General features: G+C 47.9%; 1 protein-coding gene across 1 annotated transcript; it reads right to left on the reverse strand.

Annotated features, from left to right (window-relative positions):
• Positions 1–30,786: 30,786 nt before the first annotated feature.
• Positions 30,787–59,385, reverse strand: LOC144163716 (uncharacterized). Its single transcript, XM_077694467.1, has 3 exons — positions 59,354–59,385; positions 56,712–57,302; positions 30,787–30,826 (listed from the first exon to the last, which is right to left on the reverse strand). The coding sequence occupies exons 1-3, from the start codon at positions 59,383–59,385 to the stop codon at positions 30,787–30,789; spliced, it is 663 nt and encodes a 220-aa protein (XP_077550593.1).
• Between the last annotated feature and the right edge of the window lie 12,704 nt (positions 59,386–72,089).

Consider the following 72,089-nt stretch of genomic DNA (forward strand, 5'->3'; position numbering starts at 1 on the left):
GGGCGTGAGGCTGCCGGAGTACCAGGATGCAGTGCATGCAGTGGCAGCCGGCCCGAGCCTCCTGACCAAGTTCGAGGCCCTGTTCCAGCCCGAGGTGGGGACATTCACCGGCACGGCGGCAAGCATTGAGGTGCCAGAGGGAGCACTGCCCCGTCCAGCCCGACTGCATGGACGGCGTCATCGAGCAGCTGCTGCACCGGCGAGAGGCCGGCACCAACGGCGGCGGGGTGCTGGGCACCAACGGCCGCCGGCTGCACCTGGTGGTGCTGGGTGCCAGGGCCAGCGCCCAGCAGGTGGCGCAGGCTATGCGGCAGGTGCTCCCGCAGGGTTTCCGGCTCGACGACAAGGCCCAGTACGCTCTGGACTTCAGGATCATCGACGGCGACGTGGGCCTGCCGCACAACTCGTTCCGCACGGAGCCCCTGCCCCAGGGCTGCCTGTGCGTGTACGCCAGCCAGCCGGGGCTGGAGTACATCCGCGGGAGCCTCGAGAAGACCCTGCTGGCCAACCTGGAGCAGTAGGACCAGCTGCCCTTCCACGGCCTGCCCCTGGTCATGGTGTTTGCGGGCCAGGGGGACTTCATGCGCGAGGAGGGCATCAACCGGGCCAAGAGCCTGCAGTGCCCCTTCGTGGACGACGGCGGCGGCCTGGACCCCGTGCGGCTCGAGCAGGCGCTGTGCGCGCTGGTGGAGAGCATCGAGCGGCTGCACATCTACCAGGCGCTGCCCGCGGTCGCGGGGCCCCGGCCGGACCTGCGGCTGATGCTGTGCATGGTGTGCGGGGACCCGTACGCGCCCGAGCAGGTGCTGGCGCAGCTGGGCTGCTTGACCACGGGCCCGCTGCACTGCCTCCGCCTGGACTCCTTCAAGGGGAGCCAGCTTCACCGACCGCTGCCAGCACAGCACCAGGGGCTGGTGCTACTCGCGCCACTGTGGTGCCACGCGCAAGTCTTTCGACACCGGGAAGGGTGACAGCTGGTGCGAGTGTGACACAGGTGGCACCCAATTCTGCCACACACTCTAAGAAATCGGGGGAGTACTTGAAGAGTCCAACAGTCATTGCACTCTTGTGAGCATTGGCGGACTCCCCTCGAAAGCTGCGGGGCGTTGGATGCAATGTTCGCTCCCCATAAGGAGGAGAGCGAAACTGACCGTGTAGTCTTCTCGTGCGCGGCGGAGTGCAGCCCCAGTTCTGCTCCCGCACCAGTGAAGAGTAAACCTGCGCATCGTCTCCCATCTCCAGTACGAAGAGTACAATTGCAATTTCATTTTTGTGCAGTGCGGGAGTAAGCATGGAGATGCACTCCTGCCATCTACGCACACCAACTCATCAGCGATGTTTTATTTGCATACGAATATATTTAATAAAGCAGTTGTGTAAAAAGTGCCCGATTACTTCTGCCGCGCATTCTAAACGTGCAAGAATAGAAATTCGTGTAACGATTGCTCGCAGCGTTCAGTGGCGCAGGCGGCAAACTGAAGGGATCAACCTCATGCAGCCGCTGTAGACGGCCGTTTTGGAAGAGTTTTATAGACGTACGCTTGTCCCGCGCCTAGTCGAGCAAAAAAAAAAACGGATTGTAAATCTGAGGTCGATTGAGGAAAATGGTGTTGCAAGAAGTGAAGTCCGCGCTCTACTGATAGCTCAAGCCGCAAGCGCAACACGGACCCGACCCAACAACTGTGGCTCGCCGACATAGGCATGTACATACGATAGCTTTCATTAGGTTAAATAAAGGAAATCCGGCTACAAAACTGGTATTAACGGCAATATGGGGCCCGTCTGCAAGATCGGCGTGTGAGGAACAGGCGATATCATTGCGAGGGCATCTCAAATACACAGTCTACGGTGAAAACTGTCCCGTCGGCTTACGAGCGACGATATAAAAGCGTATACACCGATCGGTTGCTGGAACTCAATCGCCTTTATTAAGCGAAGAGAAATGATGACCCCCCCCCTGTTCCCGATGGCGGGGCGGCGCAGGCGTGGAACATGATACGTAACGTGTCATACATCCGGCGGGTCAGGTAACGCGAACCGCTCGAGCAAGCGTAAGAAAGGCACCTTCAGCGAGCCGCCAAGTGTGCGTGTTCTGCAAAAACCAAAACAGGCGGTGAACCCGCGAAGACCGGACGGGCGACTTACTGACCGCACCAGACCGTGATGTCCCGCCAGCGCAGAATACAGGGCTGCGCTTTGTAAACAATGTGCTATGAACGAAGTGGGCTTTCAAGCAGACACTTCGTGCAACATGGGAAGTTGAACCTGCCCTTATCGTCATACTAGCTTCGACACAGTACGACGCGTCTGGGCTAACTGCTGCATCCCTGTGCGTCAGCGCGACATCATGAACACGCGAACAAGTTGTATATTCATTCATTCGTGCGTGCGTGCGTGCGTGCGTGGAACTAGTTTTTCTTTCGGACGAACATCACAGCAGCGGCAGCGCTAAGGCTTCGGAACTATGTGAAGTACTGTGTAGCGATGCGCGTGCTTTGGCCGGATAATTTCCATTCGCGGCCGTCGCAGGCTTCGCGCCTTGAGCCTGGGATCTTTCGCAGCTATGACGACCTTGGATTTATCTACCGGACGAAGAAACACTGGCGGGAAGTAGAGGTAAGCCATTAGTTAACTCCGTATTCTTGTCTTGTGTATTTAACAAAGCAGAGTTGCTCTCTAACTTCGGTCCGCGGAAGCGGTTAGCCCTAACGTTTTCGTGACTCATTTTGACCGTTGCTTAGATTTGAAGGGCGGCTTTTGCAGCCGTGTGCAAACAGCGTCGAGTCTTGCACCGTTTCAATCCCTTTGATTCGTGAAGTGTTTGTATCCTAGCCGAATGTTTTCGCAGGTAAGAAGCATGGTCGCGAGAGGAGTCGCAGCGCTACCCTGTATTCTTAGCTCGGCGGCTAGGGTTAGAGTGGCTGCCGTGCAGTAGCTGTGGCTACCTGCGCGGCTCCAAAGAATTGCGTACAATAGGCTGAGTGATAGGAGCGCGTCTAGCGTGTTGCAGTCACTAAAATTACAATAATTTTAGTGACCGCCACACGTACTGCAGCAGACTGAAATGCTGTCCAGACAGGTTTTTTGCGTTTTGATTTGTACTCTTAGCTCGGCGGCTAGGGTTAGAGTGGCTGCCGTGCGGTAGCTGCGGCTACCTGCGCGGCTCCAAAGAATTGCGTACAATAGGCTGAGTAATAGGAGCGCGTCTAGCGCGTGGCAGTCACTAAAATTACAATTATTTTAGTGACCGCCGCGCGTACAGCAGCAGACTGAAATGCTGTCCAGACAGGTTTTTTGCGTTTTTATTTAGGGCAGGATGGACGGAAATGGGACTTTTCGGGGCATACGCCCCGCACTGTTAAGGGGTAACTACATGCGTCTAAGCCGATCAGCGACGCAAGAAACCTCACTCATTGGGTACGGCAAACAGGTATTGTGGGCGACACAGACAAAATTATTTTACACAGGCCGCTGACGGCGGCAACTTCGGCAGGCGACGGGCCGTCGCCGTCGCGGGCTTATACCGGCCAGAAGCAGCCCACAAGCGAGCGGCAGCAACGACGACAAATGGCATTGGCAGCAATGCATTATTTTTGTTTTCGTTTGTCGCTGTCGCCCACACTGTTTGTTGTACCCATTACGTTACTTTTTTCGCGTCGGTTGTCGCCGTCGCTGCATGTGGTTTAATGTTCGAGCGTTCGGATCGTTCATTAACGAGATTTTTTGTTCTCATCAAATGTTGCGATCTGCAGCGTGCATGCAACGAAGCGTACTTGAGAATGAAGAAAACAGTAGCTATATGACCCATTACCTACTTTTCCACGCTGTACTTGTGGACGTATAATGGGCCGTACGTTGCAGTCGGCTGAGGGCAAAATCCAATGCAAATTAATCAGAGATTATAACCTTACAAAAAGAGTTCTCGTTACTTAAATTTTAGGCAATGTTTTTATACCGGGAACGATAGCGGGGTAAACAATAGAAGCCACGGACACGTAAGCACTAATAGGTTTGGGGCGCATTGCGTAGGCAGACAGCTGTAGGGCGTGCTGTCTGACATGGCCATGACCAAGTGGCGCAATGAGCGTAGCTGCATCCAAGGTCACCGCACATTCCCATGTAGACTGGTGACTGCGCCAAGCAGTTTTGCATTCCAATACGGGTTCAATGCGTTCTCTCGGCGCAAAAACTAATCTATCACGTCGTCAAACTCGTCAATTTTTTTTTTCATTGTAGAACTTATCTTTGCTGTCCCCCTCTTTCTTCCTATGTAGGAACCACGGGAAGACGCTACTTGCCCGATGATTTTATTTTTTTTTTGAGAGAGAGAGATATATATATTCCCGAGGCGTCAGCAGGAGTGGCCGTCGCATTCAAGGCACTTCTGACATCTTTGGACATCGTGGATGGGTTCCCATTGCTGCTGTCTGTGTTTTGGCTGTTCAGTGTGTAATACGCTTCAAAGGGGAAGCGCACCTTCTTGCTTCTGTAGACGTTACTTCGGCTCAAGCACGGTGCCCTGGTCCGTACTGTTCTGAAGGCCGCCACCAACATTATGAAGGAGTCAGCTCGAACGTGTTTGTTTTTAATACCAAGTTATGCCTTTTTTAAATCTTACTAGCGCATCCTCATTTGAGTACCACCTGCTTAAAAAACTTAGTGGGAATGTTTCCGGTGGTTTCCTATTGTCCCACCAACGTATATCTGTTGCAAAGTTCCCGTGTCAATGGCTTTGTATCTTTGTGTTGGTTGCACCTTGTAATGCGTTAATAGTAATGCACGCTGAATTGTTTTAGTCCAAGATTTGTGTTTCGCGAAACTTATTTGTAAATATTTTTAAAGTGTCCTAAATAAGAGCTGGCTTTCCAGTCCATGTGAACCACTCACTGATGTACTAAGGCCATTTTGTTTTGTGTTAATACTGTTAACTATTCTCCCACTGCTGTATTTCTACTGACGCTTTTCCTGCTAATGCCAGTACCTTTTATTTTGTGGGTGTTAATGTCATTTTTATTGTCTTAATTTAATGTTTGTATTTCAGTGTTATCAATTGCTTTGCTGCATTTTTATTTGTGAATATTTCTTGGATGTATCTTTATTAGGCGCTACGTCGCCTGTGTGCACAGTGCATGTGGAGTAGGAACCGTTTTTATGGTGTGATATTTTAATTCCAAATAAATTGCTTTTTGTGTGAAAAAACAGAATGAACCTAATGTATTGTCTTGGAAAATAAAGTCTGAGCTTGTTTTTTCTTCTATTCCATGTTTCAAAATAGCTTGTCCTGTTCTGTTTACTTGTAACGGTCTATAGTACCATCGTGTCAAAGCGGGAAGGGGTTGGGGGGGGGCTAGTAGCAGGCGGAGCGAAAATACGCTGCCTCGCGGGGAATAGCAGAACGCTCTTGGGGCGTAACGGGATGCTTTCGAAGAGAGACTAGCAGTACCCTTGTGCAGTATCCGGGAACGCCGCAGCCTAAAGGGAGTGACGGAACGCTGCCTTGGAGTTGGCATTGCAATTCCCAAAAAGGGTTCAAGTACTCCGCTTCGAGAGCAGCAAGTAAATCCCACGAGGAGTGTTTCGCCTCTCGTTTGGCCGCCACGCGCTACTCCTCGGAAGAGTCGCCCAATGCTTCCAAAGGGAGTAAAATATGGGACAGAAGTTTTTACTCCTAGACAGAGGGCCCAGCACTCCTCGACTTGTGAGAGTGCACCTGCATCGACACCTGTGCCCAGGCGGAGTGCGAGACTGCGGAGACCTCCGGACCGGTACTCGCCGGGGGGACAGGTGTTTTGTGTTTGTGTAGGACAAACAAACTTGGGGGTGAGGGGTGTGACAAGTGTGTGGCGCCCCCCATCTCTGATATTCGTTGGCCACTAAGTTCAGTGGCCCCACCAGGCTCGGTGGGCAACCTTGTGTGTGGCCGGGCAATAAACACCTCCGAGCACGGCTGCTCGGGGGGTCAGTCACCGTCACCACCAGCACGCTGCATGTCGTCTCTCGGCTGGAGGGTACCCCTACCCTCACAGGTTCACGAACGCGGGTACCGCTTGCGCAGAAGCGGACAAAGTGACGGGACACACACCTGTGTGCCCTTACTTTTCATGGTTTTGTATCTGCGCCACTAAATCTTGCAATACGGTAGCAACAAACCTAAGTATCACTGTGGAAATTCAATCAGTCAATAAATATATGCTAAAAATGCTGTTGACCCGTGACTCCCATTGCAAAGTGCAAGAGTCCCGTGACCCCTCCCTGTTTTAAAGAGGGTCGTGGAGCGTAAAAGAGAGTCTTAGTAGAGTCTAAGGGAGTCATTGCAGCGTCGACTCCCTTTGGACTCTCTTTTTTTTAGAGTGTAGCCCGAGTGTGCAGAGACCTTCCCACCAACACACACCTTTCAGGAACCATCTACCTCTTTAAGAAAGGCAAACCCAGCTCCTCTTCGACATCTTACCGGTCAATAAACATAACCATAATCATAGAGAAAATAATGGAACACAACGGCCTGTGCCATGTTATGCGGATTGTATACGGCAGGAAAATTCCACGAAAAGCAGACCAATGTTGGTCATCACCACTGCACAGCCGACCCCAAAGTCGACTTCACCACTTTAATGGAGGAAGCCAAATGCTCCAGGGAAGCTCCCATTGTTCTCCCCGATATCGAGGCACCTTTTTAAAACCAGCGAAATTGTGCAATAAACAAATTGCTCGATGACCTTGGAATCCTGGGCTACATATAAAATGGTCTTCACGCTGCACCGAGGCAACAAGCTGTCTCCTCTTCTTCTTTAACCTCCTCCTCAACCGGCTAATTTGTACGATCGCTCAGAACCGCGCACACAAGGTGTATATTACCATTCACGCAGACGACACATCTCTGTCTGTCCACTGGCCCCGTGTTGTACATCAGATTAGCCGAAACCACATCCAAGAAGGTTCGGACGTGGGTATTAACACACGATTCATTCAGGCCTGAAATACTCGCTGAAAACACAGAAACCCTCTTCCAGCACACGGAACTGCCAAAAACACTAGATAACCTCAGAGTTGATCTTCAAGACGTACAATGGTCCCAAAGCTCACATATCTAGGCCTCGTCATTGACGCCAACCGTACAAGGAGACCCGCCCTCAATGCCTTCAAAAGAGAGGCTGAAGCTGTAAAAACGTCCGCACACGTCTCGCACATGGGATGGGCTGCTACACGGCTGGGCATGATTAATACACGAGACCTTAGCAAGTGCTCGTATCCTGTACGTCCTGCCCTAATACTGTCTGAGTCTGACACAATGAAATAGACCCGAGGCCCGTCAACGTTAAAGAATGCCTTTGATTGCCTCGCCAATCTCAAGTGGCCAAGACCCTTGTTAAAGCCCAGGCCCGTCCCTTTCTTCTACATGCTGCAGCAAGGGGATTCCAATTTATTACGCCCTCCACAAAACTTAAGATGCACTGGCCATAAGCGTGCGCAGAGGGGGGCAGAAGAGGCGGTAGCCCCTTCTGCTCCCCTCTGCGGACGCCTCTGCTGGCCCCTCTAAGCATCTTTGAGAGGCCAGCAGCCCCTCTAAGATGCTTATGTGGTTTTTATGTCGTTTTGCATCGTGCAGATATATACATTGCTTTTTCAATAAATCACCATTTGTAATCACCGCTTGCCCTGTGTCTCTAACCTTCCACCCCGTGTGTCGTCTCGAGCTATTTACAATCAGTATGAAGAACCAACTAGCCAACTCAGCAACCGTAGTGAGTACCATTTTCAAGTTCGATTTTTTTGCAGTTTACAAAAGTCAGATCTGTGATCTTTCTGTGCTTTACGGAGGTTGTAAGTACTTTCCGCAGCGTGCTGTCAAATTGATGCTGCATCAGCGCTGTTACTTGACCCCTTGCCGATGTTACGCATGAAACTACAAACTTCGGCTCAGAAACGTGTTAAAAGTACATCTCATTCAACTAAATATTTTATTACCATTTTTCGTGTTTCCACTGCGTTTTAACCATTAGGCCTTCTGTAGTAAGAGGCATGGAGTTGCCGGGAGGGGGGGGGGGGAGGGGGCGCTGCGGTAAGACTTCGCCACTTATAATTGAAAACCCTGCGCACGCCTTCGTGAATGACACTCACTGACCAGCTGAAATGCCCACCACACATTGAGATGGGACATCTCGCCCCACTGTTTGCACAATTTGATCATCGCTGCCGCCGACAGACCCGACAAGCGAGTGCTGCCTCAGCGCGCTGCTGCTGCGCCCAAATATAGCATTAGGAAGTATTCTAATCGCCAGCAACATTTTATTCTTTCACTTCACCCTTGATAATTCAGGTAAAGTTGGTTTTGCTGCCTGACGTATTGGCGTACATCGCATCACTGAGAGCACAGCAGGTTCGCCTAAGTAGAATACCAAAAAATACCGAGTGCACGCGGGCGTGTACCACGTGGAAAGCGCCCGGCATTGTCCAACCCCACTTAAGAGAGCACACTGCCGCGCTATCGTGGCTGTGCTTCCCCGCGTGCTGATCTAGTCACAAGTTAACCGGCAGCAGCGCCTAAAAGTGAGAAGCGCAGATCAGCCCGCGCTACCGAAACCAAATTTGTTTCGCCGGTTTCCGCCGTTTCCAGCGCGTGCTGACGTGGTACACAGTCTTTGGGAGAGATGTGCAAGCCTACGCTGAAAACGATCAGGGCCGAACCGTCATAGAGAACATTTAGAGGTAAGTTCGAAACTTTATGTGAGGTGCGACAGCCGGCCATCCTACGAAGGAAGAGGGGACGCCAGTTCTCCTGTTTCTCCAGTTTGCACCTCAGTGGGAATTCCGCCTTTTTTGTTTTCGGATTATTATGAAAATTACAGAATTCGCTGGTGGACACGTTTCAAGTCCAGCAGCAGCGAAAGATTCGAGAAGTTGGCGGGCCGGTAAGATGTGGAATTCGGTCAAACTGAATAAGTTTTAAAAAAACCCTCACCGTTCTTATCGTAGATGGAGCGAGTGGGTAGGAGTAGAGAGTGAGCGACGGGTGTGAAAGAGAAGAGAGATATTGCAACGAAGTGAGCAGTTACGCGACGCGCGTCTTAAGCTGGGAGGAAGAATTGTCCGAATTGAAGGAGCATTATTGTTCCGCTTGAAGAAGTAGGCCGGGATAGCTCCGGTAGTTTTAAAATCCTCCATAGCGACAGCTTCGCTGCCTCTCATATTCAGACGGTGACAGCATTCCAAATTTTTTTGAACAGTTGGTTGGCGCAGATATAGTGGGAATGCCTTGCAACGTTTTTGTAGCGTTTCCAACGACTTTTTATAAAGCCTTGTTCCTTTCAATCGCATAACAAAAACATTGCAAAACAAAACTCTTGCTAACAATTTTGTCCTACAACTTTTAAAAATATATATTGTGTTTATATACAAAAAAAAATTTATTGCTTGTTTTCGTAAATAATATTTTGCACTTTCAATTATCTTTCATTATGATGTAACATCTTTGGTTCAGTAGGAGTATTTTAGAAACTAGTGTCAATATTCTTTCTCCTTTTCTATTCTACTAAATTTTACGTATATTAAATTAATTTTTAGTCACTTGCAATCGGCAGCACATTGAACCCTTAGTGCAAGCGTTGTATCTAATGTGTTTGGCGTATTTGTTTATGCTGTGTAACTGAGGGCATAGAGATTATATGCACTCTAGTTATGAGAGTGTCGCTGTTGGTTTTTGCATCCCACGAAACGTATCGTGCGGGCCTCATATATATCGCGATATCATTCGGTTGTCAGCGTATCATTCAAATTCACTCCGGATGTTTAGCACGTGCTCAGAATGGGAATTGTTAAGCCAGTTTGCGTCTTCTGTTGAACCTAGGGACCGCGCCCGCAAACACGTCACCTGCACCCACCGAAGTGCGTTCCGCCACTTACGCTACTTGCCGCTGCAAACTGCAGCGCTTTTTTCTGAGCCCTCCTCCTACCCACCTCCCGCACTGCTTTTTTCCTCCTTGGTTGCTATCCCCTCCTCGCGCAACTGCAACTTTTCTAGAAGACCTTTTTTCGGAATCCTACAAAGTGTGTGCCTCAAACAGAGAATTTAGCATTTTGCATTTAAGAGCACACCAGAAAGAGTAGAGCCGTGAGGAAAAAGAGGTGCGGTAAGAAACCCAAAATTTTAATTGTGACAGCACAACAACCGACAGGGAATTTCGAATGGTATTCGTAACGCATCAATGAAACGTCGAGATAAAAAAAATGTCCGCATACCTGCTGCTATCGTTTCAAACGTCAGCGAAATACGATAGTCGACTGCGCCCCTGCCAAGTAAATATCTCCCTTCTCTTCCCCGCTCTCCTCTCATGCTGTTCCTCGCGCGTCTCGTCCAACCCAAGATAACAAGCCAGAGATTTGCTCAGGTCCATTTAAATTTTCTGCCCTCCACTTCTCCCGGCAGGGTGCCTCGAGGCGAGTGCTGCCGTAAGGTGGAGACACGAGTGAATAAAGGCGCCCTACTCACGCATATACAGGACCCTGCTGCCTCACTCAGCGGGTATTCCAAGCTGAACGTCTATCCTATGTAGTGGAACCTTTCGTTGCTGTTGCTGCTTGGTTTCTTTCAATTCCGTAAGACACTATAGTGGCGCAGGCGGCAGCAGGCGAGAGTTTGAATGTTTTTTCTACAGTTGATGTGGTACTTTATTTGCTCTTACAAAAACCAAGTACTCGCGGATTTTATAATAAAGGAACACTGCAAATTACCACTTATCGATTGGTTTCCCTCATATATCCGTAATGCCTTGTTCTAACTCGATAATTTTGAAAAATATGGACACTGCCACCAGAAATAGACATTAAGATTTTGATGTGGGTTTATAAACCCATTGCACAGCTTCTGTTTCACTTTGACCGTCTGGCTGGATCGAGTTACAGAATGGAGGTTAGTGTGTCTCGCCATTCCAGCGGAAGTGCCTCCACGGCCCCTCGTCACCGTTCTACTCGTCCAACCGGTGGGATGCGTCCCCTTGTCACCAACACTGCAATACGGGAGCCCTCTGGCACGTCGGTCGACGCCGTAATCGATGCGGCCGACGCAATTGTCCCGCGAACGGAGCTGTACAGCGGGAAACACATGGGTGGACTGGGTACTAACGGTCTACGGAAATGAAGTAACACTGTCATTACAGCGTGTTCTTCGGTAGTTGGGGCATCTTTTCAAGGGTGAAAAAACTGCGTGTAAACGACATGACAATAAGGAAGGGACAGGACTGCACCCGTCCTATCCCTTTTTGTGTTGTTATTTAAACGCAGTTTATCGCCCAGGAAGACATTGTCATTCTTGCACCAGCCTACAAGCAGTATGCCAGCATCACGTCTTTTTAGGCCAATGTTCGTCACGCAGGACGCACTCGATCAAGCCCTAGAACCTTACTGGAAAGGCTTGCAAAATGGCTCGAGCCGTTTCAGAGACATGCCGTATTTAAGGATACGCCAGCGATATGTGAAAATGGAAATGCCAACGAATAACCCGGTACCGAACGTCTTGGGCATCAGCGGCCGAAGGCCTACGTACCACTACCGATTTTTGCGAAAAGTTTGTCGGCTCTGTGGCACGGAAGAAGATTTCAAGGCTCAGTGCACCACTCAGGGGTGTGATAGATTAATAGTTTTGGGGCACGCGACGAAAGGCTCTGTGCGAAATTGCTCGCGGTGTGGCGGGACACACGCCGCAGTCAGCTGCACAGCGCGCAAGTCGCACTCAGTGGTAAAAGGCAGGAGGCTTTCGGGGGGTTTCCCTCCCTGCGGAACGGCGAGGGAGGTGACCCAGGCGGAAGTCGACCGAATGGAAGGCCGGTAAAGGTGAACTTGGACAGCGAATGCAGGACAACCCCTGCAACCACCGACGACATGTTGAGGGAAGACGATACGAAGCCTCACAACATCAAAGACAGTATCGACAAGGTGGAGAAAGATAACAGAAAACGCCACGTTAAACAGCATATATGGCAGACGACAAATGCGCAGAAAGCGAAGGCGCCAACATGGCGCCACCCGGCGAGGAAGGTAGCCAAGGTGGTCCGGCGGAAGCCTGTGGATGGCAAAGACGGCCGCCATATTGGGTGCAGCATGGCGCCATCCGACACACATAAGGAAGCTAAGATGGCGGCGGCTGCACAAAACATAGCCAAGGAAGAAGGCGAGCGGCTCGCGGAAAACTGATATTGCGTCGAGATGACGGAGAAGACAACCTGGTGAGCGACCGCTCGGACCATCGCGTTGGCGAGCTGGGCGCGCGAAGAGGCGACGACGGACGCGACCCGGAAGCGAATGAAACATGGCGCGCATAACGCGCAGTGGGCTTCGGGGCTGGATGATTCGGGGACTCCAGGGATTTCAACGGATAACGGGCGCCTCGTAATAGATGAGCAAAGGGCGCCTGCAACCAACATACACAAGGTGACAAGTTTGGAAGAGACGGACAGTCAACAGTGGGTTTGAAGTGCGTGAAACCGAGCCCTGGACGAACTGGAAGGGGCCAGAAAACAGACTGACATGCTTCGCTCGGGCGAGTGACCGAGTAGCGATGCCTTCGGGTACTTCGAGGACGATTAAATGTTTTTAGTGTAATACAGTAATAAGATTGTCTTTTTGAAATAACGTTTTTGTTTGGATCATTTCTTGTGTGGACGTAGGAGGGGGACGCACTCGCACCCAGAATAGGCGTCAGTGAGTAAACATGCCCCACAGAAAAAGTCTTCTCAAACTACAGGTACAACAACGAAAGGTAGAAAATGACCAACCGTGTGGGAGCGGATGTGCGCGTGGAGGCTGTGGGTGCAGGAGCAGCAAAACTGGGTTTCAGCCTTTTGGCGTTCATTTTGTGCCTACATGTTACGCGAGCCCACTGGTTAGCAAAAGGACACACTATTACTTGGGACCAAGAGCAATAAGAGGTGTACGCGCACACGGACAACGCACAGTATCAGGCGGCTAAGGGCGATAAATAAACGCACGCTAGATAAAGAGTATTTCACTCTCTTACTTCCTAGCTTCCGCGAGCACCGGAGCTGGTCGGGTGGACACGATCCACAGCCGTGCCTGAAAGGGGCAAAGTGTGCCCGCGAACGCTGCATGATAAAGAAATTGGTACACCAAGCGGAGGTGCCCTTGTGAAAGTAGTCAATTCTGTGTCCTCTCCTCCCCCTCTGAGGTGGCTTCGGCCTTGGTGCCACAGCAAATGACGAGATTTCTTGTTCAGTGTTGGTGTTTTTTTTTCGTTTTTTTCGGGGTCTGCGCGAGAGTTTTTGTTTACCCAAAGAGCAGCCTGCTTACTCAGTGCAAAAAACGGCAGTGCTGTGTGCTCCGGGGGCTTTTCCCTTTTTTCTCAAAAAAGACAAACAATACCTAAAGACAGGACTGAGATATGGGAAAATGATAGCGTTGCAAGTGTTTTACCGAGCGTGTCGACACTGACGGTGTGTTTGTTTGCCGAAGGCATGGTTGTCTGCCGGAGCACGAACTATCATTGCTCTCGTTTTCAAATGTCATCGATGCCACTGTCATACTTTGAACTTGTGAAAGACCTCCACCACTTACCAATAAAATAACAATGAACAGCCGGACATGGAATATCCGGGGCTGTGTATCACATACCAATGAAAAGCAAATATAAGACCCTACTCTACAGGAACGATATGACATACTCTGCTTACAGGAAACAAACATGAGACATTAGGATCCCGTCAGGATGTCTGGAAATTCGATGCGCAGTTTGGACCGACAGGCATCTTTTTATTATCTCGGGCAACTTCTCGGGAGTCGGTATAATGGTCTTTAACACATTCCTGCTGGCACACTGTCATTGCAACTTGGACACAGAAGGCAGAACAATAGTTCCAGATCTCCACTGGAATGTTGACCGATACCGCCTAATCCATCTGTATGCTGCCCCACGCTACTCCACAGGGAGAAGTTTGTTTAAAAAGTATGAAGAGAGATAGAATGGAGCTTAATGATGCTGACGAGGTCTGTCCAGCAGATAGCCTAACATGCTCGGTTAAGCGAATAATAAGAAAAATGAAAAAACCCTACATGAGATCTGGAGGCAGAGTTCAGTAGTTTGTGCTAAAAATAAAACAAATGGTAAAACACAATGGAGAAATGTTTGAAAACACTAGAGGAATGTCAGCCGTCAATTTAAGCAGAGTTCTGGCAACGACGAGCGACCACACGCGGTGATGAGTTCCGTAGGCTGGGGTAAAAATAAAAAGTGGTAAAAATACACTGGAGTAATATTCTCTTTCAATTTTGGAACAGTTGAGGAAACCGTGGAGCAACCACACGCGATCATGGCACATTCGGAGCTATTAAAGCAGTCATGCTGAAACCAACCCCGAAATGTTCACTTGGACACCACGCAGAGCTTCAGAATGCAAAAGGACAGTAGCACACTGGACGTCAATGGTCGGCATTGTTAAAGAATGGTAACTAGGCCTGAACTGCGATGCAAGCTGAGGGAGGCCTTCGTGGCACCTGAAGCCATCTTTGCGCGTAACCAGGGCCCAAGCAGATCATTCAACGTAAGACGCGATGTAGATAACCTGCCCAAGGGCACTATATAGGAGCGCCTGGGTTCGTCATATCGTTTACACACACCTAAGACCTGGTGAATATCTTCAAAACAGTCACAGTCTGGACAGAACGATGAGCTGGTCTGCACAATCCTGAAACGACAAGGCGAGTGTAGGTGACGTTTTAGGTGCATGCGGTGTATGGCTGCATCGTGTTTGGTGAAATTAGGGCGCAACTTTATAGCACATTTTGGGTCGACAGAGTAGAGCGGGGTATAGCGCTGCGCTGGATAAGCCCATATAGAAAGCTGTACCAGTGGCACAACACGACCCGCATGTGCGGCCGCATCCTTCCTGGAGAACGGTATGGCCTCAGTAGCACTTTTGATTGTGAGCTGGGGAATCTGTAGCTTCTGCTGTAGATTTACCCGACAAATCACAATGTGCTAGTATTCACTATAGTTCAACGAAATGGTGAACACTTACAGCTTGGCAATGTGAGAACCGAATATCCCGCACTATCTGTTCAGAAGGAAACGACTGAAGATATTTTATTGCCCTGCGGGATCTGTAGAGATAGCCCATGGGCTGTGTGACTGCGTGGCTATGTATTATGGAGGGGGCTAGTTAAGTCACTGTAGATGACGTCCTGTGACTGAGGTTTTTGGTTATAGTTGTGCACAACGCAGGTATGCGAAAACCAATCGTGGAAGATAATTCTGTGAATGAGCCATCAGTGTATAACGGACAATCTCCTGTTTGGTGGTATGCGTCAGTGCGAGGACGGTGCAACGGACAATATTCTGTCTGTGGGCATGCACCAGGGTCAGGACACTATCATGGTTCAGTTTTGGTCACGTCCTATCGCACCCGCTTGTCTCGTGCTCGCCCTGTTCCGACCGGCTGAAACGACCGCTTGGTTTGGCCCAGCTCATCGTCGTACCCCTATCTGCTCTCCCAATAAAAACCATTTCATTTGGTGGAGTGTGCGGGTTCACCCCATCCTGACCCCAGCTTGGCACCTTCGCGGTAAACACCCCTCGATCCGCAATCCTGGAACTGCGAAACCGGACACTACCAGCCCTCTCTGCTCCCGGCATGCCTGATAACAGCAGAACCGCACCACCGCCTTCGTCACCGGCGATCGTTTCTTCCGGGGCGATTCGACAGCGTGATCCTGCAATCTTCAAAGGCACCGGCGACCAGGATGCCGAAGACTGGCTTACCTCTTACGAAAGGGTAAGCGCGTGCAATCGGTGGGATGACGCGATGAAGCGATATAACGTCGGTTTCTGCTTTCGCGAAGTCGCCGAACGGTAGTTTAACAACAACGATGCCAAGATAAGCACGTGGGAGGCATTCAAGACCGATTTTATGGAAGTCTTTGGCCGGCCAGCCCTGGGCAAACTTCTCGCACAGCAGCGCTTAGGTGAACGGGCACAACAGGCTGGCAAAACCTTCACCAGCTACATCGAGGATATTGTCGATTTGTGCAGGCGCGTCAATGACGCAATGCCCGAAAGCGAGAATGTCAGACATATCACGAAGGGCATTGAAGAAGACGCTTTCCAGATGTTGCTGAGCAAAAACCCACAAAACATCGGTGAAGTCGTCAGCTTATGTCAAAGCTACGACGAGCTGCGAAAGCAGCGCGTCTACGCTCGCCACCGCCCAGCTGCAACCGACGCATCCCTTTCAGCGCTGTCCTTCGACGACCCTTCACTACAAGAGAGGATTAAGGACCTCGTGCGCGAAGCGGCAGCCCGGCAACTTTCTCTTCTCTCGTGTACACTACCGACTTTGTGTACTCAAATGCCTGGCGCGGCTTCACCGCTTCATCAGATTATTCGGGAACAAGTCGCTGAGGCTCTTCCTTCCACCTGTCAGCAGACAACTGTGACGGCGCCCCTTTCTTATGCCGACGTTGCATGTGCACCGCGCCACCGAGGTTTCTCTGGGCCATACCCTTTGTCAACGCGTATTGCGTATGATGGAGTCATTGCCAGACCTCGTTACACCGGCCCCCCTTTGGTGCGCTCTACCCCGGCCCCAGCACGTCCTCCCCTTCGAGTCACAACGTCCGCCAACCCGAACCCCTGGCGCACTGCGGACAATCGCCCTATATGTTTTGCTTGCCGCATCCCGGGTCACGTTGCTCGTTTCTGCCGGCGTCGTGTTCAGCGTCCCGATTACGCCTACCGAGGTCCCCCCTATGATAGCAATTCCTATATGACGCACCAACCCTACGCGCCCACGTCTTCCGGGCAGACGCGTAGTTCTTTTGCTTCTGATGAAAAGAGCCGCCACCGGTCGCCTTCGCCCCGTCGCCGTTCCTTGTCGCCGATGCACCGTCGCCCCGGCGCACCGCCCGAGGAAAACTGATGAGCGCAGTTCCGGAGGCAAGAACTGCGGCATCGTCGAACTACCGAAGTCCTTCTGTTTCTCCTACGAATGCGATCGAAGTCAATGTTGAGGGAGTCGTTACGTATGCCCTTGTCGGTACTGGAGCTGCCGTGTCCGTCATGCATGCGAAGCTCTGCCGCAAAATTCGAAAAGTAACAACTCCGGCACCTGGCCTTCGTCTGCGCACTGCCAGCGCTCAACACGTGGCTCCTTCGGCTGCGTGCACGGCCAGAGTGGTAATTCAAGACGTTCTTTACTTTGCCGAATTTTTAGTGTTGCCGTCATGTTCACATGATATCATATTGGGCTGGGACTTTTTGTCGCGTAACGAAGCCGTCATCGATTGTGCCCGCGCGGAAGTTGAACTGTTTCCCCTGTGTACAGCGCCATTGGCCGATATTCCACTTGTTCATTCTTCTAAGCTTGTCGCCGCTACATATACAGATATACCGCCTTTGTCTGCCATTCTGGTTCCCGTGTCTTGTGCTCCTGTCCACAACTCAACGATCCTCTTCACGCCTTCCGAACTATTCTCACGACGCAAGAATCTTACACTTCCTACTGCTGTTCTTTGCTTCAAGAATAGTTGTTCCACCTTTCCTGTCTGCAATACTTCCGTATCGCCACTGACGTTGACTGCCGGAGAGTTCCTTCGATCCATCGAAGTTATAGACAACACTTTCACCGTGGACGTGTCTGATGATACCCCTCCGCCTGCTATCAGCGCTCTTACTCCAACCTGTGCATCGACATCAAGCGTTTTCCTACCTTCCATCGACCCTGGCCTCTCCTCGCAGTACGATCGCTTCATCACGCTTTTGGACCCGTTCCTTGGCTCCTTCGACCATGAGCAAACTTTTTTGGGCCGTTCTTGGAATGATCGTCACCACATTGACACCGGGACCCATGCTCCCTTACGTCAGCGACCATACCGCGTCTCAGCTACTGAGCGCAATGTCATTGAAGCGCAAGTGACCGATATGCTGCAACGAAATGTTATTCAACCATCCAGCAGCCCCTGGGCATCCCCGGTTGTCCTGGTCAAAAAGAAAGACTGCTCCATTCGATTCTGCTTCGATTACCGACGCCTCAACAAAATTACCCGCAAAGACGTCTATCCCTTACCGCGTATAGACGACGCTCTGAACTGCTTGCAAGGCGCAGAGTTTTTCACATCCTTAGACCTGCGATCTGGCTACTGGCAGGTTCCTATGGCGGACGCCGACCGCCCTAAAACGGCTTTTATTACACCTGACGGATTATACGAGTTCAACGTTATGCCGTTCGGCCTCTGCAACGCTCCAGCTACATTTGAGCGGATGATGGACAGCATTTTGCGTGGGTTGAAGTGGAAAATATGTTTATGTTACTTAGACGATTTTGTCGTGTTCTCTCCCGACTTCGACACGCACCTCCAACGTCTGGAACAAGTTTTCAAATGCCTCACTTCAGCTGGGTTTCAACTTAATCTAAAGAAATGCCACTTCGTTGCACGCAAACTTACCATCCTTGGCCATGTGGTTTCCAGAGGAGGCATTCTACCAGATCCTGCTAAACTTCGAGCCATCACAGAGTTTCCCAAGCCGACAACTATAAAGGAGCTGCGCAGTTTTATTGGGCTCTGCTCTTATTTCCGCCGTTTCGTTCGTGACTTTGCCTCTATTATTTCCCCCTTGACGCGCCTGCTCGGGAGTGGCACTGACATCACTGCTTGGTCACCAGCCTGCGACAATGCATTTGCCCGACTGCGCAAACTACTTACAACGCCACCTATACTTCGACACTTCGACCCCTCAGCCCCGACCCAACTCCACACCGATGCCAGCGGTATCGGCCTGGGAGCTGTTCTCGCACAGTGTAAACCGGGAATCGCTGAATACGTTGTTGCATATGCCAGCCGCACCCTTACGAAACCAGAATCTAGTTATTCTGTGACCGAAAAAGAGTGCTTGGCCATCATATGGGCCATCAACAAATTCCGCCCGTACCTTTACGGCTGCCGTTTCCATGTGGTTACGGACCATCAAGCCCTTTGTTGGTTGGTGTCGTTGAAAAACCCTTCTGGCCGGCTCGGCCGCTGGGCTCTTCGCCTCCAAGGATTTGACGTTAACATCGTCTACCGCTCCGGCCGCAAACATCACGACGCCGACGCCCTATCACGTTCTCCTCTATCTATTGATAGTGCTTCGCTCGACGAGTCGGATGGCAACCTGAACGCCCGCACGTTCGAGGACATGGTCAACGAGCAGCGCAAGCACCCCTGGATAGCTTCCATCCTGGCATATCTTTCCAACCAAGCTACTGCTCCCGTGTCCAGGGCACTTCGCCGACAGGCCTCTCACTTTTCCATCAGCGATGGCCTGCTTTACCGCCACAGTTACGTCCCCAGAGGCCGCAAGTGGCTACTAGTCATACCTCGCCACTTGCGTTCCACTTTTTGCGCTTTCTTCCATAACGACGCCCAATGCGCTCATGCCGGCGTGCTGAAAACGTACCAGCGCCTCCATCTACGGTACTACTGGCGCGGGATGTACAGCTTCGTCTGCAAGTTCGTCCGCTCATGCCCTGACTGTCAGCGCCGCAAGTCGCCGCCTCATCATCAGGCCGGCCGATTACAGCCCTTGCCTTGGCCAGAGCGCCCCTTCGATCGTGTGGGCATTGACTTGTACGGCCCACTGCCTTGTACCACTGCCAGTAACCGTTGGGTCATTGTCGCCATTGACCATCTCACACGCTACGCCGAGACGGCCGCATTACCGGCTGCCACAGCACGGGACGTGGCTTCTTTTATTTTACATCGCTTCATCCTTCGCCATGGTGCCCCTAGGGAATTACTCAGCGATAGAGGCCGCGTTTTTCTGTCCGAAGTTGTTGAAGCTCTCCTTACTGAATGCCGCATTGTTCATCGGACCTGCATGGCATATCACCCTTCAGACCAACGGTATCACCGAGAGATTTAATCGCACTCTATGCTCGCCATGTACTACGTTTCCTCAGACCATACTAACTGGGACACAGTCCTCCCATTTGTCACGTACGCATACAATACCGCGACGCAGTCTACTACCGCCGTTTTTTCTTCTGTACAGCCGCGAACCGACTCGCCCCCTTGACACCATTCTCCCGTACAGAGCTGACGCCGCTGAGTATTCTACTGTGTCTCAAGTATCCTCTCATGCCGAAGAATGTCAACTTGCCCGCTCATTTACATCCGACGATCAATTCACGCAAAAGAATCGCCATGACAAGAACCTCCCAAATGTGACTTTCTCCCCCAGTTCACTGGTGTGGCTGCGGGTACCATCCACAACTTCTGGACAATGCAGTAAGTTTCTCTCTAACTATCACGGCCCATACCGGGTCCTGGAGCGTACCTCGCCCGTTAATTACATTGTCGAGCCAGTAAAGCCTTCACCCGACCAACGTCGACGTGGAAAAGAGACAGTCCATGTGCAACGCTTGAAGCCTTACTACGACCCCCTGGTCTTATTGTGCCCCTAGGCAGCCAGGATGGCTGCTCTTCAGTGGGGGAGTGATTGTAAAGAAGATGGTCACCGAGTCAATGCAACGGACAATCTCCTGTTTGGTGGTATTCGTCAGTGCGACGACGGTGCAACGGACAATCTTCCGTCTGTGGGCATGCACCAGGGTCAGGACACTATCATGGTTCAGTTTTGGTCATGTCCTATCGCACCCGCTTGTCTCGTGCTCGCCCTGTTCCGACCGGCTGAAACAACCGCTTGGTTTGGCCCCGCTCCTCGTCGTACCCCTATCTGCCCTCCCAATAAATACCATTTCATTATATATATATATATATATATATATATATATATATATATATATATATATACACACAAAGTAGAAGTACGCTCTTCGGAGACTTTATTTCCAACGTTTCGACCTGAGACAGGTCTTCCTCAGGAATGAACGCTTTGGGTAAAATCGTACGGACTCAGAGTGGGGGCGGCGCCCCGAAACCCAAGCCACATGGGAAACAAACACACAAACGACCACACACAGCATACAGAGCTTATTCTGCCAAAGGCAGGCGAAAAAGAGCCTTCAAATAAAAAAAAATAAAATAAATAAAGAAGGCGAAAGGAAGAGGGAGGAACAAGGTGGCAAGGAGGAGGCAAGAAAGAGGCAAGGAGGAACACACTGCATGAACGCGGGTGGTGGGGATAATAGGAAATGTGACGAGTTCACGGGCGGCGAAAGGCCCAAAAACATCCGGTGTCTCCGGGAGGGAAAAACTACAAAGCACACGCCGCCACGAGCAGTGAGTTTACATGCGCGTCACCGGTAACAAGGATTAACTACTGACCGTCTTCAGCGGCATGGTGAAGAATGCAAGCGGGGCCAATTACTGCATCTGAAGCGCAGGCAGCCTCCACGACTTTGGGGGGTCCCACAAAAGCCAATGGGGGAGCCCATTTGAGGCGTCCCCTTCTCCGCCTACGCCTCCATTTGTACACGGCGTCGCGTCGTGTCGCGCCAGGTCAATGTACGGCCTGATAACTGTTAGTACTCGGCTGTCGCCGGCACGCGTGGAGCCCTGGGCCCAATCCACGAAAATATGTCGCAGCGCGGCAATTAAAAAAAAAACATGAAAACAAGAAGAGAGAGACGACCGTCGGTATGTGCCGTGCCTCTGGGGCAACCAAAGAAAAAGAAAAAAAAGAAGAAGAAAACGAGCGAAACAATGAAAAGGAGAAACAAAGCAAAACATGAGTGGAAAGACAGGAAGGACGCGTGCACTCCGTGAACAACAGCATTGGGGATCACAATGTGATTACAAAACACCCGAGGCATAAGCCACAACAGGCAGCAAAATAAAATACTTCTTACACGCTCGGTTGGAACGTGAGAAAGAAAGAAAGAAAAACACGCGCCCAGAGTGGGGACCGAACCCACGCCTTTCGATTAGATCTCGAATGCCTTACCAATTCGGCTATCTGGGCGACTGTGTTCTGCTTGACTTTCTGGGGTATTTATATTTACTACAACTGTATCTGACGCTTGAGGGTGGTAGGCAGCGCCACTCAGATTACACGGGGAGAAGGGGACCTTCTTTTCAACCCCCGGGGCGTGACGCGAACGTCTACAGCCTGTCATAAGCGGGTAACTGGCGGGAAACCCTCTTATGCTACCCTGGCATCAAGGCTGCCAGAACCGAGGCCCTCACTAAGCTTTCGCACGATAATACGGTTTGGAAATGAGGGGCTCGTTAGGAAATACAAAAAGAAATGCCGGCAGTCTTCAACGCCAAGTAATGCATAGGGGAATGGTTAGACTTTTTTTTTTACCCTTAGTGAAGTGACATTTTTGGAAAGTTTATTTCCAAAAAGATCCAATCAATCGTCTTTCAATGTCGTTAGCATTGAGAAGAGAGGAAATACCATCAAAAGACATTTTAGCGAATGCCCCCCCCCCCCGTACCCGAGTATCAACCCCACAATTTCCCCACGCCTGTTTTCGCCCTTTATCTCGCTCTCACTTATTCAGCGTCATAGGGTAGGCTGCTCCTTTACTGCTGAACGGAAACATTGGCTAAAAACACGAGTCCCCTTGTGGCACCTATGTCACTGCACATACCATATAATCGAAAACCTACCACACGTGTGCTCTGTCCTTGACTGCTTTCGCGCCCCCATGCTCAGAACACTGAGAAAACTTAGACCCCCAAAATCTACATCCCAACGCGTCCTCTTCCTATGTGGACCTGACGCTGGCCGCCTCAAGGTCGCCTCTCTCGTTGTCATATTCGTCAGACGCTTGTCACTGGCTTCCTCTAGCTGACATTCCTTTCTCCAGTTTCCTCAAACCCACCCAGTGCTGCGACTTTCAATCTGTCAAATCACGTCAGAAACTTAGCCGTCCGGCACCCCCTTCCTTTTCTCCATCATTCCTACCATTTCCCCATCTCCCGTTCCCACTCTACCTCAACCGAATGAAAATCCACTTACGCTGTCCTTAAGAGACAATGGCAGGGTTGCCCCCATTGTTTTCTATTCCCTTAAATAATAAAAAAAAACAAATGACAATTTTGGAAATATGGGCAAAGTCGAGTGCTCTCCCAAAGAAGCACTAGGCTGGTGCGCCTGAGAGACTGGTCGCGCGGCCAGGAATCGATCTGCTAGCTTTGAGAAGTTCTATGAATCTTAATCTTGGGATTAGGGAGCGCCAGCCAGCTTCACCACGGGGCGGCCTCTGTAGCTTCCACCGTGGTCCCGCGTTATTCGAGCCAAGACCAGCAAATCCTGCCCTAGTTGTACATGACGTCTGATAGACGTTGCATTTATCGTCGTGGCAATGGTTGGCGAGGGGGGAAAGAAGCTTGGTGGCGTCCCGGAGACAGCTGACGTCATTTGTTTGGCGGCAGCCGGGCCGGGACGCTGGGCGCCGGCCGCAGCAACCGACACTCGCCCAACTGTCGCGCCTGCCGGCTGTCGCTGTCTAATGGTCCACTCGGCAATGACACCAGGCGCGAAAGTTAGACGAGCGGTGGCGATGCCTCAGAATGGTCGCTGCCCGTCGTTTGGTATGTGTTAGCAGTAACGTGTTCAATAATTGAACGAAGAAAACGAAGGTAATAGTGTGTATTCTGGTGTCGAATTGTTGACTTTGTGGCGTTATAATAAGAATTACACAAACATTCTTTCCGCTTTCTTTATTTCAGAATTCATATGAGGACATGTTTGATTTCAAGTCATGAAAACACATGCCCTACACTGATATATTGCACATACATTTTATGAGCACACTATTGGACTCTAAGCAAAAATATGACATGCAAATTTAGGCATACAATATTGCACAGTAAGAAAAAACGTGCTATATACATATTTAGCTACCATAAGAAATAATTGATTACGCAAGAAAAACTTTGAAAGTACTAGTCACTGCGCAGATTTTTTTTCCCGCACACCTTGGCAGGAGAAGAAATGAACTTGGAAGTTCCACTCAATGTATACTTATTTCTTGGGCTCGACTCGAGACAGGGATGTTCTTTAGACATCCGAAAAATTCCTTCGAGTACAGATACAGAGTAATCGGGAACATATTTTAAATGAAAGCACGCACCGGTATGCCTCAAGGGCTGCCTTTTGGGCCAGTTAACGCAAACTATGAAAGAAAGCGTTGACCCGACAATTAACCTGCATACACTACCGAGAAATCATGTTGCAACACAATAACAGCACTATTGACCACTCCTTGCTGGGATATATCTACGTATTAAAACAATGCACAACCACGTCGTAGAACACAGAACACAATCGCAACACAAATCGAACACACCCGTTTTTTCCTTTTAATGGCGCGTGGACAGTCTGCTTACAGGGGGGGGGGGGGGCGATGTGCAGGGGAGGAGATGACGTAAAAAAACGGCGTTCCTGTATTGTAAGCCGAATGTACGGCGCTCATTACTTGCAGATATAAGCTTGGTTGTCACCTGCTAGCCTCTAGCTCGTGCCTGGCCAGCGCCTCTTAATTAACTCATTCTGTCCGATACAGCATGACCATTCTAACATTAGAACTATGGAACAGCAAAGCCACTGGCGATAAGATGACAAGGCGCAGGCGCCCAGGTTAGATTGAACAGCAAAGCCGGCAGTGCTATTTTGTTTTTAGATGCCACGCTGAGAGGAGCGTTTTGTGCCGGCGGCCCTGTCCTGCGTCTGTCGTCGTTGTCCACGTCCGCACAGCTGCGTCTCTCTTCCGCTCACCCCTCTCCTCTCTCCGATAGGGAACACTCTCGCCCAACATCTGCGGGCGCGTGGCGCAGCGCACTCTCACTCCGCCGGTGGGCGGCGCTGTGCGCAGCGCAAGCGCGCTATGCGCATGTGCAGCGCCCTCTCTCTCGGCGGTCTCCTCTCCTTCGGGCGCGCTGGGCATATAAGCCGATTGCCGCGCTCCGGCCGGTCTCTCAGTCGACGGTCGTCCGTGCCACGAATGCTCTCTCTCTCTCGCATTACCCGACGATTGCTCACGCAATTTCAGTAATCGACCCAACGGAAACGCACAATGGAACTTCTTCAGCGTCGCATCACACCAGGGTTCCCGCGAGGGGATGTGGGCATAATTTTTTTGAATGAGCGATGCACTTGCAATGGCGGCTGCAGACAACGCATGTATTTCGGCTTGGCCTTCCACTGCTCCTTGGGCACATCAAGTGGCATTTGACACCGCGGTATTACGTCAGCTTTTTCGGAGCACTGAAGCAATGCTTGACAGCAGTTTTGTGGCAAATATCCGTTTTGGAGCAGGATGGGACACCACATCCCCGCCACCAATCACCGTGGTAGTACGTACGAAGCCATAGACAAGAAGCGCGTACTGTTGAGCTTACCTTTTTTGCGAAAAGGTGTAGCTGGATGACTTTGGAAGGGCTGAGGAGATTCACCAGAGGAAACATCCCATGAAGTCTCAAACCGTCCTCGACTTGGGGCCACAACCAAGACAAACTCACTGCACAAAACAACAAAAAGAAACACATTTTTAAACATCCTAAATAGACGTTCAAGCAGTTACTAAGGAAATCATAAAACGGCAATGCCGCCTCAAATTCCCCTTACGAGCAAGAGTGGCTCACCGATGGCGGATAAATTTTCGTATCTGCAGAGCTCGGATATATTTGCACATTAGTTTCTACTCCAAGATGACTGACGTGTCTCTGAACTTCATCATACATGCGTGAAGAAGTTTGAAAACAGAAGATTGTCATCGATCGGCTTTTTACTGCAAAGCAGTATATGTTCCCTCCCTTCCCCCCCCAGTTTTCATTCCGGTGTCATCGATTTACTCGGCGCCGCTCCGGGGCTCCTCCTCACCACTGCTGACACCTCTTTCACAACTCCACCTCCGCCAATACCCCTTTGGCAAGTTGCGCAGTCAGCAGGTAACGGCGGTGGTGCGGTTATCAGATGATTGCAAAAAATAAACAGAAGCACGGATGGGCGTAAAAATGCACTGACAATTACTGCACTCCCTAATAGGAAATTTGTGCACAGCGCGAGGTGCAGTCTTCTCGGTCGCGGAGCATTTCTGCTGCGTCTCAACAAGTGTTCGCTTGATGAGTGAGCGTACGCCGGCGTGCGCTACTCCGCTGCTACCTCGCAGTGCACCGCCGGCGGCTGCCAGCATGTTGTAAATCGTGTTTGAACCTCTCGTGCAAATGTCACGTGGTCCGGATTAGCCCCATGCAAGGGAGCAGCAAGCATGTTGTTGCATATCGTGTTTGAACCTCCCGCGCTAATGAAACATGGTTGGATTAACGGAGACTGGAACAGCGTCTGGGGAAAGTGTCAGGGGGAGGGAGCTCCTTGGTGGCGACACATGAAACATGTGTGAGTGAAAGGCAGCGAGAGAGATGACGCCGTAGCCGCTCGTGTCGTAGTCCACTTCACCCTTCGCAAGACCGTCCTCTCCGTTTTTTTTTTTTTGCTGCTGCATTCGCTCACTCTCTTACGCCGACATAAACAGACGCCGCTCCCGCGAACCCCAGGTAATGGCTGCCAAAGGGCTGCCCAATAAAACGACCGAAACCCGTCATATCGGCATATGTCACTTCTAAGCACGCGTACACGACCGGTTCCCTCTTTATGCGTGCGCAGTTTTGTAGTGCAAAATAGTGGTTGGGAGGAGGGGAGGCGTGCCCGGCACGCGCACGCCTCCAATGGTTTGTGCTACAAAGCACAAACCTTTATGCTGGTACGAGATTTACAAGCGGACGTTAACCAGCCCAACGGGACCTCTCCGGAGTCCTTAGTGGTAAAGCGGATTGGGTTTGTGTGAGGCTAAGTTCAGATTACCGACGCAAAACCCACATCGTGATCTATGGACGTAAAAAAATGCCGTGTCACGCCGTTCGGTTAGCTGAGACGTGAAATAACGTCTTTCTTGAAGTCATTGCGACAGTTGCGGCGGCAGTCTGAACCCGACCTTGCACAAACAGTAAGATGCTCACGACGCGGGAGGGACAAAGAACAAAGCTTGGGTCCCTCAGTAGGTCATTCAGCTAATGGGCTAGGAAACGTGTTTTGTTTCGTGCACTCCGTGGACTGCGTCCAGCTTTGCAGGTCATCCTTATTCACAGACTGGAAAGGCGGTAATTTTGTTAGTTCACTATAACTTTACAAAGCTCATTTGACTACGTGCCATTTTTGGATAAGACGAGAAACTTGCCCGAATTGTTTCTCCCTGTGTCGATGCACGACAGAGCTGCGCAGGACCGGTGAAACTCCTTCCTCCGCGGCCCCATATTTAGAATTCATTCGAATATATTTTATACTGAAACAAAACTTTCAGCCCGTGGAGGCGTTCAGGCAACCCGCGCAAGCCTTCGCACGCCGACTCGCTCACGTGTGCACCTAACTAGCACGCCGTGCGCGCCGAGAGAAAGAAAAAAAAATATTGGCGCCGGTGAGCTGTTGCGCATGCGTGAGGTGGCGCGGAAGCGTAGATGGCGTGGAAAGAAAAAAACGCTGAGGGAAAGGGAAGCGCCACGCCGCAGCACCCTGGCGCTAGGAACGCGCCATTTGTCAAAACCGAAAATAGCCAACGTCGCCGACCAGTGGCTTCATTGTGAACATAAAAATTCGCGGTCCAAAGTCAGTGAATCTGGGGTACTTTTCTGATAGGACAGCTTTTAAAGCTAGAGCTCGTTTCATGTGTGATCGCAAAAAAATACAAAAAAAAATACCGAGTGCATGTGAGCGTCCACTCTTTGAGCAGCAGCCGGCTTCTTCCGACTTGGCCTTCGAGAACAAACTGCCCAGCATTCGTGACGTGATTTACCGCATCCTCTTGCAATCGCCAGTTTACAGTCGCTCGCTCCTGAGGTGGGAAGCACAGACCTCACGCTACAGACGCTGAGTTTGCGAAGCCGGTTCCAGCCGGTTCTAGCACCTTCCAACGCGGTCCACTTTGGGAGAGATATGAAAGTCTGCGTACAAAACGATTCGGCCTTACCATTTAAAAAAACATGCAGCGGCAAGTTTGGAAACCTATTTCAGGTGCAACAGCCGTGTCTCCGCCGAAGAGAGAGGTGCCACCAACTCTGCTTTTTCTCTAGCCTGCACCACAAGTAGAAGATGCGCCCAATTTTTCTGTTTGTTTTTGCACCGTAAAATAACAAATGGGTTGTGGTGACATTCCACGTCCAAAAGCTGTGGAATGTTCCAGAAGATAATTGACGCCTATACGGCAAACCCGGCGAGATTGAATGTATTTTACAAAACATTCGCCATGTTTCTCGTCGAAGGAGCGATGCGGGATGAGAAGAGTATGAGCGGGGGCCGTGGAAGAGAGTAGAGGCATTTTCGTGGCAGGGGCTACAAGAAATCGTCATCTTTTTACGATATTTAAAAGAAAGTGATGAGTTTTGCGGTGCGTTAGGTAGCTCGGACGAAGAAGGGGCACAATTAGAAGAGACAAATGTTCGTTGTAAGAATATGGCCGCAGAAAACCACCGGACACTTTACAATTAGCCATGGTCATAGCTTCGTTGGCTTCCATTGACGAGCGCTAACCACATATAGAGACCTATGTAAGCGAAGCGACGAGAGATGCGACGGGGATCCTCAATCGCTCGTCTCAATCGCTCGCCGAGGCAACCGCATAATAGCAATCGCGGGACCCACGGTGAAACGCGATCCCAATATTGCCGCAAAGCGCACAATAAGATTGTCGAAGTACACACGTCCCCGAGGTTTTTTATGTGTGCATGTGCCAGAGAAACGGAAAATAAACGTATTCCAGTAAGCACAGGGTTGCACTTTGCTAGGATGGACTGTGCCACTGCTCGCCCTTTCCTCTCGTTCTCTCCTCCAGCCGGAAGTTGCGCCCCTTACGGATCTCCTATTGGATAGTCGCTGCGGCCACTTCCAGGAGGTGAGAGACTTTTTCTGGTGACCCAGAACCGAGCGATACGATGAGCGATTTGGTCTGGGGCGAAACGTAGTTCGTCCATAGAAGCGGTGCTCCCGAAATCGCTTGCTAAATCGCTCCACGTGGCTTGCGCTGCACAGAACAGAATCGTACCCTTTTTTAACACGAAAGTGTTTTATGACCGGCTACACAAAATTTTGGTGAAGTGACATGCGTCACGGAAGTGACGTCACCAGAAAAAGTGTCATTGACGGGGCGGCGCCCGGTTTCGTTCTCCCGACTCTGGTCTCAAAGCGAGCTACGCGGCGCTCTTCCCACTGCGCTACGAATCGAGACGTCAGGAATGATACGAACGCGCCTTATGTCCTTCCTTATCACTCATTCAGGTGCGCGCCGTCTAGAAGAGGCGAAGCGAAGTAGCGCTTCATGACGCTAATGAGCGCCGACAGTTGCCACCTGGATGCCGGCGCCTTCGTGTAGGGGAGACGCGCGTAATTTGAGGCACCCTCCCTCTTTTTTTTTGTTTCTTGCTTGTCGGTGTCACTTCGTCTGGCGGAGTCAGGGTCGCGACTTCGCACAAGAATGAAATTTTTTTAATATTCTACTGCTCTTGTGAAGGCCCCTTTTCACTTTTGTGTTTTGCGGATTCGCTTACCATACCTAATGCTCAGAGGTGGTATGTAAAAATTTAATGGGAAAAAAGATTGCATCCAGACAAGCTGGAAGATTTCTTCCCATGCAAGTGCCGAAGCGCACGTCACCACGGATTGCATTAGCTTTGAAATTGTTTATTTAGATCTCCCGTCGTCGCTTTTCCCGGTGGTAATATTAATCAATATCTTCTCCTTCTGTATTGCTGCCTTTCTCATGCATAGGTTGCGGACAAGGATAGTTTTGTCTGCAGTCTTTCACATTCCCTCTAAATTTAAACGCGTCAGCAAGCGCTAAAACCAGCGGAAGCCTCCTCCGCGGCCTGGGCGTCCGTAACGGTAGCAGCCTTGTGCAAGCGACTGATGCCCACACGCACGTGACCGGTTTTCTTGCTGTTTTTGCTAGTGCCACGCGCAAGCCTGTACGACGCCGGAGGCTCACCGTGAGGCGCGTACTCACCTACGCGGTAAATGGTGGGAGTAACTAGAGTCAAATCTCAGTACAACGAACACCACATTAACGAAATTTATATATTAACGAACATTTAAGAAATCCCACGCCGACTACTCATAGTTTTAATGTAAAATAATTTCACTACTACGCACTGCAGAATAGCGAACTTTTCAAAATAACGATCGTTTTATTTCGTTCTGTACCATTTTAACAACGCCTCTGTACTAAGAACTCATATTTTCAGGGCCGGAGATTCTTAGATATCCGTTAAACAATCGCGGCAACCGGAGCCGTAAGCTAGCAGACGACAGGGCAAAGCGCAGCGCAGAATAGGACGTCTTGCAACTCTGCGCAAAATGTGCGAGCCGATGCGAGAGAGAAAAAAAGAAGGCGAGTAGAAAAAAATGGAGCAGGGGCTGACTCGGGGAGATGGCCAGGGGGCGCCGACTAGTACGAACGAGCAAACATCGGCTCGTCCTTTTTTGAACGATTTCGGTCTGAAAATTGTGCTGCCAGTTTCTGATTTCTGTGATATCTCATGCGGAAGCTCACGAGGATCACTCCGATACCAAATATTCGTCGCTGAGTGGTTCCTTAGTGGATTTTTCAAGACGTTTCTACCATACCATGCCACTGGGCTGCCAGGCCTAACCGGCTAGGCCTACTTCTATGTCGAAGGCGCGGCGGGGGAGCGTCTCCCCGAGGTAGTGTGTCGATTATTCTCAAGATGCCCATGAAAGTGACCACGGAGGGGCAGGATATCACCCCCGAAGAGTGCCTAGAGTCCGGGTTGGAATACGGCGTTTGAAAGCGCAAGATGCAAGGGTCGCCCGCGCTGGGCGGGAAGACAAGTTCAGCACAATGTGGTGACGGCCCTGGCGGGGTCCGCACTCCTGCGGAAGTCAAGAAGCGTATCGTCGCAGTGTCAACGCTCCCCCACCTGCGGAGGGAGCACTACAGGATCATCGTTAGGCCCAGGGGAGGTATGAACGTCAAGAACGTGAGTCAAATCAAGGTGGCCCAATCTCTCGCGTTAGAGGCGCAGCTCGATCCTGCCGAGATCGCCGACGATATCGTCTGTTCCAACGTCATGCAAAACATTTTTGTCCTGAGTACGCCGACGCAGAAGAACGGAGGGCATACTCAAGATTCACGGTGAAAAGCAGCGCAAGGACCACAGGGACAAAAAGGAAGAGTGGACGACGCACAGCGCTCACTCTTCCTCCACTCTTCCTTTTTGTCCCTGTCTTCCTTGCGCTGCTTTTCACCATGAATTTTCATCTGCACCAACTAGCCCAACTTGCCATCTTACTGCATACTCAAGAGTGGAGTCAATCACGGTTGGAGTGGCAAACTACGAGGTCAGCTCCTACTTGGCAGCGCCGGACAACACGTACAAGGGGGTCGTCAGGGGCGTCGACCTCGACTTCGACGCAGGAAAGTTAAAAGACATGATTGTGCAGCCTAAGAATCCCAGGGCCCTGGCGATCAAGCGTATCAAAAACACCACTACGGTCGTCTTCCTTTTTGATATCTGGCTCTGGATGAGCCGCTCTGAATGAGCCCTTTACCGTCCCCGAGGCAAGGGAGGCCCTCGCGGCCCTCAACGGACGTTCTACTCCGGGTCCGGACAGAATTTCAAACAGATTTCTTTGCAACTTGGATGACGAGTCGATCACATTCGTTACGGAGAAGATAAATCGCGTCTGGGAACGGGGCGCGGTTCCAGAGTCGTCGTCGGTTATGCTGATCCCGAAGCCGGGGCGTGCTATAGACATGACTAATCTCAGACCGATCTCGCTCACATCGTGCATAGGCAAAATGGCGGAACATCTCATTAACAACCGCATCTCTAAGCACATCGAAGACTTCGGTCTCTTTCCATATAACATGATCGGCTTTCGACCGTCCCTTTCTACTCAGGACGCCATAAAGGTGATCAAGTATCAGATCATCGATAGGGACACGGGGGACGTTAGAGCCATCCTAGGCTTATTTCTAGAGAAAGCCTTCGATACGGTCTCGCACGCCCACATACTCGATTCTATCTTGGAGCTGGGCCTTGGCCAGAACTTTCACGCGTTTATCAGCTCGTTTCTTAGACATAGAAAGGCCACGCTAAAGATTGGGGACCTCAAGTCAGAGCCCATCGAGCTGGGCACGAGAGGGCCGCCGCAGGGTTCAGTGGTATCCCCGGTCCTTTTTAACACTGGCATGTGTAAATTGTCTCAGAGGCTCTCGGAGGTCAAGGTCATCAACCACACAGTCTACGCTGACGACATTACCGTATGGTGCGTCGGAGGCTGCGAGGGTAGGGTAGAGGAAGCACTTCAGGAAGCGCTTGATCGCACAGAGGCTTTCATCGCTGGGACGGGGCTTCACCTCTCCTCGAGCAAGTCGGAGCTCCTATTGTACAGACCTAGCAGGACAGGGGTTAAACCCAAGGGCTGGGTCCACTTGCGCTCCGCACGAGCGAGGGACACCCCATTCCGAAATTTGAGGTTATCCGGGTTATCGGTATGCTTATCTAGTCGAACGGTTGTAACAGGCAAACCATTGCCAAAATCACTGCTAAGACTGATAGCATGATACGGTTAATTACTCGAGTCTCGAACAGTCGAGGAGGTATCAAGGAAGACAATTTCTTGCGGCTCTTCTATGCATTCTTGATGAGCCACATCACGTACGTGGCGGCCATGCACTACTGGAAGAATCACGAAAAGGCTAAGCTCAAGTTACTAATTCGTAAATGCATCAAGTGCATGCTGGGTATCCCGATGAATACAAGCACAGAGAGGTTCATGCAGCTCGGTGTGCATAACACTTTAGAGGAAATCATCGAAGCGAAGCACACAGCTCAGACTGCCAGGTTGTCGTCTTCACCCGCTGGCAGGGAGATTCTGACTGTTCTGGGCTGTTCCATCGCTAGAGGAGGAGCGCAAGGCTGGCCTTACTAAGGAGCAGAGAGCCGCTATAACCATCTCCCCGTTTCCGCGCATCGTGCACCCGCCGCACAATGCAGGCAGGCGAAGGGCAGAGGCGAGGCCCTACTAAAACAAGTTCGCCACGACCCGCACTCCGCGTGCTTTGTGGACGCCGCGCAGTACGGCCTATCGGCAAACTTCTCGGCAGTTATGGTACATCACAGTGGCACCTTTCTCAATTCTGCATCTTTCAGGAACCCCACCCCGGCTAGAGCCGAGCAGGCCGCATTGGCTTATGCTTTACTTGACGACAACCGGCATCGAATTTACACCGATTCCCGCGCAGCCGTTAGGGCCTTTGCATCAGGTTCCGTTTCGGCCAAGGTAGCTCGCATTCTAGAAAATAAGGGCATTTCCTCCCACACTATCACCTGGTTTCCCGCTCACCTGGGGTCGCACTTGTCCTGTTTAACTAACCTCAATGAGGTCGCCCACACCCGCGCGCGCGACATAACCCACCGCGCCCGGTCGGACGGAGCGATTCCTCGGGGATTTGTTCGGAAGAGACACTTTATTCACGTTCAACGAGATTATTCAGCACTATAAGCTGAGCAGGCGGACGTTTCCTCTTCCGCACGAGAAACTCTCCAGGCCGCAGGCAGCCACGCTCAGGATGTTGCAGACCAGGACCCACGACGCGGCGGTGAGGCTCGGCCTCCGCGTCCCCACGTGGGAGCGGCCCGCAGCGCTGCCGCCCTGAACGGCGGCAGTGTTCCTCAGGACCTTCTATAAAGTTCATTGTCTGTCTGTCTGTCTGTCTATGGGTGGACTCCTCCGTCCAGAAAGCCGAGGCCGCGCTATTCGCACCCCACGGACATCAGCGGAGCTTACAACAGAGGACGTTCTCCAGAGCGTGATCGCTCAGGAAGAAGGAGGCAGCGAGGATGGCATGAACGACGATGCCTCTTGCCGCGGCAGCACTCGAAGACTGCGACGAGCACGTGACGACTGCGGATGTGCTGGGTAGCATACGAACACTCCGCATATTTCAGGGGAAAAACCGCCCGCCCACTGAGTCAGTCCCCAGGAATGTGGAAGAGTTGGAGTCCTTCGTGCTATGAAGCTTGTGCTGAACGCACCAAAAGAACATTGCCAACAACTTTAAATAAACGTGTATTGTTTCATGATCACTTGTGCATTTTTTGTGAAAAATGATTTCAAGGATGCACTGCTCTACGGGTAGGTCGTTTTAGGCATCGAAGTATTATTTGTGTTTTTGCGTTTTCCGATATTCGCTACAACGATCTTTCAGCATAACAAGCAATTTTGCGCAGTCCCCTGAAGTTCGTTATATCGAGATTTTAGTGTTTTACCCGGGGTTTTTTGACCATCACGGCCAGCAACAACTCCACTATTAAGAAGCGTGCATGGCTCTGCAAGTTGTCGCGAAGGCGCGAGACATTTTGTGGTAATTGCTCTTCGTTTCTCACTGTATGATTCGGTGTTGAGTGTATTAGGAAACTTTTTGGCGGATGCTGACCACTTTCTCAAAATGTGAATGCGAAAGCCAGTTTGGGCCTTCTGTTGAACTTTGCGGTTGTGTCCGTAAACACTTCACCACGCAGTCCGAAGTGCATTCCGCTCGCTACTTGTGTTACTTCCCAGCGAAAGCTTCGGGCCTTTCTTCCGACCCTCTTCCTGCACTGCTTTCCCTTTTCTTGGTGCAAGGTCACTGTCTCGCGCAACTTCCAATTTTCGGTACCACCAATTTCCGGAATCTTTAAAAGTGTGTGCTTCAAACACAGACTTTCGGCTTTCGATTTAAGAACACCGTCGGAGAGCCATGCGAATTAAGACGCGCGCTAGAAAACCCAAACTTTCAATTATCCCAGCACAACTAGGACGAGGGAATCGCGAATGAGTATTTTTCGTAACACATCAAAGAAACATCCAGATAAACAATGGCACAGCGTCAACTAGTGGTTCCAGGCTGTAGAAATGGTGCAGATGGTGCATAAACTAATTTCTTCCACCATGGGTATGCTGGCAGTGTGGGGAATCGATGAGCCGGGTACTCGCGATCTTCTGCTCTTCGCTACCGTTTGAAACGCCGCCTTCCTCGCAATAGGCGCGGAGATAAGAAGGACTAATTGCCGCCGACGCGGCGTTTTATAGATGCCTCGCTCAGCTACGAGCAGGATCGTCGGAACCGCTCTTTTCAACGAGGGAGTGAGCCGTGGCTCAGTAAAAGAGAGTGTCAGTTTTTTGCACAGCCATTTCCGGCATGGTGAGCGGGGTGTTGGGTGTGAGTGTCCTGCTATCTATTATGGTTGCAAAAATAAATTACGCATCCGCGCCAGCTGCAGTTATTTTAGAAATTTTTCAGCCTCTTCCCTCGCTCCTGTGAGGTGGGCAGAACGTTAGAGTCCGAGTAAGCCGATTTTTCTGAGTCACGGTTTTTGAAGAGATAGTGAGCCGTTTTGCGTCAGTTCTTTGGGAGAGCCGTTCCTTGGTGATGAGCGGCTCGCGGCGGTTCTCGACTTCAAGCGATTATTTAGGAGAGCTTCTTCTTGGCGAGAAGCGGCGCTCCTAAATTACCGCCGCTCAACCGATCCTCGGTCGCTCAGAGAACCGTGCTTGAACCAGGTGGCTCTGGACGAATTGTGTCGGCACGTTCCGGTAGTGCCAGCAGCGGCGAATAGGCTGACTCAGCCCGTTCTTGTGTACATGGTTCTGCGACATTTATCAACGGCACGGAAAAGCAGAGCCATTGTGATTTGAATCAATAGAGTAAAGTGTTGTGTAAATAATAATCTACATTTCCGGTAGTGAAAATAGATTTTTGTATCGTGGTTTCCAAAATCATTTTTTCACTTGTTACAGCTCACTAATAAAAAGTGTGTTTGGGAGCTAAAAAATTTGACCGAATATTTGCGTATGTTGGCCTATATTTTGACCGAGAATGATCTTGATATACCACAAAGACATAAAAAAGTTTTATAAGGATGAAGCCCATTTTTGCCTGAAAAAATATTCCGGCGGCGGCCACAAAAAGAAGGTCTCTATAACAAGGAAATATTCCGGTTTTAGGTAATAATTTAGACCATGCCTAATATAGCTTATAGACTTTAATGACAAGCTGAGCCGTTCAAACGCGATTGGTTCACTTCAGTGGACTGAGCCATTCTAACCAGCTCCATGAAGTGAGCCGTTTTACCTATCTTTAGGTGTTAGCCGCGCATCCCCCAGTAGAGTTGAGCCCGCCTGAGAGGCTACCTTGATGCTGCTGGAAACCTGGCCCGACTACATTTGAGCCCTGTCGGGAGGCTAGCGCGTTCCCTACGCTGTCATCGGACGCGGAGTGCTTTCCCACTGCCCGCTGTTGCCAGGAGGAACTGCGTGCGTGTTTATCTTGGTATTATTTGGGCTCATACGCCACCAGTTCTACATCAAGCTTAACGGATCCGCTGTAAATAGGTTTAATTGAAATGGGCACATTTCCAAATCAGGCGAATGTAATATACAATCTACATTAACTAAAATGCCGACTCCTTGTGCTTTACTTTTGTAATGAAGCGTATCGTATTTTTCGTGTCGTATGTGAAGCCGAAGGCCTTCCAACCGCCGAGAAGTTGTAAAACCATTGTGCTGTCTTCCAGACTAGTAGCCTGCAGCCACCAAGCCAAGTCGTCCGACATTGAAAATACACTGTGCACCTGAAGCGTATGCGTTCCACACAGCACCACTGAGTCGTCTTATATATATACATATATATATATATATATATATATATATATATATATATATATATATATATATATATATATATATATATATATATATATATATATATATATATATATAAATCTAGAGAAAGATAAACTCACAAAGCGCGAAGAAATAGTATAAGTAAAGAGTCGGATACACAGCAAGAACAATAACAAACAATGTTTACTTACGTAGCGGCAACGGGACTTGCCTTCATCAGAGTAAAGTTACATGATTTTGCTGTCGCAAACATTTTGAACACATTTCTTATATAGGTTTGCATAAAACTGTGAGAAAGAGCGGAAAATGTTTCGGAAATGGGGATTGTGTATACAGTGAGGCTACGCCTGTGTTACAACATCAACAAACAAACAAGAAAAATAAAAAAGGGGGGGGGGGAGCGAGAGAGAGAAAAAGGGGTCGTGTTAACAATGCAGCGTTCAAGGTTTCACCATGACGGGTCAACGTATGCCGCGCGGGCTGCAAGTTCAGACAATGAGGGAAACTGGACAACCGCGGTTTGAAAAGAAAGGGAAGAGTATACAATAAGGTATTCAGTGACTGCTGAGACTGGTTCGGGGGGAAGCGAAGATGGGTGTGCCCCCCCGCGGGTCAAGAGAATAGATAGGGAGCACAAAAGAGCATTTCACAGAAGCTAGCAATTGAACAGGAAATAAGCAGGGTCACAAAAGGTTAAACATGAATAGATCACAAAGAGGTAAACATTCTTAAGTGGTGGTGGGAACGAGGCCTCCCTCCCCAGGACAATTGGCATTGTTGAGCCGCATTAGGCTAATAAAGCTGCTGTATTTAGGAGAATTTCTGCGAATTCTGATGGCAAACTCGAGGGTAGGAATAATGAACATAGTTATAAAAATTATGAAGCCGCTAATTTTAATCGAGGGATAAGCACGTTAGTTTTCCGTAACTTTCATTAATTCCAAGCGTGGCTGACCCAAACTTATAAATGAGATAAGATTCCCGAACCTCGCTGTCGTGGTGTGTTTTGAAGGCGGATTCTAAAATCGTTGCTTTAAGATGTTCAAATGCATGCCCGGGACTGTTCACATGTCTTGACAGGGGCAAATAAGGGCAGCTTTTTGCATGAGAGCGGTGATTATTGAACCGTATTCGGAAGGGCGTTTCAGTTTGGCCGATATATTGTTGCCTACAAACAGTGCACTCTAGAAGATATACGACATTAGCGGAGTCACAGTTAGTTACCTTTTATATTTATGTAGTAGTCTGAAGCCGTGCTGGTGGCGCGCTGTGTAGTGGTCATGTGTGGGCATACTTTACACCGGGGTTTATTGCAGGGCATGCAGCCAGTAGTTGCCGGTCGGTTGATACGAGAGTTAGTAAGAAAGTCAGCTAAATTCTTATTACGCCGGTAGACAACGCGTGGTGGTTCGGGGAATATGCTTTTTAAGCGGTCACTTTGCATTAGGATATTGTGATGTTTTTTTAGCACGGTTGAACTAACTTAGTTTTAACCCACTCATCCTCCGCTCCAAGAGTGTCAACCGTGCTAAAAAAAACATCACAATATCCTAATGCAAAGTGACCGCTTAAAAAGCATATTCCCCGAATTTTTCTTGTTTGTTTGTTGATGTTGTAACACAGGCGTAGCCTCACTGTATACACACTCCCCATTTCCGAAACATTTTCCGCTCTTTCTCACAGTTTTATGCAAACCTATATAAGAAATGTGTTCAAAATGTTTGCGACAGCAAAATCATTTCACTTTACTCTGATGAAGGCAAGTCCCGTTGCCGCTACGTAAGTAAACATTGTTTGTTATTGTTCTTGCTGTGTATCCGACTCTTTACCTATACTATATATATATATATATATATATATATATATATATAGCGTATGAACAAAGTACTATGGAGCCGGTAAAAATGTGCCGTGAAAAAAAAAAGACTAAAGGGTAACGAACGAACATTCGTTACCCTTTCGCCTTCTATTTTACTATATATAAACATATATATACATATATATATAAATATATATATATATATTTTTTTAATTATTTATACATACACACTACCGGTAGTACCCGGCGATGCCCTGGTGGGCCATTGTATTGTACAAATGACACTAATGGGTATATTACGTGTTAAGTTATTCAGGACGATAGTCTCTCTTGGGCTACTTAAACGCGGAAGTTTTGGTCTGTCTGTCTGCCTGTGTGTCGCTCTGTCTGTGACTCGATTCAGCCAGCTGGCGAAAGTGAAACGGAAGCAGCACGACAGTTTTATCTGCCCACAGGAAATTTAAACGTCCTAGTCCAGTGTCAATGTTCATACTTGTCGACATTGTTGAACATGAACAATACTCTACCTAAATATGAGGCAAATAATCAATACATAAGGAATATTTGAAGTGATCCTTTATGAAAACTTTATGAATGCTTGATGTTTGTTATAGCAAAGTGTTCGTCCACTGCAGAAAACTAAAAACAAAATTCACTCCATCGCCTGCTTTGTCCGGCGTTACTATAGCTCCTGGCGGCGTTTCAAGAAATGAAACAGCAACAGCAACGAAAGGTTCCACTAGATAGCTTCCACGTTCCGCTAGGACCGTACGTGGAGAAGGACAACGTGGTTCTATAAACGTTGAAGTGTGGCGCCTGGATCCAAGCGCGTCTCCACCATACGGCAGCGCTGGCATCTAGGCACCCGGCCTGGTGGAGTGGAACACGGTAACTTTAAATTGACGTGAGCAAACTTCTAACGTCTTTACCTTGGGAGGAGCGCGATGAGAGAGGGAAACCATGCTTCACGAAGTGATTATTTCCTTTCAGAACAAAAACAAGCCAGGTTTAAATACGGCAGAAAACGACTTGCCACGGTACGGTGGCGCTGCTAGGTTCATTAACGTAAGCAATCGCGCGAACGCCGCCTTAATTGCCCGGCCGTGCGCAATCGGCTGCAGTCGAGTACCTCAATGCCAGAGCCACCGTACAGGGTCGACCCAACCTTTGAACGGTCCCGTGCCGCCGCAGTTGGGTCAACGTGCTTAGGGCGTTGTTCTTTTCGTTTCCTTGGAGCCCCAGCAATGCCACACAGACAATAGGATTCAAACTTCACCAGTAAACCGCGTTGCGGCGACAATTCTACCGCGAATTTGATACAATGACTTGCTTCGGCGCCGAGCGAGTGACCAAAATGGCGCCGCCCGCGTACACGTGCTCCACCCTGTACGGGGGACGTGTGAATCAAGATACCTTAGGCTGAAGAGCGGGCGGTTCTTGTGATGTCACTGCAGACCACGGAAACACAGTATTTAGCGGGAACTTAAAATTTTAACTTAAAGTGATTAATCTTACTGTGAACAAAGCATCGTTTGTAACCGGAAAAGTGCGGGGGCACTATAAAACACGAAATCTTTCGAATAAAACAAACTTGTGTTTCGTCTTCATGGCTCCTTTAAGGGATTGAAGCCAGATGCGCGCAATCCCGGCCGACCGCGCTAGGTATTTTTATGGATGCGAAAAGCAAAATCGCCCGTGTGTACGAGATTTCTATTGTTGGGTGTTGTTTTGCATCTTGCATATATATACATTGCGTTTTCAATAAATAACCTCTTCTTATTATCGCTTGCCCTGTGTCTCTAATCTTCCGCCCCGTGTCTTGTCTCACGCTATTTACCATCAGTATGTGACAACCAACTAGCCATCTCAGCAACCGCAGTGAGTAGCATTTTCACGTTCCACTTTTTTTTTGCAGTTTACAAAAGTCAGATCTGTGATACCTTCGTGTGATTTACGGAGAGTGGAAGTTCTTTCCGTTGCGTGCGTCAAATGTACGATGCCTCCACCCTGGTACTTGAACCCTTGACTATGTTACGCATGAAAGTAAAAACTTTGGCTCAGAAATGTGTTACAATTCCATCTCATTTAACAAAATATTTTATCACCATTTTTCGTGTCTCCACCGAGTTTTAACCATTTGGCATTCTGTAGTAATGTGCATTTGCCGGGGGCCCGCTGCGGTAAGATTTCGGCACTTGTAATCGAGAACCCTACGCACACCTTCGTGAATGACACTCACTGACCACCTGAGATCCACACCACACTTTCAGTTGACATCTCGCCCACTGTTCGCACAATTTCATCGTCGCTGCCTCCGACAGACCCCACGAGCAAGTGCTGCCTCAGCGCCCTGCTGCTGCGCCCAAATATCGCATTAGGGGGTATTGTAATCGAAAGCTATATTTTATTCTTTCACTTCACACTCGATAAATTATGGTCACCTTTATGTAAAGTTGGCTTTCCTGCAGGGCGTATTGGCCTACATCACATCACTGAGGACACTGCAGGTTCGCCTAATTAGAATACCAAACAATACCGAGTACACTAGCGCGTATACCGCGTGAAAAGCGCCCTGCATTGTCCAACACCACTTCAGAGAGCACACTGCCGCACTATCGTGGCTGCGATTCCCCGTGTGCTGATCCAGTCACCAGTTCCACGGCAGCAGCGCCTAAAAGTGGGAAGCGCAGATCTTGCTCGCGCTACCGAAAACCAATTCGTAAAACCGGTTCCCGCCGTTTCCAGCGCGTGCTAACGCGGTACACTGTCTTTGGGAGAGATGTGCCAGCTTGCGCTGAAAATGATCAGGGCCGAACCATCATAGAGAACATTTAGCGGTAAGTTCCAAAATATATGTCAGGAGCGACAGCCGGGTATCCTACGAAGGAATAGGGGAACCAGTTCTCATGTTTCTCCAGCTTGCACCTGAAGGGGAATTCCGCCTTTCTTGTTTTGTTATCTCTAAGAAAATTGCAGAATTCGCTGGTGGACACGTTTCAAGTCCAGCAGCAGCGAAAGATTCGAGAAGTTGGCGGGCAAGTACGATGTGAAATTCGGTCAAACTGAATAGGTTTTAAAAAAATCCTCACCGTTTTTATCGTAGATGGAGCGAGGGGGTAGTAGTAGAGAGTGAGCGACGGGTGTAAAAGAGAAGATAGATATTTGCACCGAAGTGAGCAGTTATGCGACGCGCGTCCTAATCTCGGAGGAAGAACTGTCCGAATTGAAGGAGCATTATTGCTCCGTTTGAAGAAATAGGCCGGGAAGCTCCGGTAGCTTTAAAATCCTCCATAGCGACAGCTTCGCTGCCTCTCATATTCAGACGGTGAAAGCATTCTAGATTTTTTTGAACAGTTTGTTGAAGCAGATATAGTGAAAATGCCTTGCAACGTTTTTGTAACATTTCCAAGGACTCCTTATAAGGCTTCGGTGCTGTCAATCGCATAACAAAAAATTTGCAAAACAAAACCTTGCTAACAATATTTTTGTACAACTTTGAAAAAATATATTTTACTTATATACAACCAAAATATTAATTGTTGTTTATTGTATGTAATGTTTTGCATTTTTATACATCCTTTATTAACCTGTTGCCACATTTTGTTTAGTGGGATTATTTTAGAAACTAGTGCCAATATCCTTACTCCTTTCCTAATTTTTGAATTTTTTGCCTATATTAAAAAATTTTAGTCAGTTGTTTACTAGTAGCACTAGGTGGTGTACCCCGTCGGCTTGCATCTACTGTGTTTGGCGTATTCGTTTTTGGTGTGTAACTGAGAGCATATAGATTCTATGCACTCTAGTTTGAGAGTGTCGCTGTGGGTTTTTACATCCCACGAAACGTATCGTGCGGGCGTTGTATATATCGCGATAACATTCGGTTGTGAGCGTATCATTCAAATTTTCTCCGGATGTTTAGCACGTTCTCAGAATGTGAATTGTTAAGCCAGTTTGCGTCTTCTGTTGAACCTGGGAACCGCGCCCACAAAAACTTTACCTGCACCCACCTAGGGCGTTCCGCCACTTACGCTATTTCCCGCCGCAAACTGCAGCGCCTTTTTCCGAGCCCTCCCTCTACCCGCTTCCCGCACTGGTTTTTTCCTCCTTGGTTGCTATCCCCGCCTCGCGTAACTGCAACTTTTCTGGAATACCTTTCTTCGGAATCTTACAGAGTGTGTGCTCCAAACAGAGGATTTAGCATTTTCATTTAAGAGCACAAAAGAAATAGTGGAGCCGTGAGGAAAAAGAGGCGCGGTAAGAAAACCAATATTTTAATTGTGAGAGCACAACAACCAACAGCGAATTTCGAATGGTATTGGTAACGCATCAATGAAACGTCGAGATAAAAAAATGTCCGCGTACCGGCTGCTATCGTTTGAGACGTCAGCGAAAGACGATAGTCGACTGCGCCCCTGCCAAGTAAATATCTCCCTTCTCTTCCCCTCTCTCTTCTCATGCTGTTCCTCTCGCATCTCGTCCAACCCAAGATAATAAACCAGAGATTTGCTCATGTCCATTTAAATTTTCCGCTCTCCACTGCTCCCGGCAGGCTGCCTCGAGGCGAGTGCTGCCTTAAGGTGGAGACACGAGTCAATCCAGGCGCCCTAGTCAGGCGTTTAAAGGAGCCTGCTGCTTTTCTCAGCGGGTATTCCAAGCTGAACGTCTATCCTATGTAGTGGAACCTCTCGTTACTGTTGCTGCTTGGTTTCTTCAAATTCCGTCAGACACTATAGTGGCGCAGGCGGCAGCAGGCGAGAGTTTGAATGTTTTTTCTACATTTGATGTGGTACTTTATTTGCTCTTACAAAAACCAAGTACTCGCGGATTTTATAATAGAGGAACACTGCAAATTACCACTTATCGATTGGTTTCCCTCATATATCCGTAATGCCTTGTTCTAACTCGATAATTTTGACAATTATGGACACTTCCACATGAAGTAGACGTTAAGATTTTGATGTGGATTTATAAACCCATTGCACAGCTTCTGTTTCACTTTGACCGTCTGGCTGGATCGAGGTACAGAATGGAGGGTAGTGTGTCTCGTCATTCCAGCGGAAGTGCCTCCATGGCCCGTCGTCACCGTTCTACTCGTCCAACCAGTGGGATGCGTCCCCTTGTCACCCACACTGCAATACGGGAGCCCTCGGGCACATCGGTCGACGCCGTAATCGATGCGGCCGACGCAATTGTCCCGCGAACGGAGCTGTACAGCGGGCAACACATGGGTGGGCTGGGTACCAACGGTCTACGGAAAGGAATTAACACTGTCATTACAGCGTGTTCTTGGGTAGTTGGGGCATCTTTTCAAGGGTGAAAAAACTGCGAGTAAAGAACATGACAACAAGGAAGAGACAGGACTGCACCCGTCCTATCCCTTTGTTTTTGTGTTGTTATTTAAACGCAGTTTTCACGCTTGAAGACATTGTCATTCTTGCACCAGCCAACAAGCAGTATGCCAGCATCACGTCTTTTTAGGCCAGTTTTTGTCATGCAGGATGCACTTGATAAAGCCCTAGAACCTTACTGGAAAGGCATGCAAAATAGGTCGGGCCGTTTCAGAGACATGCCGTCTTTAAGGATACGACAGCGATATGTGAAAATAGAAATGCCGAAGAATAACCCGGTACCGAGCGTCTTGGGCATCAGCGGCCGAAGGATTACATTCCACTACCGATTTTTTGCGAAAAGTGTGTCGGCTCTGTGGCACGGAAGGATATTTCAAGGCTCAGTGCACCACTCAGCGGTGTGATAGGTGAATAGTTTTGGGGCGTGCGACGAAAGGCTCTGTGCGAAATCACAGTATTTACAATATGGGGAAATGTAGCAGAAGTTTTAGAGTAGAACTTTCTGTACGAAGAAGAAGTAGCTCTAGCTGTCCAGTGCCCGTAGTAAGTAATTTAGTTTGGCTTGGCATATACAAAGCACGTTAGCCGAGGTAATGCCTCCGAGAATTTTCGTAATGCTGTAGTGTGCGAATTAGCATTCTTCAAAGGTAATTGGCTAGGGTAAGGTCGGAAGAACTACACATTGCTCCAGCACGCGATGGTGGGACGTTCGTTTGAGGCCCGGTTCGTGTTATAGCTTCATTCGTTTATTGAACGAGGATTAGTAGATGCGTAACCAGGTACTTAGTTGATTTCATTTCTTGTCAATCATGATGCTCTCCGGAACAAAACTTCTAATTCAGATATATTTGTATGAGCGTTCAAAGGTTATGTAATCTATTTCGTGTAGTATGAATAATTACGATGAGATTCTTCTGCACTCATTAAGACAGCAAGGCAATCCTAGAAGGAGCTCGTGTCCGTTGTTGAAAATTTTGTTGGGATGATTTCCATACCCTGAGATATACAAAGCTTTGCTGCAGACACATTGTAATAATGATCAGTAAAGCTCGAAACACAGTCAACGCAACAATGTGGTTAATCTGCTCGCGCAATTGGCTGTGCTTAAAACTCTCTTGAGTGTCCCATTATTCATGCACACAGCCGACACTGATAATCTTTCTGATTATAGAAGTCAACACGTCAGCTGAAAATGGTCTATATTCCTAATGTGCTAGAACGGGTAATGGTATTAATACCTCAAAGGAAAGTCTGGAGGGGTTGTCTCATGGTCCCATTCAACAACAACTGCGGTCTGCTTACCGTTGTCAGATGATGGAGGGGTTGGCATGGAGTGCTGGTTATGAGATAGAAAAATCCATACTTTATACTCCCAACTTATATACTCCAAGGACGGACGATTCTGAAGCACAATATTACGGTATGATATATTCGGCGCCGTAACTCCTGTTTCTCTGATGACAGTACTCACGTTCGCGCTAATGTTTGTACTTTTTGAAATCCGTTTGGTGTCAACCTTCTTAAAAAACGCATATGACGAACTCGGAGACAGTCAGAAATCAGTAATGATTTATTACATCCTGAATTAGAGGGTTTAGGGATGTAGAAAATATATTGATTAGGAAAAGGTGAGTCTCAGGGGGAGTTCGTGGTCCACAGCTCCAGTAGCGCTGGTACACACACCTAGCTTCACCTTCACGGAATCGAGTTTAGAACACTTCGACAGACGGCACACATACACGCAAATAAAGAGGGGACACCCGCTGGCGAGAGAATCAACGACTGTTTATGGTCTGTGTCACTTGAATTCTGGAGGTATTGTACAGGTCACAGGAATAAAAATTTCAACACATTTAGCGTCGCTTTCCGCTTTAATTGCCCTTGCCGCCACTGGAGAACAAACCTTTCAGGGCAAACGGCTTCAACACCTCCGCACCCACAGCTGTGTGTTGGGTTACCGGCTATGGGAGCAAGGATAAGCAACAAAAGTCAATCCGACCCCCATTCGGTGATACTAAATTTGTTCGACAAAATATCTCCCGCCACTGACATAGGATTTGAAACAGAACACGCTACCAAGGCGCATTTCTCCGCTTGAGACCCCGACGTTTCTTTTTCCTTTTCTTGGCGCCGCTCACTCTCGGTTTCTTTGGCCATTCGCACTCCCATCTTCGGAAGATTTTCTATTCGCCCGAAGTTCCGGGAAATGGCTAATCGATTGGCAACTTCTCTTTAAGAGCCCTCTGCTCTCTTCGCCGAGCCTAGCGACTACTTCCGCATCTCAATTACCCAATAACCACTGCAAATATTTGAGGATTCCAAGGAGTTGGTTTTTTTGAAATCTGGTAACAGGGAGGAAAGGCAGAAGATCCAGAAAGGGAAGCAGGCCAGATGTTTAGGCTATATATTGGGGCTAGAACATACACTGTCGTCTTTCGCTTTCATCCAAGTAATGTACATCCGAATGGCATGCGGTCATGTCAGAAAAGGGCGGTCCACAAGCAAACAAAAGGTTCAAGTTTATCTTGACCTACACATGGGGCAGAACAACAGAAAAAGTTAAAAGTATAAAATTATTTGTCTCAATTGAATACAAACGCAACGTTTATTTATAATTATTATATTTATTCATTGGATTTTTATTTATTTATATTTTTATTTTTATATATTTATTTATTATTTATTTATTTATTTAGTTATATATTTGTTTATTTATTACACGGTACAAGCCACCTCTTGGTGGCCAAGACAGGAGCGATACAAACTTGAAAACTTGCAGCCACGTAACACAGTAGTTCACGGTTCAGAAATAAAACCACCACATATACAGGCTTTGTTCCCAACACCAGGTGGAAAAGCATGGTAAGAGGAATCGAAACCTCACATGTGACCACACAACTTTTAGTACAAACCGGCTGTGGCAGCCGATAATAATGCGTCAGGCGCTAAAATGCTGGTGACGTCATGGGGTATTTCATACCAATCACAAATCGTCCGGGGAAAGAAAAACATATCACTGAGAATTTGTTTTTGTAAGCGGCATTACAATGGGTTTACCATGCATATTCCAAATTTTCCGCGATGTTTGTACTGCATGTAAGTCTGAAAGGCGAGTTCTGAGTTTCCATTGACTATGTTATACAGGAATTTTATGCGATGTAGCTTGCTACGGGACTCTAATTTGGGAAAACCGTATCTATTACGGAGTTCAGTGAATAAAACGTGTCTAGTGTACGCGTGGTAAATAAACCCAAGGGCTTTATTTGAGATTCGTTCAAGCAAGTGTTTTTCGGTTTGTGTGTGAGGATCCCACACAACGTCAGCATATTTCAGCAATGGGAGTACCAATGATTTGTAAGAGACTAGTTTTGTTTAGCTGGTACAGTGACTTATGCGATGTCTTAAGAACCACAATCGCCGAGGTGCTGCTGATGTTACACCTTCGATATGCGTTTTCCAGCCAAATTAGAAGGGATTGTCAGCCCGAGGTATTTATACTGGTTAACGGTTGTTATAGCAGTGTGGTTCATGATGTACGTGAATTGGAAGGGTTGTTTTACATGTTATTGTCATCTTGACGCACTTTGCTATGTTCTAGGAGTTACACCAGGCTTTAAGAACCAATAAGTATTCATTTAGGGTGGCCTGATCTATTCTCATTCATTCTTGATTGAATTTGCAGGTACACAACGCAGTCATCCGCGACAAAACGACGCCGCACGGTACATCCGAAAGACATGTTGTTTAGATAAATGTAAAATAAAAGTGGTCCTATGACGGAGCCCTGCGGTGCCCTGGAGTGCACGACAGCAGAAGTAGGGTTTCTATCGGCTATCGAGCGTGCTGCTTTCGGTGGGATAGATCAGTATCAAGAAATCGAAGAATTCATTCATTGGTTAGGATTCGGCGAAGTTTAAACATCAAGTGACAACGAGAAACGCGGTCGAGAGCTTTTTCGAAGTCAAAAATATTCCATCAATTTGTCCACCTTTTTCAAGTGCTTTCAGAAAGCCATCAGTAGTGTGAATTAACTGTGCTGTGGTTGAAAAGCCTCGCAGGAAACCGTTTTCATTTGGTGAAAAAAAGTGGTTACTCTCCAAAAAGAACTTAACTGTTTTAAAAAGAACTGTTTCATAACTTTGCCGGCTGTACATAGCAATGAAATGGGGCGGCACTTCCTCACTTCACATTTATCACCCGATTTATGAGTGGGTATCAATTTCCCCTTCTTCCAATCTACTGGGACATCGCCTTGCAACAGGCTTTGCCTAAATATTTAGCCTACGTTTTTGGAACCCCATTCGGCATACCGATAAAAAAAAGGGTTATGTATTTCATCCGGCCCTGTCGATTTTTTTTGTGCTAGGATGAAGGAGAGCTGAGATGATGCCTTCCTCTGTTATGATGAAGCCTGGTAGTCCGAGATTGTTTGCATGGAAATCAGGAGGGGTGTCACCCGTTCGCACAAGGACAGAAGACAAGTTGACTTTAAATGCCGTCGCTATGCAGCTGGCGTCCGGCACGTCCGCATCCTTGACTTTAATTATAGTAACTTTGTCTTTTTTGTCGGAGAGGTGCATCCACAATTTTCTTTTGTTAGTAGTGAGAAAGTTAGGCATTTTTACGTTCAAGAAATGTAATTTGGAGCTTTTAATCTTTTTGCGCAGTTCGGTTCGGAGGCTCGTCAGAACAGTGCCACGTGATCGTGTTTTTGAGAGTGACAGGCGTTTTATCTTGCGTTTTACGTGCAGTACTTCGCGTGTAATCCAAAGACTTCGACCGTGTATTTTTTCCCTTTCTTGGGAACGATCAAACTGGTACATTTATGGATGGTTGTTTTAAAGTGCGACCATAGTTGGTTAACGTCACAGCGATTTTGAAGATGTTCATTGAAAATGTTCTGATATTCCTCCCCGAGAAAGTCCAAAATGCCTTCGTCCGAAGCAGCATTCAAATCAAGGAATCTACGTACTTGGGTAGTCGCGAGTTACAAAGATAGCTAAGTTTTGTTTTTCACTTCCGTTTCTATTTCACGGAGATGTGTCTACCCCAACAAGAACTTTTCATCTGCTGCTCTGTAAATTATGTTCCGGAGGAAGCTTCTGGGAATCTCTTTCCCGGTTTATGACGCTCCCCAGTGGGGCCATAATTACACCCGACTGAGCGTTGTGATATTGGGACACAAAGAAAGGTGTGGTCACCGAACTATAACACTTCAAAAATTTTTCCTCGGCATTACAAACAGCCACGGGAATCTGTGGTTCACATGCTAAGTTGTAGCATCAAAATAGTTCTAGCGCACCAAAATATATTTGCTTTTCATGCCTTTTCTAGGTCCGATCTGGGGACCCTGTTCATGGAATAGGAGAGGCGTGGTCAGAGATCGTAGCGATATTTTACTAGTAGTGTAATGCACTCGTGTGGGCTTCTGAAGATCGCAGTGGCTCCTTTAGGCGAAATAGAATCAAATTCGGGCGCATAAAATGAGAACGGTGGACAGAATGTTTAACCAAAGGAGCTGGTAGCTGAAAATTAGCAGTAAAATAATTCTGTGGAGTTCGAGAAACAAAGGAAATGATGGAATCCAAGCCACTAAGCTTCCCAAGGGACGATGACGAGAGATTCCGCCTTTAGAACCCAGGATTCCGCTTACCCGCAACAAGTGTTACGCCTGTTTTGATCGTTTTGCCGCAACATGCGGGTAATGACATGCCGGCTGCAATGTGTCAAGAAGCTAACCTGGAAGCCCGAAGTCATCCATTCACTTCACTATGGCCTCGCAATCCCCCATCTGTATTTTGGTTTTTCCATATGAACAAGCAGGGCTACTTCCTTCCCAGCCTACATGTCGTGGAAGCAAAGGACAAGGCGATAATCACACGCAAGAAAAGTCAGTTCTTAGTTTTAGTCACATGGTTTCGTTGGGGGAAGATACTACTACTGTGGAATTCTACCCAGAAGAACTGCCATACACGAAGTACATTTTGTAAATCGTTGAACAAGCTAGGAAGACCAGAAGTCTGAATGGAGCCGTTGTCCAAATACTAAGGAAGCTCAACTAAGATTGAAATTCAATGAGACGATTGCAGATTAGGAATTCAGTGATGTGGACCTGTAGAGTGCAATGATAACGCAAATGAGGGCGGGGCACATGACTATATTGCTGCACAAGTGTTCAGGGACTTCATAAAACTTCATTCGCCGCGAGAGCATCCGTCGTGTGATGTCATTTCTTCTCGCTCCGATTTCTGTAATTACAAAGAACCAATGAAGCAAATTACAATTCAAAGAACGAAACGTGCACTTCAGCCATATCATTTCTACAGAAAAGCACATAGGCTGTTTAATGGAAGCCGGAAGCTTGAACTATTCTGCTTTCATCAGTATTCGGACGTCTGAGCGTGCGGGACACCTGATCGGTTACGCAACACGGACTGGTCAACACGGAACTGACTAATACCGGTTTGAGCGGCCTTTGCAACCTGCCTACGTACTCTTAGCCTACGGCAAGGTGAAGCTGCAGTGACACTGCAGCAAGTACCGCTGCGTGTCGCATTACTCACTCTTGCCGTAAAGCAAAAAATTATGATGAGCCTCTCAGCCGTATGTGCTGGTGTTACAACAAATTGTTCAAATCACGTTATACGTCTGAGATTCTCCGGTATTCACCGTTCGCTCAATGTCGCGGAGTTCTTGAGTTTCCAGGAGTCAACGGGAATTCCTGTCTGCCCGTTTGTGGACTTTCAAGTGGCACTTTTTCGCGGCCAAGAAAGTTGTTATAATTAAATAAAATTCTAAACTAGCCCACTCTGTGCAGGCGGATTACCAGTGAAGGTATTTGAAGAAGCACACGACATGAAGGTGACACACAATCTAGGAGAAACTTATCAGCAAATTTCCTTTCCCTGAACCACAGAATGTGATTATCGCTAAACATGACTTTTGCAACCCGGAAACAGCAGATACATAAAAGTGTAGGGATATTTTTTTTGCTTACGAAAAACGCAATTAACACAAGTTTTAGCGATAGCTTAGTTTACGCAGCGAGAGCCTGTCGTGAACCCGCACACCACTGCACGACGAAAAAAATTACAAACGCCGCTCGGTGCAGTCCCCGGTGTAGGCCCGTTTTCGCAGTAAACGTGGGTGCAAACAAAACCCCATTGTATGATATTTTGATTGCACGTACCCTCACTGTTTTCCATGACCCCCAATCCGCACCATTCCTCTTGCAACGAACGAGTGATGAGACGCTGACACTGCGCAGCGGCACGAGCGGCTGCATGTCTGGTTGTATCGTCTTCTGATAGAACTCGACTTTATTCTTTTCTCCGTGTCCTCTACAAAAACTCTTGGAACAAATGAGCGGTTCGACGATTTCACTGGGGAACCGCACGAAGCGCTGGCTGGGCCTTGATTGACCATGAACGTGATGTTGAGGCTACGAGGAACGAGCCGTTTTATGTTTCACCCAAGATAATGAGGTTTTATTCCAAAATCGCCCATTAGAGTATGAAAATCATCAATATGCCGTAAGCACAAATGGGTTACGCCGCAGTCATACGCAGAATGCTAATAAAATAAGCCCGGCCCGAAGCATTACAATGAACTTACATTGCGCACATATGGTCCAAATACACCCGCTGAGTCTTATAGGCGGTCAAAAGCAGCTTGCAACTATACTGCGATTAAAAAGAACCGTTTTGTTAGCATTGAATACGGCTTTTTGAACCACCTGCCAAATACCGTTAAGAAGTAGCCATGTTTCGTAGAGAAAGCAGCTTTCCGTAGAAGGCAACAAAGCATTTACCGTTGGTGTTTCATACGTGTATGCGCAGCCCTTGATGTAAATGAAAAGAAGAGTGCTACTATTGTTAAATTTTGTTAACGATTTTACCGCGCGAAAGTATGAAAAATTTCCTTGTCTGAAAGAGCACATTCGTCTCTTTGTAGATATGGTTTATTTAAACAAGGCGTCCATAGCATTTCACTTGATATGAAATAGAATATCTTTCTTCAATTTTGCTGAAAGATTTTTTTTTAAATTACACCAAATTTTTTTAGATTTAAAAGCAAATTAACATAACAACTCTAGGATGAACTTTGCTAAAAACAAAAAACTAAAAAAATTGCGAGCTCCGTATTTTTAGTATCATTGCTACGTGTTTTATATCTACATTTCTAGTTGCCCTTTTAAGAAAGGCAGTTCATTTGTTTGATTGTGTCACCTGTCAATATAACAAGTGGTGCAGCTAGGTTTGATTGTCTTCAATAGTAGATTTAGGAAAAACGGTTCAGTTTACTGAAGTGAACTGTTTCGTTTGAACGGTTCAGCGGTTCATTTAGGTCTGTAACCTGTGTTAAGCATGCATAATCTAAATTATTACTTAATTGCTATTGAGTAATTTATTTTGTAGCAACATCCGGTGTATTTGTACTGAGAGGCATTGGCCTCACCACCATTACAAAAGTTGTTATGTGTCAGTGGTATTTCAGAATAACTCTCGGTCGATAATAAAGAAAAACATGCAACTCTGTCAACTTTATAACCTCACAAATGTGATCTCTACTCTACTCGGGGAAAACTTTCTGTGGCAATGGAGACAAAGCTACGCGGGGGGAATGCGTTGTGCTACTGCGCCAAAGTAGTTCTCAATAAACTAGTTTCGGTTTCGGTTTCGGCGTGACGCATACGCATTTGCTACAGTTCGTTTCTTCGCATGAGCCCTTTGGTTGAGTGCGCTGAACCGCAATCACCAATCATGCAGGCACATTGGCGTATCCCTGTCTACGTTTCATATGATTCTAAGCAAAAGCCAACGCATTCACTGGAGAACTCGGACCGACTTAATATATTTTAGCGTGGACGGTACCGTCGAACTCTGAGCCGCCCAGAAACGCCGTTAATTTTGTAAGCGCTGCAGTTTCGAGGGCAGGCACTGATATTTAAACTCTTCTTTAGCCGAAAACTGGGCAGCACAACGCGCACGTGTAGCGTGCTTACATAGCGAAGGCTCGCTATACCGTTAGGGCAGCACACGGCACTACGGCGCGAAGTGAAATCCCATTTGGATCGCGCTGAGTTAGGCAGGCCCCAAGAAGTTTCGGTGACCCGCAACTCGGAAAGCGTATAGGGGAAGCTCGCGCTGCAGACCCATGAACCATGAATCTTGCGCTCAATCGCCACGCCTTCTTATTCCAATATCTTTGATGAACAGCGGGCTTTCGGGCGTGTCTCGCTATACTACGTGGCAGAGGTTTCATACCTTATGATAGCAGTTGTACTTCACTGGCTGAGTTGCCTATTGACAGCGTAAAGGCGTGTCAGCACTTGGACGGAAGAAAAACGTAACGCTGTCTAAACATCTGCACAGTTAGCGCTGGTCGTAAAGTTTAAAAACAATTGGTCACTGAACATTTTGCCAGGAATGTGGTCACTGACATCGTAAAGCACATTGCATTAGCTAACTTTGCCAAACGCCAATATATCGAGCCGTTCTCAGATTGGTGGTTAAGCCACCCCTTTCCGTTTTTAATGTGTGGTCCCTCGCATACTTCTTGGGTCACTTGCCGAAAAAGTCACCGTATCCAGAACACCGCAACTGGGCCTGTCAGCAGAATTTCAATTGGCTTCCAAACCAGGCAACCGAATTCGCGTTGGCTGAGTGTAGCTGCTAACTCTTCATCAACATTCCAATTGGCTGCATCAGCCTCCTTTCTTTGTCACTTACATCAGTGTTATGGGACCATGACTGGCTCTACATTAAATAATAGCTGACTGGTATTCATGGCTGTAAATTTGATGTTGGCCTCCCCGTGCTCTTACTTGTTCCCAAGCCCAACACGTGGGTTCACCAGTGGTGGTCCTGCCCGTCCAATTCACCAATTTTTATTTGGCGGCGACGTGACACCCCACCATCGCTAAAGTGCTCCAAAATTTCGCAAAAATGTACGATTTTGTGGCTGTGGCCATGATTTGCCCACACAATTCCAGAACCAGCAGAGACACTCCGACACTCAGGGCTGCCACCGCCAATAGCAAACCGTTTGACATCGGTACACCGTGAGCATTAGTCAGCAAGGATAATATGTGCTATGTGAAAAATTGAAGCAGAAGAAAGAATGTGTTTAGTTTCATTTATTTATTTCCTGCATAATCAGCTGGACAAAATCTGGAAGACACTCCAAGTAGTCACGCAACCACAAACATGCACACGAACGCCAGTCACAGGAGTAAACCTTTAAAACCATGCCCCATCTTTCAAGCCCACTTGAGCACTGAAAGGCACGTAGCCACGTATTTCGAAACAAACATTTCTGGCTCTGTTAGCAGTTATTCGCAGTCACTGAGTACGGTGTGCAGTAATTTCTTCATGAGAAATGTGAAAACAACATAAATGTACCAGACATTGCACCACAAACATGACAAAGTGACACTGCCCATCCCCATGACAGTGAACATTTCTGTAAATTCTGTTTCATGAGAGCGTGCCGTTACCTTTCGGGTGTTGGACCTCATATCCCAGGGCCTCGGGAAGGTAGTATTTTTACAAAAGTTAAGGCTGGTAGCAAGGAAACCCACAGCGTTTCGACATTTGGAAGTGAGGCATTGACGATTCGTATTACTCCTCTCCATTTAACCCTGTAAATACGCATTTGAAAGAAATTATTTGAGCCGGACATGGTCTTTTACTTCAGCAATCTACCCTCTGTAGTTGAAAAGACCAACAAAACATGAGCAAGTGAGTACAAATGATTACCTCACTTACAATGTGCAACTGATGGTAGTCTATTTTTTTCAGATGACTGAAATATTTACAAATATTAGACAACTCAACAATGCGTTTCTGGGTATCACTACCATCTCAAAGTTCTTGTAAAATAATTCTTCCAGTATTGTCATGTCAGGCACCGGTTATTGCTGTTTGCAGAGGCTGTTACAACCTCTTGGGTTGTAATCAAATTTTCCAATTTCATTTCTTCTGGGTGAAACAGGATATGTCACGTGCCACTCCTCACTGCTTGCTACCAGCGTTCGTCGTCAGGTTTCATTTTATGCATGACAAAGGTACAGCAAGTGCATCTTAGCTGCCACCCACAACCGACAACCTGAAGCCTAATTCGAACACTGACAACAAGCAACAACTACTCCAAATAATATCCTGGTGCTGCACAAATCCACCACTGTGTGAGCAGCTACCTCCTAAGTTGCGGGGCATGAGAAAAGTAAACAAGGTGTCCTGTAAGTTGTTGCACACAAGCAGCACCACATAAACCAACAGAGCGTACTTCCAAGCTTCTGGCGAACAGAAAGGAAAACAAAGTACCTCGTCACATGCCACACAAGGCCAGCCCCACATAACCTACAAAGCGTACTTCCAAGCTACTGGGCATCGGAAAGTTAAACAGGGGGCTCTTTAAGTTGCCACGAAAACGCAGCACCAACCGAGCGTACTTCTAAGCTTTCGGTCACCACAACCGTAAACAAAGCACCTTGTCACTCGCCACACATGACCAGCACCACAAAATTCAGCGTACACCGGTTTCATCACAGTTCCTCTACGCCGCTCATTTCGCTGTCACTGCAGTCACTAGAGCTGCTGGAGTCAGAACCTAGCAGAATCACAACGTTATCGATTCTGGTGTCGATTGCACCATCCTTCTCCCAGGCCTCGTTCTCAAGACGCTCCACATGAGCGCAGTCCCAGGCCCAGTTTTCGTGAGTCACGAGGGCGATGGCTTCGTTGAGTAGTTGTTCAACGTCAACGAGAGTGAATGAAGTGTTGTTGGCAGCAATATACCCCTTAACCTGGCTCCACATCATTTCAATATGTTGAATTCACAGTGGTAAGGAAGAAGCCGAAAAATGTCATGACCAGCAACTCTGCCCACGGCTTCAATCCGGTATCCAAAATCTTGTGTTTGTTCTCATTAACCAGCCTAAGGAGCTCGTGTTTCAACTGGTCAGCACGCCACAGGATGGTTTTTGCAGTCAACCAAGACTGAATGTCGGCCTTGAGCCACGACGTCGAGGGCAGCTTTTCGGTCCGAACACTGTGGTACGGAGCATTGTCCATGACAATAACACTGCGTGGCTCAATGTTGGATAGAAGTTGTTCTGCGAACCACTTCTCAAAGCGTGGGCCATCCATTTCACAGTGGTAGTCACTGGAAGCACTCTTTGACGCACGGAAAATGAGACATGCCCCGTCCACAAAGCCCTTCTCACTTCCAGCATGAAGGACGATGAGCCGACCACCTTAGCCTGATGGTGCACGAAGCCCAGTAGTTCGACCCTTGCGAAAGGCATCTTCACGGGATGACACAGTGGTGTCCTCCCACACCGTGCCCTTGGTGTGCCCAGCCTTGACCCAAGTCTCGTCGAGGTAGTATATAGTCCTGCGAAAATGAAGGGAATACGTGTCAGTTTTTCTTTGGGGAGTAGGGTTAGTAAAGACAGAGAAGGCACTTATTGCTTGCACCTAACATCATTCTACTACGCAGGCAGGTATGTTTAGTTTTTGGTGGCACCGCAAAACACCAAAATAAAAAATGTTCGCAGAATGTACACCACCCACATGGCTAACGAAATCCACTCACTGAGTGCTATCCATACATTATTATAACATGTCGATGCATACTTGTCCCTTCAATTGCTGAACAAGAATAGCCCTCAAAATACGAACAACAGGCAGGGATACAGAAAAACGTCAAGAAAAATATAAAGTGAACGCCAGTATGCATGTGGAGCGGTGTTGATAAGTACCTCTCAGCAATAAAATATTTGGCTGTACGAGAACTTCCATCGTTATTTTTTCTTGTTACATTTCAACTGTCAAATAATGTTACATACGAAATTTTCATTTTAATCACAGGAATTGACGTTTATCTATCCGTCCGCCAAAGAGAAAACACGTACCGTTTCTGCTTTGACATTTCTCGAAGAGTCCGCAGATATTTCCGCCGCCACACGATGATGTCATCCCTTTCCAGGAGCGCAGAGTTACGTTTTCGCTTCAGAAAAGCCAATCCAATGTCATTCGGAAGCCTACGCATCGTTCTGACACTCAGCTTCGGCAGCCCCATATCGGGGTCGCTGGTCACATCGCTGAGGATCTTTTCTGCAGTTGGCGCCTCGTTGCGAATGAAGTACTGATGCACTTTCCGTCGGAGAGCAGCAAGGGTGAAGCTGTCGTACCGATGTGCTCTTGTCTGTCCTGTAACTGCAGGTGGTTTCCCCGTCGACAAACGAAGCCTTTTGCGCTTTGGGGACTTCAGGGTGCCACGCAAAACCTCATTCTTGAGCCGTGTGACCGTACGCTCGCTTACGCCGGTAAGCTGGCTAACAGAACGAAATGCGGAAACGACGGAGAGTCCTGGTTGCTTCAGTCTCACTTGGGCGTACACGTTGCAGACAACTTGCTTGGTCTGGTTTGACAGCTTTTGGTTGTGAAGCTTTTTGAAAATCCTTTGAGGCGAATTAACTGGCGGGCTATCGGACGGAAAGTACCTGCTGCCGATGAAGACGCCATTTTTTTTAAGAGAGCCGTCGTGCCATCAGTGGTAATTTCCGCAACCAACAAAACCGATAATTAAAAAACAGTAACGCTTACTGGCTATTATATTCTGGCGATTTTCTCGCATTGTCAAAGCAAGGCTTGAAAAAAAGAAATATATATTTTTGAATTGCATAGGTTCTGCGCATTGAATAATGTTTGTAGAACTACTTCCAACTGCGCAGCGAAATGTCGTGGTTCGGCCAGCCACTTCGCCCCTCCTCCCGTAGCTTTCTCTCAATTGCCACAGAAAGTTGTCCCCGAGTACAGTGAGCTGTGACGCCACAAAAAAAATATTCTGGAAAACATGATACAAGAAGGTAATTTTAATACTCTGGTGCTGAACAACACTTTGTTGAGTTTATTCGAAGCGAGACAGGTCCGCTTTTTGGCAGCGATAATAAATGACGCGAAAGTTGCACACAAGACCTAGCTGTGTCGGCCGATACGCCTCTAATAACTCTACCTAAACGTGCCGACACGACTCCTTCAGAGCCATGCTCAGCACGATTCTCTAATCGAGCGAGCAGCCGCTGAACATCGGTTCTTAGGAGAGCCGCTCAGCCAAAGAAACACCGGGAGCCGAGAATCGCCGCGTAAGTGTGTGGTTGAGAAGATCAGGCTCGTTCCTGACTCGGACAACAGCTGCACGCACAAATGTAACTGTGGCAAATCATATGGTCACAGGAGTTTATTTTCCTATTACTTTGAAAATAAAGACGCAGTTCGTTTACTGCTCCCATTGCGGCTTCCCGATCTGTCATTCACCGCCGCCACCGCGGTTCCTAAATGGCGCCTCAGAAGATCCGCTTCGCGAAGAGGGGCTCTCGAAAAGAGCGGGAGCCGTTCTCCGGCTCTTCGGTTCAATAACTGAGCGAAAAAGCCGGGTGAGCCGAAGAACGGGTCTAAACTGCATCCGGTTCTCCTGACTCGAATTGTCTGCTCCCACGACAGGGGGCGCGCTGGAGGAATTTGAAAAATTACCCCAGCTGGCCTGGCAGTACAGTTGCTTTCTCGCGCCGACAATAGATGGCGCAGCGAGACGGCTCTTTTGACCCAGATTTTCGGTTCTTCGGCTCAGTAACTGAGCGGGTGAGCCGGAAGAGCCGAAGAACGGGTCAAAACTGCATTCGGTTCTCCCGACTCGAATAGTCTGCTCCCACGATAGAGGGCGCTGGAGGAATTTGGAAAATTCGCCCCAGCTGGCCCGGCAGTACAGTTGCATTCCCGCGCTAATAATAGATGGCGCAGAGAGACGGCTCATTTGACCCGGGTATTCGGTTCTTCGGCTCAGTAACTCAGCGGAAGAGCCGGAAGAGCCGAAGAACGGGACAAAACTGCATCCGGTTCTCCTGGCTCGATTTGTGTGCTCCCACGACAGGGGGCGCTAGAGGAATTCGGAAAATTCGCCCCAGCTGGCCCGGCCGTGGAGTTGCTTTCTCGCGCCGGCAATAGCTGGCGCAGAGAGCTTTGACCCAGCTTTTCGGCTCCGTTGGCTTTTTCTCCATGGTTTTGCTGTGCTGTGAGGCTGTGGCTCGCCCCGTTCGACACGGATCACTGAGGGGGCGAGAAGGAGGCTCTCTCTCTCCAAAAGAACCGCCGCTCAGTTTTACTGAGCCACGGCTCACTCGTTCTTCAAAAAGAGCGGCTCAAAAGATCCGGATCCCTCCTGAGCGACGCACCTCTATATATTAGTGATACTGTTGACGGAAGGGATGGCCTTTGTCGGCTTTGAACCGTGGCTTTTGTGCCTTGTGTCAGCGTGTTAATAACATTACCAAAAGTAAAATTATGCGCTGCGATCGACCACCATCACGGGAATCGTGGCCGACGCGTATACATAGGAAGCCAGTGCACCGGGAAAGTGATTTGACTTCCAGGCTCCGCAGCTACTTCGGTTTTGTCTGCTCCCCCCACCTGCGCTCATTGAAGCCACGTAAAAGTTGCTTGAAATGCCCCGTCTTGTAAATATAGAGGGATGAACGAAACGGAATTTTAAACAAACGCTTGGTTATTCTCGTCCAGCTGCTTCGGCATCGTCCACAACTTGACCTTCATTTGACCGCAGCCCCCTCACGCGCTCTGCTGCGCGTAACGTGACTCGTCGGGCCCGCTTTCAGTGCTGCACAGTAAACGCTGTTTTCAGTCCTTTCAGCTTGAGTAAGCGGTGGCGGCTGCGGTTGGAGCGCACCTCACCTTATAGGCAGCCATGCATGTGCTAGCAGCGTCGATGCCCCGCAGCTGCTAGCACATGCCACTAGGCCCTCTCGGGATACGCGGCTCGGCTTGCGTCCGGCGATGAGTAACGCCAGCTGTGCCATGAACGAAAATAAAGCCGTACCTTTGTTGATCGTTGTGTGGCCTGGATTGGCTTTGAACCGTTCTCGGGAAGTGGCGTCTGACCACCCAGGGAGTGTCTCACAACGTGTGCTTACTCGAGCCTAATCATAGTCATGTTTAGCCAATGACATATTCATAGCCATTATACCTGGCTTATGAATGAGTGTATACCTAAGTATAATAGTTACACGCAAATGAAAAGTTCACCACAAGCAAGCTCTTGCTTTGCATATCCGTGGTTAGATGACGTAAGTCGCAGGCATTTTTTAAAATTTTGGCTTGGGCAGTGACCTGCATTTATTCTTTTCTAACCATATTTCATGCAGCGGAAGTAGCAAACTGTGTTTCTGTCAACGCGAGCGACAACTGGTGATGCGTCGTTCAGCAGCATTTTCAACCTGCCCACGGCCCAAGGTTTGGAGAAAAAGAACACTTCTTTATTCAGTTGTGCTCGCATTCGGCATAACAAATTTACTTCGTCTACTGAGTCGTGGCAGTTAATAAGCCGACGCTAAATTTGCAGGGTCAAGGCATGTAGTAGACGGTAACATGCCGGGGCAAAAGTCTACTAAGGGCCGCCAAATGTGCCCCGCCACACCAATCCTTTGCAGCCGCAGTCACGCCCGCATTACAACAATCAAAACACAATGCGGGAGAAGGCCGTAGGTGGAGAGGTGCGATATTTGGCGCTGCTAACTGGCCCCTTACGAAAATTTTACTTTGCGGGCACAGAATAGGCCCTATACTTCCCAAATATGTCTGGTCATTTTGAGGTACATTTTTCTAGGTATCTCTTAACAGTATCTACATAGTGTGGACATCATTTTCTTTACAATTTTATGCTCTTTTCACGATGCCATAGATTTTTAGAGCATGATAAACACAAATTGGAAATATTTTTTCCGCCAGTACAAAAGTTTTTTCTAATTTGCACATTGAAATTTTTGCAACCAAAAAACCAATACGTGCATATTCTCAATGCTGGCACAGTGGATCTAGGAGCCTAAGTAGATAGCAGGAAAAAAGAATCAGTCAGTCATCCTAGAAGATATAGGAAAGAATTTTATTGATGTAATAAAAAACAGTTTTGACATAATTGAGTTCAAAGAAAGAAAATAGAAAAAAACAATATTAATTTGCCGCCAAACACCACACGAGTCACTTCTTTAGTGAGCACCAGCTTCGTAATCACCATCGAAGTCGTTTTTTCGCTTTTCAGCTTGTCGCCTGTCCCGCCTTGCTGATTTCGTGAGCTGTCTTTGAGCTATGTTCGCAAAGTAACTTTGCTAGTAGGTCAACCTTTTTTAGCCACTTGATGATGGTGTTGCGCCCAGGGTTCCACCCGCATATTTTTAAAATGTTGTCTCCTGCGATCATTGAATGGATGAACAGCGTCCAATGTTGCAATCTTAAGAGTGTGAAGCACAACAACGACAAGTTTTGACGAAGGGCTCCAAAGTACAAATTTGAGAAAATGGGCAGAGCGTTTTTTGACTGCCTTGGATGAAAAGTCAGTTATGCAATACTTTCCAAACCATTTCTTAATACAGCTGGTTTGAGACCAGCGTTTTGATCTGCAGCTGCGAGTGTTGTGATGGAAAAAATGACTATGAACATGGAGTACATTCTAAAATAGGACGTGGTCACTGACTACTTGCCTACGGAACAACAGTTTTGGAGCCATAAAGACATCCGTGTACAATAAGTACACCTCACCTCCTTATGTATAGTATCTATGCATAAGGAGGTGAGTTTCTAAATGACGAAGAACAAATATTTTGTTTTTTTAAATTTCGCCTTACCCTGTGCCTTCGCCTTACCCTGTCATTATTAAGACTTGTATGTAATGCAAAAAAATTATTACAATGTTAAAATTGCCAGCCTAGGAGCTAATATTGCAACGGCGGGTTAAAAAATCCGCTTAAGGTCCAGGACCGTGAACCATTCCGGTAGTTCGCTTTCGGCTTTGAACACATCTGTAATAAATCCAATGCCCTCCGGATGGGCGTGTAGTAAAGCCATCCCAATCTTCCTACACTGTGCAGGTTTAGAGCCATGGACATGTCGTAAAGCACCCCATCTTCGTTATCAGTCGGCAAGAATAGCAAGCCGCAAGATGTGAGATGTAAGGATTTTTTTAAATTGGCCTGCAGAATGTCCCCGCGACAAAAAAAGCATCTTCGCAATATAAAACTATGTGCTGCATGGTTTCTAGTTTTATGTAGAGGCGACCGCTCTTCAAGCCCGGTCAAGGCCACGGTGTTAGTGTGGAGCTAATACAAGAAAGTTTTGGCCGATGACCATACCCGCATAACCTTGGCCCTTTTCAAAACGTCATTTCCGGGCTGAGAAGAGCACCTTGATCTGCGCAAAGGTACAGGCAGAGTAATATCAATTATTGTACAGACGTCTCCGGGCTAGATCTCTGAATCAGTTCCGCGACAATCAGCCTTTGATAAAAGTGAAAGCCAAGAAAATGTTTCCTGGGTATTCTTGCATGCTTGCTCCTCTGGTGAAATCCGTAGACATAACCCAGCCCGGCAGGGCATCTCTGTGTCGCACTTGCAACACTGTACGTGGAGAATCTTTTCGTTAATCTCTAAATTAAAATAACACAGAGATGACTTGTGTGAAAACATATAAGCGACAAGTACACCTCTTGTCAAAACGTAGGGAAAGAAGTCTATACAACTCATGCGCTCCCACTAAGGGACCCCAACAAACATAGCAAACACTCTGTGTGGTTATTGTAAATTGACACGTGAAATACACAAGAACTGCAGGACACGCCAATCCTTTGCAACTAAAAATAAACGACAAACAGTATTACGCGAAAATCTTTACAGGTAATGAATACCCCAGTTGATAGTTTTAACACACTGAGATTTTTTGGCCAGTTTTGTGTCGTGTTTTGGTAGTGCTCCAATGGTACGCCGGAGTATACAACTGGTGCATCAGTCCACTAGATTTTTTTAAAACAAGCTTGTTTACATACCGAATCTACTTGCCAGAACCCCATAAATTTGTTCAAGTTTATCGTACTTCCATTCATTATTGTGGGATTCATTACTGCAGCTCCTCAGCTTTGTATGTCAGTACAAAAAACCGCTATTTCATCGCATGTGTGAGCATATTCACCTCAATTTCGTGCAGTGTAAAACCTGGCCGACGTATATTGTGCAAAACCTTCGAACAAAAGGGTTCGAAGACTATGGCAAAAAACAGGGCCGCCAAATGACGGAGAATCGAACAGAGTCTTGCAATGGCGTTCTTGTTTACTACCAGACTGCCCTCACACATTGATTAACTAATTTTTACCCAGTCTACGATGGCATATCCTATGAACCACAATGTCGAAGAGAATCTCTTGTGCTACCCCGTCAATGGCGCTCCCTAAATCGAGTTGCAGAATGGCAGCCTTTCCACATTTTGCGCAAGAACATTCTAAAATGCTTATCAACGCATGAGTCTTGGTCGTAATCATTATTTTTCTTAATACCACATGTTTAACACGGGCCAAGAATGGGTGTTTTACCACCCGGTGATTTCTTTCTTAAGAGTTTCTTAAGAATGTTTGAAGTCTGCATTTGTGAGCCTGATGTGACGGTATGGTGACACCGGTAATAATACCATAGCCTCTGGTTATTTAGGAATCAAAGCAAAGTCGGATTTTCGCCAAAATATGGGCAGTTATTTTATTTCGTAGGCTTTCAGAATTAATCCCTACAGGGCCATTGCTAACTAAAATTTACATTGTTTGTAGAAGCAAGCTCACAGATCGTCGCCTATACGGGCGATTTACGCAGGGACTACTTATCAATGGCCCTTTCTATTGGCGATAGGCTGATGTGCTCTCCCAGGTTCATTTTCGCTTTAATTTTCATCATCTATCTTGGGCAACAGACGCCGAAACATTGTTGCGAACCCCTCTCAGTAATGCCTGCCTGTCCAAAGGAATTCCCGATAGCGTTCATAAAAGGCCCGTTCTAGCTTTTCGCCTCGCGGCCCCGCCTCGGTAGCTTCTGGCTGCAATTTCGTTGCGCTCGGCGGCGAGCATTTTGTGGGCCTTTTGCCAAACCATATCCGTTTATGGAGCCCGTATTTTGGCCCCTGTCTATCTTCTTGTGTCGAGAAATTCCAGATCTGCTTTGCCTCCCCTTACGCTGCCTTTACACTTCACCAGTATCTGTCTTCTAGAGGTCTGGGAGGTAAGGGGGCAGCAATTTCCAGAACAAAATATTTCTCATCCGTCCTGAAACGCGCTGTGTTGAGTGGCATGCTGTACATGTGTTCCTCACAACAAAACACAACTGCACCAGTCCTATAATTTCGAGAACAGAGTATAACCATCACACATCTAATTAACTCCTGAAAAGAGGAGACAGCACATGGGTATTGTACTCACCTGACCAAACGAAACGAATGTCCTTACGCCTCATCGGACAGGACGTTATGTTTTGTGGCTTGATAGCGTCCTGTTGCTCCACTCGCAGAAGGCTCGAACAAAATTCGGGGTTCGCAACAGAACTGTTTTATCTAGTGCATTTTAAAGAGATCTGCGCATGCGAAGTAGCCCAAACCCTCGCCCACGAATTTTCATAGGCACCACCGCTTCCCCTCACAAACAGAACGCCGTTCCCCCCAAAAAACGTTCGGCAAATAGTCCGGGAACAAATAAATCGGTACCACGAGAGCGCTCACACAAAACGGTAATTTAAAAGTGTAGCTTTTCAACCAATTGCGAGACAAAAGTAAATTGACCCCCCAGCAATCGTAGTAAGTGCGTCTATCTCGTTTGACAATCTGTTTCAGCCAGTGTTTCTGCGAAACAGACGTCTGGGAGACGTTTTGTGCTAGTTGGATTATATAAGGCCAGGCGCACCAAAAATAATGCCCAAATGTGGCGTCACGTAACGCCGGTGTACAAACAGCAGTATAGACAATTGAAGAAGTGAACTGAGAAGGGGTAGTTTGTGCACGAATCTACTCAGAAAAACAGCGCAAAAACGGTGCGAAAGAAAATAGTGTTTGTTTTTTTTTGTGTCGTTAGAAGCGCTGTTTTTTATTAGAGGCAATTGGAAAACAAATATTTTTTTTCTTGCCCATTTTTCGCAACGACTGGATAAGCATGCTTTGTTAACAATTCTCGCAGCATATTTAGACGATCCCTGGCAGCCTATGATATCAAATGAAACATCCGGAAACTGCAAATTGTATACTGCTACTACTACACCGAAGGTTAATTGGCGTAGTCGTAGGAGATTCTAGCAATTACTAAAACCAGCCTGGTCAATCCTGCTCTTCTGAGAGAGTGCATATCCGGCAATGGTCGCCAGATTAGGCCGCCCCCACACCTCCGTCTGTAATTCAATCAACAGTCGTTTTTTTATTAATCCGGTGCGAACCGCGCGGCACCGAGTTTCGAACATCGGTCCTTCTGCACTCGACGCGCGCGTTGTGCCTCTACGCCACCGCTAAATAGAGGGGAAAAGCAAAAAGCCCGTGTGTACGACATTTCATCATCATCATCATCATCTCCACCAGCCTATCTACGACTACTGCAGGGCAAAGGCCTCTTACATTAATCTCAAATTACCCCGGTCCTGCGCTAACTGTGACCACTTTATCCCTGCAAACTTCTTCATCTCATCTGCCATTCTAACTTTCTCAGCCCTTGCCACGCTTGCCTTGTCCAGGGATCCGCTCTGTTACACTTAATGACCAACAACGGTTATCTTGCCTTCGCATTCCATGCCCTGCCCACGTCCACGTCTTATTACTAATTTCTACTACTGTGTCCTCAACACGCTTTTGTTCCTTGACCCACTCCGCTCTGTTCTTGTGCCTTCGAATTTCCCCAATACCAAAAGTTGCGTTTTTCAAAACTGGTTTGCAGTTACCAGAGGCAGCAAATTGTACCAAGACGTCACCTTTACAGTTTTGTTGCACAGATTTTTTCAGTAGGAAAAAATGCCGACTGTAGTGTAAAACACTCAATTTTTTAAAACACTCAAGTCACTTTAACGACCACGTGAACACCGCATGTACGAAGTGTACACCCTAGAATATACTGAATTATGGCATAAAGCCAAAGATAGCGATTGCCACCATGGCTTTTATTACGTCATCAAGTTTACCGAGGCGGAAATTGAAAAACAAAAGTTGCAGCCACATCTACGTTTGTATCGTAAGATGTAAGGCGCGATAGCAATACTTCGACTTCCACGGAGCGTGTTCGCACGCAGCTGCTGCCTTTCCGATGTATACTTCACGAGCGCGAACGGTTATCGAAAAGAGAAAGACTAGCAACCAGAGTTTTTAATCGCTGTGTCGCAGGAGAGACAACGGCTCTCTGCGCTTCCGTAGCTTTACATTTAAGCGTGAAATGTTGCAAATCCGATGTGTTAGTTTGAACCAGAGGTCACTGTCAGCATTTGAAAATGTGTACTCCGTGATGTCTAGGCCGGGCTGAACAATGTTCCTTTTTTTAAGAGAGAGGGAAAGAGAGAGAGAGATCTTTGTTCAGGAAGAACTAATTGTGGTTTAGAAAAATAGGGTAAAGCGATGGCAGGGAGCTGAAACCCGAGTCTACGGCAGCAGTTGCAGCAGCTCCTTTCCTTGCCCTGTCAATCACTTCGCGCTGATATTCTGGTTTAAAGCTGGCCAAATCTTCCTCACAGGCTGCGAAGAAATGGAATATGTTATGTTTCAGTTGCTCTCCCCTGGCTATACCCTTGGGCATGGCCAGGTTGCGCGCAATAGGGTGGATGCTTCCCCTATTTTAGCAGAGTTGAAAGATAATTTGTGATGTCCCCTTGGAGCACCTTGACCCACATGGATTTTCAGATAATTGTTAGTTTTTCGTCCACAAAGTTTGTGATTCATTGGAATTAAGACTTTATTGCCGCGAGGGGAAGAATCGCGTTCCTAGGCACACAATGAGGATTGGTTCGTATCGTTTTTCGAAGAAGGCAGTGCGGTACTCATGGTGACAGGGAGCATGATATGCGAGTTTGTGAGCCTCTTGTATAGTGTGTCGTTCGCTTCCAGGACATTATAATCGGCTTTCAAGGTTACGTTGTTAACTTCATGCATTATTAATGGGAATATTTTACAAAAGCGCTTGGTATGCTGCCTTCAGAGAACTGTATAATGTTCTTTGTGACTATGTAATGACGTTACGCTCCTAGTTGATACTTCCGCTATTCGGATTGCCAAAAAAATGACTCCAACATCCGCATATTTGTTTCTGTATGTTGGAAGGTGATGCAGTGCCAAAGATTGCAAGAGTAATCAGCTACGATAATTGGGGCCTCGTGCTTTCGTACATCCCAGACTCGATGCATACTGTGGTCTCATAACAATGAAACTTACCCGAATGAACTTGAGCCTGCCATACCGCCCCTTCTTGTGTAGGATTGTATCCATATTTTTCGCAGAGGAGTTTTTTTTGCGGGGCCACTGTATCAGTGCCAAGTCTATCATGGCGTGCCGTGGTTTCTCTTCATGTGGGTGGGGTTGGGTGTCTTTTTTTCTGTTAGAGGGTGCGTGTTTTGAGGTGCATGTTTCTTTTCAGAGGGAGTATGACGGCCCCGCCCGATTTTGGTTTTACATCCGCTTTCTCGGTGCTAGGAGAGTGGTTTCTCCGATTTCTTAAAATGCATTAGAAAGACCCAAGTTGAGTACCTATTCACCGTCATCATCACCAACATTCAATTTAGGACGACTGCAGCGTGAATGCCTCTACCATTGGCCTTCACCCGCTGTTGTCCTGCGCTTCCGGAGGTCATTGTTTGCTCGGAATATTGTTATTGTAACCCTCCATCGTGTAAATAGCCCTCCCCTTCTTCTAGACTCATCTAAGCACTATCATTTTGTCACCCCAAGAGGTCCGCGCTTTCTTGGCTCGTCTCACAGTCAAAATTGCTAGATTGAGAACTGCCTGATATGCTGTCATAATGGTGGTGTTTGTTTCCCTGTCTTTGGTGCGGGTAAAGTTGTGGTACGGCAGGCTCTCAAATATTCTTGTGATGATCAGTGTTTGCATGAGTCATGTCGTTTCTTTTCTCTTTTTCGCGCTCTTCTCTTCGTTGGACTCAGCTTGTGGCAAGAATCGGTTAAAGTGTTTCTGTTTTTGGTGTTTGTGAGTTGGGAACTGCCGGCTTGTCTGGAAATACGTCGCACAGTCTTACGTGGCTGTTCTGTGGCAGGATATTCGTGCCTAGTTTTAGGGTGATTTTTAACTTGGCTGCGTGGCGCCATTTGTCATTTACCAAACCGAGCTTGCAGCGGAGACATACCCATAGAATATTGAAAAGTATTTTGAAAACTTATTTGAGTAGACGCTATATAGCGGGCGTTATTTAAGCTATTTTCGGCTTATAATCATTTCTTTCCTTGCTTTTTTACAGACTAACGTTAATCCTTTGTTCCCTGTTTTTAGTCAGGTCACCCACTATTGGTGCTGACATAAGACCCTTTGCATAACACAGCGCGGTGGCTCAGTTTGTAAGGTGTTGCGCTGCTGAGCCAAAGGGCGCTGGTGAGATTCCCAGCCGCGCGGCCGTATTTCCGATGAAAGCAGAAAACAAAAACTCTAGTGTGTCGAGATTTCGGCGCACGTTAAGGATCCTGAAGTTGTCAAAATTCCTATGGACACTTTCACTACTATATTCCTCGTTGCCAACGTGTAGCTTCCAGGCATCAATTATCGGAAGTTTATATTTTTGATCATCTGGTGGAAACACGCTTTGGAATGATGGCGTAAGTTGCGGGCACGACTGGAGACCGTGTCTCGCGAGCATGCTACCACCGACTGGGCATAGGACGAACTTCCCCATGCCGACGCGGTACCTGCTAAAAACACCTGTCCTTTCTTTCGTATTCGACGTTGTATCATTGGCCTGTTTTCCAAACTGCTGTAACCGTAGCGCCACATTACAGCATCAGTAGAGCCTTTGCATCTTGCTGCCTCAGTCGTATCTTCCGGGTGGCAGCGTTGACGTATTTCTGCTAACGCCTGCTGAGCACGGCTGAATCACACGTCTAGAAGACACAGATAATTCCAAAAATAAGCCTAATAACGCTATCGCGTCGAAGAACGCCGAGATGGATTCTCCTTCCATAAAACGTGCACATTTTCTGTTACAATCAGTTTCAAGAAAATATCAAGCTCGTCTCAGCTTAGAAGCAGACACACAAAATGACTGCCGCTACCATCATGACTCGCAGACCTGTGTGTACGTGTACAAAGCAATACTTTAAACGGATCGCGTCGCACTGTCGCTGCCTACGTTTTCATTCCACAGGATACACCGCGTCGGAAAGCACCTCGTTTTGACAACTTTACGTGGAGCTTGATAGCAGCCTTGCCGCATTGTGTACTCTTATATTGGTTGGTGTGCCATTCGGTTTGACGCAAGGCAGCCGCTGCCTTGTCTTAACTCGAATTCCTTTGAAGAAATACCTTGCAATCCATCAATTTCTGCTACTGAAATACGTTCAGCTTCTCGCTGTGAACACTTCTCAACAACTGTGAAGGACCAGATATTTTTTTACGAAAACCTGCACAAGTGGAGAGTCAGCCTTAAAAAAACCTGAACAGTCACAGCTTAAGCCAAATATGCATTTTTGTCCTGAAGTTACAGAGGGAATGATATAAACATACTTAACTCAATATTGGGCAAGCTACAACCAAAATCACATCTCCTGAGTCGTGCTTCTGTGCAGTGCGGTTTTTGGGGATTTTATCTAAGTTATGCTCCAATGCATTAGAGTGAAGTACAAAAAACACCGATAATGTTAAAAAAAGACATCCCGTTAGTCATGACTAGCCTCAAGACAGGTGTTCGGCTTCTTGCTACGCTTTGGTTTATTGAAATGAAGGTAAACTTGCCTACGGTTTTTTATGTCATGACATTTTTTGGGGGCTTCTATTTTTTATGCTCACCTGCACAAAGATGAAGTGTATATTCACTGATACGTTTATAGAATGTTTTTCGCATTGTCTTAATATATTGCGATACACTTTCGCGCAATGACCTGAACAAATTACGAAAAAAGTCCGGTTCAACACCCCGCGACAGCTGCAGTGTCGCACACAGTATGTTTACAGGGGGTAAAGAACTGGCGGGGAGCCATATCTCGAATTTGGGAGAAAGATATAGGTTAAACTCGGTGAAAAAAGTAGAACAAAGAATTTCAACAGTTTCGCTTTGGCAGGACCGCCGCTGATAGCGAAGTCAAGCCTGGACGAGAAGAACCCTTCGGCAGACTTGGCGGCCAGTTTTATGCAATACATTGGGAAAGGGCGGCGGGCACAGGAAATATGAACGCACATAGCGAGCTCGCACCCCGATGCGATGATAAGAGCATTCCACACGCGCGTGTCGACTGACGCCCTTGCCGCTGCTATTATGGAACACGAAACATCTACCCTCTGAATAAACAAAGCAAGTAACAACGATGCACAATAACACAAGTGATCACTTTCAAGAGCACCAATTCAAGTTCTCATGAGTCAGGCCTCAATAAAAAAAGGTAATAACGTGCATACGCAACAAAACACTTAATCACTTTCAAGTGCACTGATAGAAGCTCTCGTCATAAGTCAGGTGCTGAGAGGGTCTTCGCTGGTGTGTTGACCTTCTTACCGGTGGGCTCACTGCCGGCGGCGCCCCCCCCCCCCCATCCTGTGGTGTAGTACTGCTGTGTTGGTATCTGGTCATCGCCCGCTTCGTAATCGGAGCCGTCGTCATCGGAGGTGTCAGAAACGAAAGGTTCTGATGTCTTCAGAAGATGTTGCCGGTTTCGGAGAAGAACTTTGCCGTCTTGAGTGACGACATGGTACGACGTAGGTTGCACAGCACGGATCACCTTTGCTTTCCTGGCCCACGTGCCATCACGAATTCTAACAATGTCCCACTCTCCTAAGGGCTCCAGGAAACGTCTGGGATGTTCTTGTTGATGTTGTCACACAGTAATCAGAGGCCGTTACTGAAGTCAGGCCGAGGGGCCCGCAGCCACCGGCCTTGGAGTAGGTCGCCAGGTGAATTTCCATCTTCCAAGAGACTGGACCTGTAACTAAGCAGTCCAAGCTAGAAGTCATCGCTGCCTTTGGTAGTTTTCTTTAGGATCCTCTTAACTACATGCATGCCCTTTTCTGCGTTGCCATTGGAATGACGAAACCGAAGGCTAGAGGTGGTATGTGGAAATCATATTTCTTTGAGAAGAGGGAAAATTCATGGCTGGTGAACCGCGGGCCGTTATCAGTGCATATCTCCACTGGAATCCCGTATCTGAAAAATATAGCTCTAAGCTTCTCAATGACTGTTGCTGCGCATGTGTCATGGAGCAATTGCACCTTGAGAAAATCGGAAAACGCGTCATACACGCATAGTTACGCCTTGCCACCGTGTTCGTAGATATCCAACCCGACTCTAAACAAGACATATTCAAGAACGGGAAGGATCACACGTGGCTCACTATTACGTTTATACATATGCGTCTCACACAGTGCGGATTTCCTGATAAGGTTATCAATGTCCGCTCCGACGCGTTAAAAAAACGTAATGGTGGGTACGTGCCTTGCATTTATTTATTCCCAAATGGCCATCGTGAACTATGCGGAAAACTTCAGCGCGCCTATAACTCGGAATAACAAGCTTTCACCCCTTCAAAAGCACGTCGTCAACTGTCGACAGCTCTGCTGGAAACGGTTTTAGTTGGCCATCCACGGGGTTGGTTTATCTGAACACTTTCGATTACCTTTTTAAGTAGCCATATTCGCTTGTTCCTTGTACCAGGTTGTGCCGTGTTGCCTTGCTTACAAGTGCAAAAATGCTACTTACAGGTTGAACTTGGACGTTCTGCTCAGCGTCGTCCTTTCGCGAAGGGCCGACGGGCACCCGTTATAGAGTATCAGCAAATAGCAAGACGATTTCCGGGCACACACTGCAAGGTAAATTCGTACTTGTGTAGTGGTAGTGGTAAGTTTCAAGCAACACTTTGCGGCCGTACAAGAAATGGTGGAATTTCTCGTATACGTATACGACTGCCATGGCCTCCTTCGATCAGGTAATATAGTCTCTGAACACTCGGTAGTACCTCTGATGCATGAGCAACTGCTTTCCATCCATCACCATGCCGTTGCAGCAGGGCTGAGTCAATGCAGTCTTGCAACGCATTTGAGCTTATGTTCTTGTCTCGGCTGGAGTCGAAAATAACTGCTTCGAAGAAGACGGGCTGCCGGAGTCGAAGAAGACGGGCTGCTCACGCAGTGCCCCACATATGCTATCCCATTTTTCTCCTTGTTTCTGTCCACTCAAAAACGTTGTCCCTTTTTATTAGCTACCGGAGCAGTTTTGTTTTTTGGGCCAGCGCTGGTATAATTTTCGCAAAAC

The sequence above is a fragment of the Haemaphysalis longicornis genome, unplaced genomic scaffold, assembly GCF_048455015.1.
Source record: "Haemaphysalis longicornis isolate Haplotype H1 unplaced genomic scaffold, Haemaphysalis longicornis Haplotype H1 scaffold_13, whole genome shotgun sequence".
Lineage (NCBI taxonomy): Eukaryota > Metazoa > Arthropoda > Arachnida > Ixodida > Ixodidae > Haemaphysalis > Haemaphysalis longicornis.

Excerpts from the sequence above, each read along its gene's own strand:
- LOC144163716 (XM_077694467.1), bottom strand. The coding sequence starts at position 59,385 with ATGCCGAAGCAGCTGGACGAGAATAACCAAGC. Across the intron at positions 57,303-59,353 it reads CTGGACGAGAATAACCAAGC|GTACTTTCCGTCCGATAGCC; the intron begins GTTTGTTTAAAA and ends CATCGGCAGCAG. Across the intron at positions 30,827-56,711 it reads GAAATGTCAAAGCAGAAACG|GAGTGCGGACCCCGCCAGGG; the intron begins GTACGTGTTTTC and ends TGACTTCCGCAG.